The sequence below is a fragment of the Thunnus thynnus genome, chromosome 9 (genome assembly GCF_963924715.1).
Source record: "Thunnus thynnus chromosome 9, fThuThy2.1, whole genome shotgun sequence".
Taxonomy (NCBI): Eukaryota; Metazoa; Chordata; class Actinopteri; order Scombriformes; family Scombridae; genus Thunnus; species Thunnus thynnus.
In genome coordinates, this window is record NC_089525.1 from 4,743,524 (window position 1) to 4,815,612 (window position 72,089).

At 39.3% G+C, this 72,089-nt stretch overlaps 2 protein-coding genes and 1 long non-coding RNA gene across 3 annotated transcripts; all 3 read right to left on the minus strand.

The window, feature by feature from the left end:
• Window positions 1–5,318: 5,318 nt before the first annotated feature.
• Window positions 5,319–10,405, minus strand: LOC137188967 (uncharacterized). The gene is made up of 5 exons (XM_067598568.1): window positions 9,256–10,405; window positions 7,907–8,863; window positions 7,519–7,686; window positions 7,264–7,359; window positions 5,319–6,247 (listed from the first exon to the last, which is right to left on the minus strand). The coding sequence occupies exons 1-5, from the start codon at window positions 10,360–10,362 to the stop codon at window positions 5,939–5,941; spliced, it is 2,637 nt and encodes an 878-aa protein (XP_067454669.1). The 5' UTR covers window positions 10,363–10,405; the 3' UTR covers window positions 5,319–5,938.
• Window positions 10,406–15,325: 4,920 nt separating this feature from the next.
• On the minus strand, window positions 15,326–21,538 carry LOC137188968 (uncharacterized). Its single transcript, XR_010929567.1, has 2 exons — window positions 16,673–21,538; window positions 15,326–15,964 (listed from the first exon to the last, which is right to left on the minus strand). It is a non-coding gene; the product is annotated as an uncharacterized lncRNA (long non-coding RNA).
• Window positions 21,539–33,056: 11,518 nt separating this feature from the next.
• Window positions 33,057–38,142, minus strand: slitrk2 (SLIT and NTRK-like family, member 2). Its single transcript, XM_067598570.1, has one exon. It carries the CDS (start codon window positions 37,164–37,166, stop codon window positions 34,500–34,502), a length of 2,667 nt encoding a protein of 888 aa, XP_067454671.1. The 5' UTR covers window positions 37,167–38,142; the 3' UTR covers window positions 33,057–34,499.
• Between the last annotated feature and the right edge of the window lie 33,947 nt (window positions 38,143–72,089).

The following is a 72,089-nucleotide window of genomic DNA, read 5'->3' on the forward strand; positions in this document are numbered from 1 at the left end:
CAGCAACCACTATGGCCACAAGTGAACCTGACTGAGAGTGAGGGGAATGGGAGCACAAGCAGGAAACACCTGCCATACAGTAGGCCATGTTATGTTAACCACTGAAATGTTTATCTGTGCTATGATTTAGAATAGTAAGGAGTCAAAAAGTCAGCAAACTCACAGTTTTGTGGGTAACACAGCAATATCTAATGTTAACAGTTGCTAACATTCTTGCTAATTTCTTGCTAACAGTCTTAGCGACTGTAGCTGGATTGAGCAAGCTAGAGTGCATTTCATTTCTCATGAATTCAATTTTTCATTTGAAGAATTAATATGTTATTTCTTCTTTCAAAAGTTACACAGTCTCATTTTCGGGAAAAATAAAGAAGTGGTAACAGAAAAGTATTAAAGGTAAATGTACTTTCTTTGCAGAACAGCTCATATCATATGCATCTTTCACACATAGTTCCCAGTAATTTGTGGGATAACCTTTCAAGTGCGGCTAGTGATTTTCACACATGCAGCTACATTCAGGAACATTTCCATCTTGCGGCTTTTCACACATGCCATGGCAATGCTGGAATAAATGAGGCAAGGGACAGTACATGCATAACTTATGGATGCCAACCGCCATAAAACTCAACAGAAGAAGAAGAAGATTGGGCAAGGCCGAATGTACATGTATACGGCAGAAGACGTCTTGTATTATTTTCAGTTTCCAGCCATTCTTGAAAAAAGGAGCTTGTTTGCAAACAAAAGAACTTATATTGCTTATTAGTTATAAAATCATCTGCAAAAGCATTGGCAAGGCAACCGTGAACAAGTCGCGGATTCAAAGATGTCATCAGCAGAGTCAAAGACGTCATCAGAGGAGTCTTGTGATTGGCTCACTCGCTTCACATGAAAGCATGTTTCATCAGACGGACATAGCCCTTTATGTGCTTGTCCCTGAAATGTTACTGCGTTCATTCACAACACAGCCGTACTGACATTTTCCCTGAAATGTTATTAGGTCTTGAGGTGGGAAATTGGCGGTACAGATTTCCCTGAATATTGATCCCTGCTCCCATTCACACATGACCCCATGAAAGAAATGTGTGTAGATTTGTGTCTCATACTACAAATTAGTATATGATGTTGTTTCTTAAAAACACTATAATGAGCACATTTCATTTTTACTACCATATTACATAACCCTTTCAAAGAAATGCTCTAGGAACAGTTACACAACAGCTACTTTTAGGAAAAATAGAGAGAAAACCTAATATTATACAGATGTTGTCTGACACACAAAGTACAGGTGCTGTATTTAGTATTTTCTGTCAGTTAAATTATTGTCAAGAGTCTAACTTATTAAGAATTTTTGCAAATTAACAACTACATATGTGCCCATGTATATTTATTTTTTTCTTATAATTTGTACCAAATTGCACCACACTCCTTGTAAAATGTCCTAAAAATATACTTGCAAATTACTCAAAAATTTCCAGGAAATTAGAATAAAATGAAGGGACCTGTAAAATAAAATGTAACATATGAAGTAAATATAACTATAGCTGTCAAATGTAAATGTAGAAAGTACAATTTTCACCCCTGAAATATAGTGGAGTAGAAGTAAAAAGTAGCATAAAATCAAAATACATACTGTAAGTACTGCATGGGTAAATGCACTTACTTTAGTTACTTTCCATCACTGTAGAAATAGAGCTTCAGGCAAAAGACTGTGTCACTCATTCATTCATTCTCATTCCTCTCTCTCTCTCTCTCTCTCTCTCCCCTGTTTCTCCCCCTCACGCATCAGCTGATTAGGGGCGTTACTCTTAGTTATCAAATCAGATTCCACCACGATGTCTATCTACCAATCACATCTTAGCTGTCAAACTTTAAATCGTGCAATCGTTGCAACCCTCCTCCACCCCGTCTACCTCCATGCCTGTGATCCAGAAGCCCGCTCCTTTTTGCTCTCAACCCCATTCTCCTCCACCTCATCACTTCAGCACCAGATCCGAGATCACCAGAAGCTCGCTCCTCTTCCACCATCAAGATCTCAGCGTCCCCTTTATTCCTCACCACCACCAGTGTCTAGACTCCATTGGGGGGAATATCCTATTCTACTCTCACCTTCACTTCCCCTTTTATATATGATGACATCCCGATGGAGTCTAATCACCAAAGACTTCTCACTTTCATCTATCATGCATGTTTAATAAATAATATTCACCTCAAAAACTGATGTCTCTCCTGATTGAAATATCACCAGTGTCTTTTCATCTATATTCCAGAGAGAAATGGAGTCACACTTTTTTTCATCATCTGCCTCAGACCTGTTTTAGTTTTTCTTGCAGAACTGTTCCTAATATATTTTTGAGTGGTATTGATTTGAATAACTTGCTCTAACTTGTATAAAAGAGTTTGAACCCATGCCAGTGCACTGACCCTCGATCTCTGTCTCCCTAAATTATGTTTTGCAACAGAGAGGCCTTTAATGTGTATTTTAGGAGCAGTGCCTTATATAACAGCAATAATTCAGAAAAAAAAAATGATTTCAGTTTGAGAGCAGGATAATGAAATGATGTCAGCGTCAGACGCTCCTGCAGTGAGGCATGTGACAGTGATTAACCAGCAGTGTCAAAGGTGCTTGGTCATACCATACATTAAAGGCAAATACATAGGCGCACTGCAGCCAATCAGAATCCAGTTGTTCCCATGGTCATTGCCCCAGAAATGACCTCCATGGGTATATGAAGGATTTTTTCATTCATAGCTTCTCCTTATAGCATGACCTTAATGTCTGTTTCAATCGCATCACATTACAGTAGCTCTCAGTTACGGTCGCCAAAATGCATTCAGCTGTGCATCAATATATGACATGATGCCCGCAGTGAGGGGATGAAGTCCCCTGGCAGAGGAGTGAAAGCTGGCCTGCAGAGGTCCCCTGCAGGCCAGCTTTCACGCACACACACACACGCTCACGCACACATGTTTGTTTTACTGTAATTGTGAGGATTTTGTGTTGACTACATTCCCTGAGGCGAACCTTAACCCTCACCTTTACTGAATGCTGCATTACATATAAAGCCATAAGTCAGAAATCTCCTGCAACTGAGTTGTTTTTACAGCTTCCTGTGGTTAGTTTTGGGAAAATAGCCTGAAGGGAAACATGGATGCCTGCAGTGATTTATGCTGTTTTATCATCTCTCAAAGGTATGTTTGAAACTCACAGGAGCAGATAGATTGCTTTTCTGCTTTGAAATATAACCTAGAAATACTGTTTCATGTCAGTAATTACTATGAGGGCATTGTTGTATAGCAGCAGAGTGGGCTTCAGTTTCACAGTGAAACATACTTTTCACCTTCACTGCAATATAGATAATGACAGAGATTGCTTTTCTCCAACAACTGAACAATTAGTCAGCATAAAAGTGGGAGTACAACTTAACATTTCAATTTTAAAAGGATAGTTCAGATTTTATTTTGTTATTGGATGGACAGTTATGAAGTAGATTGGACTAGTAATATTATACAGCTCCAGCTGGGAGTCATGTGTTCACAGCCAACGAGCAGCTTGTCAGATCAGTGAATGTGGCCAAACCATTTTAAGCTGATACACAAAATTGTTTCTCCTTATTTCATTCATTTACTATCTTGTATAAAGTCCATTTTGGGAAAAATGTAATGGCCCCTGGATTATGTTTTATATCATCAGACAAAATGTTCAGATGGAGCTTTTTTTGCCAAATGATCACATTCATCTACAAAATGTTCAGTGTCAATATTTTCAGTGTTCATTACATCAAAGTGTGTTTCCAGGTGTTGGGGAGTACTACTGCGTATGTGAAAAAAAATATTTAAAAGTTTTGCGGCTCCAGATGGAGCTGTGTGATAGCTGATAAATTGCCTCAAGTGATGTCAAATTTGAAAATGAAAACAATCTGGAGACATGGAGTTAGAAAGAAATGAGGTTACAAGACCTCAGTAGTCCATTTCTCATCATCAATGCTAAATTGATGGAGTACTACAATCTATCTGAATATCAGATCTACCCTTGAAAGGTGGTTCTGAAAAGTTTTAAGCTTGAGACTTCACGGAGGACAGCGGCTGTTGTCAGCTTGGATTCATAGCAGTTAGTTATGTGAGACCTGCATTCTCACAACAGCAGAAGAGAAGCAAAGAGTGTCCACCTGTCCAGAATGTGATCTAACGTCCAACTCTTGATGGAAGATGACAGAATGTTGTTGGTGGAAACACTGACTTTGATGTAAAATGGGTAAACAGAGGAGAGAGATAGATCAGTTTCGGTTTTGCTTTGTACTGGGTGTTAGTATTGCCACTCAGAACAAGACTTAAAATTAAACCCTGGAGCATAATATACTTCTTTTCATTGATCCATAGATTCAGTATGTTCAAAACACTCATGGTTTCTCCAGAACACACCTACAGTACATATAATAATCCTCTTCGCTCTGAAGCTTAGCAGGAAATAGCGTATTAAACGATTTGTTGGTGAAACAATAACTGCTTATTGATTCAGGACGTAGAGATCAGTGGTAGATTAGTATGAGAAGTTCCTTTTGATACCTTTTTTCAGACTCTGGGTCACCATTGGAATCCATTGCAACTGCTGTGAAACCAGGCTTCAATTCCCATCATGTGACTGCATGTTGTATACTATCGTAATCACTAGACCCATGGTCCTCACTGGCCTTCAACCTCCTCTTCAAGTCGTTACAGTCTCCGAATTCCAATACAGAGGACGTGATCTTGGTATCCTCAGTGGTAGCTACGGCGCTACTTGCAACACAAATGTTGTTACCATCCACAACACAGTACACTGTAAAACCCGATAAGTTAATATAACTTAAAATAATTGTTGAAACAGATTACATCGAAAATTTTAAGTGATAATTATTCCATTTTCTAAGTTAAAGAAACATACTTGTTCAAGTAGTTTTTACTAAGTAATTTCTAGTGACACATACTCAATATTTTAAGTTACATAAACTTTCTTACTTACATCATTATTACTCAGTATTTTGTTTTCAGACTACTAATAAAAATCAAGTATAGCTAACCGTAAAATTTTTGTTACTTAACCAGAAAATGTTTAATTTCTTGGTAAAGCTATTTTCACTTTATGTGAACTTAACTTGTTTAAGTTCAACAAAGTTGTACAATCCTCCCTATACTTAAATATTTCACTTGAAATTTTAACTCAAAATTCCATGTGAAGCAACTTAATTTTTTTGAAACTGATTACATCAATTTTATTAAGTAGATTTGACTAAAAAATACAAACATATTTTGAGTAAACATTAAAAACACATTAACACAGATGATTCAAATGCAAGTTACTATTTTATTTAGTAACCAAAAACATTTTACACTGAAATTAGCACGATAACACCTTCAAAAACAGTGCAGGGGCCTTTGGGAAATTACTTTTTTCCCCAAACTATAGAAGTGGACAATATGTATATACTCCTATAATGGTACATGCCAATTTTTATCATGATATTAATATACAATCGTGGCAAGTTAAAAACATTTTTGTACGTTTCCTGACAAGGAAAGGCAATTGATACCAAAATTATCCAAATATTGCCATAAACCGTTCTGTTCACCAATTTTTCAGTTTGCTTATAATGGCCGCATATTAAAAAGAGTTACATGACAATGAATATTAAGGCAATATCTCTGCTGGTTGACAACTTTCACGTTATACATCAATATCTTGCCCTATACGCTTCCATTCAGTGCAAAAACAGGAACAGTAACATTGAACAATAGTGCAAGGGCCTAACAAAATGGCCTGACAAAAGAACCACATAGTGGACAACCGCATGGTATGGGATCTTACCAGTACAGAATGAGTTTTCTTGAACATTAACACATTCAAAATTGAACAATAAAAATCTTTGAAAAACACATCTCTAAGATGTTTTAAAACAGGAACAAACTACTCCACTGCCAAAAGTTCATTTTTGAGGCTCAAGACCCTGGGTCTCATGTTTCCATCCTCCAGACCCATCAAGACTTTCTGAGTGAAGTCAAAAGTATTTGCCATGTCTTTTGGGTAATTCAGATGCAGTGCATAAATCAGTGCGAAAAGCACTACAAATGCGTCAGCGAATGTGGGAAAATCAATGACTGTTTTACCCTCGAGCACGACCGCAACCTTCTCTGGGCAGAGGTACATGGCATCTGAAGTGGCACTGATCAAGAGCCCAACCGGTAAGTCACCAATGTCTGGTTCAGACTGCGCCACCTGCAGACAACAACAGAAGGGTTACCTTAGGCCCTAGACTCCCTCAGCTATTTCTAAAGGGTGATTGCTGAAAAATATATCAGTGGCTTATCAGAAGACAAATAGCAGTAAAAAAAAAAAATTACAATCTATGAATGTGATTTGATTCACCATATGTAACATAAAATAAAAAATAAGCAATTAATCTTTTAGGGGCGAGTGTACATTTTGTTGACACATGGCATAGCAACTATGGCATTTATTAAGATAAACCTGAAACTTGGTAATATTACCATTGCTTCAAGGGCAGGATTTCAGCATTACAAAAAAAAGGTAGCACTATGGAATTTCCATGGTACTGTTTATTTTCATGTAACTATAGATTTGACTAATTTACACTGGAGTTTGCAGTCCAAGTGACAACAGTGAGAAATGGCCGCTTAATATTTAAGCATACTGAAGCAAACTGAAGCTTGGAATAGATCATGAAATTGTATATTTTGGAGAGTATGAATGATTCAGGCAAACAGAAATTGGGCTAGAACCAGTTATTAAGTTATCAAAATTATCAATATCCATACAATATGGTAAATTTGAATGGCATGTACTCAGAATTGTTTTCTCCAAGATGTGGATTTTCATTCATTCACACAGTGGCAGAGGCATTATTTTTGATTAATAAAATGAATAGACATTTATTAATCATGTTCAGTCCAGTTATTTATTATACCTCATTCCAGTCTACAAATCTTTGAATGTGTACTGTGATCGTAACCTTAACCCCCAAGAAAAACATAACATTAATTAAAGCAGGATTTATTGCATATGGAAACATCGTAATTTCAAAGACACCCATGATTGAAAAGCATATTCAACACATGCCTGTTTTCTGATTTGTGTCCATTCTATTCATATGACTATAATTTTAATGGTAATATTCAAACTCTGAAATTTTTCAACTTGTATAATCAGTGATTTACTGGATTAGAGTAACAAAGAAATTTGACTCTTTGATCAAAATAAATATACTGACTTACATCCCATTGCTTGAGAAATCCAGAGTCGTCATCATGCAGATATGCAGGGAGAGCACGGAGAACAGCAGCACGTCTGACATGAACATCAACTTGTTCCTTGGGAGCAAGAACATATTCTTGCCTTACTATGGCTGGTAAACAGCATAGCCACACAACACTATATTAAAACAAATAGCCCTACCAAAATTCTACCAAAGATAAACCAAAATCTACTGTAACATAATTATAAAGCACCAAGAAGCTTAAACAACTTACCTGGAGGTCATACATCTGGAAGATCCGACTGAGGACTTCAGCTGCTTTCCCTGTCCGTGCAGCTTTCCTCCTGAACAAGCGCTGAAGACGTGGGGCATGTCGATCCAACTCAGCATAGAAGCAGTTCTTTAGGTTGATGTTTGAGATTCTGTGAAACTCAGCACAGATCTGCAAAAACATAAAAATGACTTAAGTCAGCGTATAGTGTGTGTTCTTTCTGAAAAGGAAAAATAAAAAACAGCAATAAAAAAATGACACTACCAACCCATGTAGGGTATGTTAATCTACATTTGAGTAAAACTATTCATGTCCTCACAGACAAAGTCATGTAAAAGAATTATATGTGATAGATCTGCTCAAATAGGTGTAGTACAAAAAATGTCTTTACTTGTGACTCCATTTTGAGTGCAGGCCAGCGTTCCAGGATCTCATCAACAGGGGGATCATCACTGACGATCTCATTGCGCCGAAGGGCAAAGGTAGTCTGCATTAACTTTCCAATCAGAGAAAGGTTCTTGTCACTCTTCTTCACTTCATCTACAATTTGCAGTCTCAGTCGTTCAAGGCTTGCAGCATTTTCACCTCTTGGGAAATTGGGAAGGAAATTCACTTCTGCCCTCTTCGGTCTTTTGATGTTGGTGTGAGGAGATGGTTTGTTTGGGTTGTTCCGGCTCCTTTTCCCAGAATTTATAGCTACCTCATGAAATCCTGCACGACTCAACTTAGTGCGGAAGTTCCCCATCTTAAACTTTAAACTATTTTTCCAACCATACCATCCCGTCTGAGATCCTGGCTCTTTCAGACAAGGATGCTTAATGACAAGTGCTTCTGCTACCATTGAAACCTCCTTATCATTGGGGTAAGCTTTGAAGCTATGCATCTTGGCAGCAAGAGTCTCAAGAATGTCATGCTTTTGTCCCCTGGACAACTTTAGAGTTTTCCCTGTTCTGTCATATGTAGCATTTCCATCACTAAGTAAGAATTCTACCTCATAGGAAAAAATGGGCACTGGAAAAACATCAGGCCATCTGTTGACCCTGTCTGGAGTCATGGCATGAGGCAATATTATCGTGTCATCTGATGCTACTGAACTGGCATCACTCTCAGACCTGATCACTTTCAGCACAGCCTTCTGTGGAAGTTCCTCAATGTCTAAAAGGGAACATAACTGTCCATCAAAATCTGGATCTTGGTATGATAGGCTGAAGTTGAAGTCAAGATTAAACTTTTCTCCTATCATCGTTTTTAACTCATCCACAGATTCTGGACGTGACGATAGAGTCATCTTCCTCACAATGTCTGTGGAGGTATGGACATGAAGTAGGAAGTTTTGAGCTGCCATTTCCTATTATTAAGAAGAAAAGGAGAGAATCGATTGAAGGGAACCATCCAGTTTGATAACATATAATCATGATGTTGTTCAAAAGAAATGCCAGAAATGTACTTCAAATTTTCATTTTAGAATGAAAAAAAATATTGTTTTTGATGAGTATCATTAACTTCAAACGCCTGCCGTTTGCAATAAACAAAACAATCTGTTCAGTTAGTCTTTATTGGCTTGTTGTGGTGGGCAGTGTCACTGGCACTGATTATTTCCAGCAGAGGGCAGATTATTTTCTCCACTGTCTATAGATCCTCATTTCCAAATACATTTTAATCCTGCAAGTCTCTGATCAAAATAAATCTTTTCTGCGTTAACATCAAATGCCCATCAATATCATACGCCATGAGACTTACAGTGTCATTTAACTCTGACAGCTGAAGCACAGAGGTGTTGCCTGTTGATGTCAGCTCAAATGATCGTAAATGCTCACTGTACCAGCACTTGTAGTTCCTGCAAAGAAAGGAAACAGAGTTATCCACAAGCAGAACACGTTCAATTCTGCTGAAATTTGGAAGTCCTCCAGTCTGGTCTGCAGACACAAACATTCCATTTGCAAAATCTGTGCCATTTATGGAGTCCTTTGAAGTACTATATATGTTTTGGCTTTCTGTCTTTGTCTCTATGAAGTCTTTGGCCACTTGCGGCAGTGTGGCGATTTGGACAGAGGTGACACTTGAGGCTCGTGTGTGGGGTCTGAAAAACAATGGTGCACTGAGGTGATACGCCATCATGTGCTGATGCCTGGTTGCAAGAGTTTTCAAGACATTCTTGAAATTCTGTGTGTCATGTATCACCCTTTTGAAAAAGCGATGTTTTCCCTCAAACCTCATGGTCCATAAGTGAACCAGAGGCCCAAAACATCTTGTTAGTTCTGGGTAGTGCTCAAGGTAATGATGTTTGGGTCGGAGCTTAAAATCTGGAAACACTGCTTGAAGACCCTGTCTGTGATCACTTATCTTAGTCTGCATGTACTGGATGGAATCTTCTGTGAAAGATGGGGAGAGTACTAGCTGCACGATTTCTTTCAGGTCCATCAAAATAGCCCAGGTTTCATCTCCTTCAGGAACTTTACTTCCCACCATAAGGGGCAATAACCTCAGCAAAGTGGAATTTTCATGTCCATTTCCACCAATGCTTAGTTTGGCCGCAAAATTCTTTGGGATTGGTTGTGGTTTATCAAGCCTATCAGAGTGCTGATATGGAAATGAACGTATTTTTGTGTTAAGATATTCAAGAGTGAAATACTTAAGACGAATCATTTCACGAATGCACAAGGCCAACTCAACTGGCACAATACCTTCAAAAAGGTCGTGAAGTATATCAGGTGGGAAACCAGAAATAGGATGAAAATGCTGTAGTGTCTTACTGAGAGTGCACTCAGCCTTTACACCAAAATGAGATGCATTTTCTCCTTGCACAACATTCTGCACATGTACGTCATGGGAGGCCCTTGTTCTCATGCTAAACTCTCCTTCAGAAACTTCAGTGGACTGTATTTGGTCTGTAGTACAGCAGATTGAAGAATCTGGTATCTGTATCTCAGCCAGTCTTTTGTTGCTTCAATTTCAACCTGAAGAGAGAAGAGATTGAAAAGTGAGATAGGCTGCAATCTTTTTACAAAACCAGAGCAAAGTAATACAGAAGCATTGAATAATTGTCAGTTACCTTACATTACAGAAATTACATGAAATATGGTGTTTCAGACTTTAATATACAAAACCCAAGGACACCCGAAAAACACTTTGTTCTTTTTGGTCTCAAAAAATTAAGCTATTTATTTTCTCTTTCTTTGCACAATAAGTTGTCTTCCATGTCAAAATCCTAAAAGGTGAGGGCAACATAGAATAAATACATTCAGCAGGTTACTAATGTAATGTTATGTCTTGCTGATGCCTTGATCGTCTAAAGGCTTTTCTGGGTGTAATATAGCAAAAAATGTAACAGGCTACTTAATATATTTAAACTTTGGCTAAGTAAAAATCCTCATACATTCATAGGAAAAAAAAATACAAATGGTTAGAACGGTCCTTTTATCACCAAATAAATATAACAAACAAAAGTCTATACTGGCTCTTAAGTTTAGCAGGCAAATAAGGATGTTGGGTGTTTTTCTTTTTACTTATTATGTTTTCGTCAACACTGCTAATCTTTGGAGGTCAGGTTACTGCACAAACCCTGGACACTGTGCCCTGACCTTGACCATGAGAGTGTTATTTCACACACAAATCACAAGACTAATTTTTTTTAATGATATCTCCTTACTAAAATACATGACGTGTAGTAAAACGTTCCAGCATTACATCGGGGCAAAAACTGAATGCAAACCATTGCCTTTACTGAAACTTGCCAAAACTTGCCCGATTAAAATGGGGTCGCATGCCGCCAATTTCTGGTTGAGAAAAGAACCAGAAAACTTAAAAAGCCTGCACAAATAAATTAATGCATCACAAACGGTCCGCCTCAACGGGAAACATTAGAATAACTATTATTGTTGTGTACTCTAATAATTAACGTTAACTTTCAGTGTTTTCAACGTTTTAATTGCCTTTTACTCTTTAATTAGGCAGATATGGTTAACAGTTTTTTCAAATGCATGAAGTAACTCTAAGACACGCCAAATATTAGTTACGTTAATTAAACCCGACAAAACACGTAACTAAACTAACGAATAAAATATTAAGGCAACCACGGAAAACCATATGACCGCTTTCATTGCAGCCAGCATGGTAACAGTTAAAGTTAGCAACAATTAGCTGGTCAGGTCGAGAAACTTGCTGCATGCCACAGCACGTTTCGCTTAAAATATCGTCACAAGCAGTCCCACAGCAAGTTTACCAATCTCTCTTTCTTTCGCTTTAGGCTCTAAATATATCTAAAGAACTCACATGCAAAAAACGTTTAAGCAAACTTCTTACCTGTGCACTGCAGGGATGTAGCAGCGGTAATGGCGGACATTTCCACTTTGGCGAAGAGGCACGTACGCACGTGCGTGACGTCACGCGGATTAAGTGATTACTATCAAATTATTTGAGTACAATATATCAAAATCATTAAAGTGGTTAAGTACTGTACACTTAAAATTGAAAATTCGTTGAAATAACTCAAACATTTTGCCTTGTAATAGCTGTTTTTAATTTTTGAGGTAATACAACTCATCATTTTTAATAAGCTTATACTGTTCGGTTTTACAGTGTACAAAGACACAATTTTCTTTTCTGTGCTACTGTCTTAGATACTCGGATCTACTTTGTTTTGCCCCAGTACGCATTAGAGCTCAGTCACATATCACGCTACCTATCAGCTAAGTGAAGGAGAGCGCGCAGCTGGACTACAACACCAGGCTCCTGTGCATACACACAAGTCAAGTATAGAGCAGGGGAAAAGAGAGGCTTTATAGAAAATCATTCAAGAACATTGCACACACACACACACACACACACACACATGCCTTGTTAACCTCCATATATCACCTCAGTCTGACAAAATCCCTCACTTATTACACCTCCTGTTTACACTTCCTGTCTTTAGCTGTGGGGGATTGTGGGTGTTGTATTGAAATATTGACTTGAAATATTCCCACAGGTCTGGCTTGCACAGACTCGTTGTCAAAAGTATTAAATGTCACACACTTCAGCAGCCCACACACACACTCACACACACGTAAACACAGATACGACGCACTAATACACACTGCGTCACGTTGTCAAAGAGACTCGAAGAATAAAACTGCATACAGGTGTGTTCATTCAGCTGAACAGCTAGTCTAATGCCTGGACGCACACACACTCACTGACACACACTCATTAATGCAGAAAAGAAAAACACACACACACATATAAACAGCATGACCCTCTGGAGCCTGTAGGGATCTTTCCTACATTTCAAAATCACTAAACTGTACCCAGCCTTTCTCTGCCTGTGTGTGTGTGTGTGTGTGTGTGTGTGTGTGTGTGTGTGTGTGTGGTCTGTGTGTGTGTGTGCTTGTGAATAAACATGAACTATGCCGTGAGCATTTCTCCAAGAGGCCTTAACTCTTCCCTCCTTGGAGAGAAAGGCCCTTAACCAGCCCTATCTGATAACTGGCTATTGATTTAGTCTCACACAAACACACACTTCAGCACTGACTGGCCCTTCCCACAGCTACACACACACACACACACACAAACACACACACACACACACACACACACGATCCGAGTGCTGGCATGTCAACAGACTGCAGCAGCTAGACTGGGCAGCAGACTGCACATTCCCCGGGAATGAAAGGCAGCTAATTAGGAAGGAAATTAAATGGAGAGATTCAATGATAGAATCCAAATAGAGTTCAGCTGAGCGGCACAGAAAGAAAAATAGAGCTACTGAAAGTGTGTGTGAGGCACCTCTCCTCCCTCCTTGTCTGTCTTTCTTCTCTTTTTCTCTCTCCTCTTGAGCATGTAGTTAATGTTAATAATGTTAATGTCCCTGGAATCTTTTTATACCCTCCAAAATACATGAGAAGTCCTGAAAAATGGTTATTACGGGGAAATGAGATGGAGAGATGTTTTGATGGACTCTAAACAGAGCTCAGTTGAGATGTGGGTGGCAGAAATGAGCTGAGAAATCCCTTCTCTCTTACCTAAATCCATCCTTCCTGTCACCTTTAGTTTCTCACCTTCCATTCTTTCTTCCCTTGCTGTTTTTCCTCTTTCCCCAAATTACAATATTAATCCCCCCACCCCTCCACCCCCTTTATTTCTTGTATCAATGTGCATTGTAGATGATTGGATTGTTTTCAGACAGAGCAAAAACATCCAATCTGGGTGTAAATGGGCTCAAAATGAACTCCAGATCTGCATGTAAACTATCTCCGGAGATGATTTTGTTCACATTCACAGCAAAGTGTGAATGCAGGTCCATGTTTGTGTTATAGAGCTGTGTAAATGGAAATACACAAAGAAAAATAATGGTGCTAACTGCAACCAAAAATGGTTCATTGAAGTGATGCTATAGAAGAACCACTTTTGGTTCAACAAAGAACATTTGGGTGTAGGGTTATTTAAATAACCATTTCTTTGTATGGTTCTTTATAGAACCCTGGAATAAGGGAAACCATAAATTGTTCCCTAAAGAACTTTTGCAAAAATAGGTTCTTTAAGGACCATTTTCAAGAAAGTTCTTCGTGGACCCAACTGGTTCAGTAAAGAACCCCTTTTAAGAGGTTCTTCAACATTTTCTACAATATGAATGATTATTTGAGGATTTCAAATTAAAATATTACATGTAGGGTGAAAATGAATGAATGGACATGGCCGTTAGCGTTAGTTTAGTTTACTGATATTTCTATAAAAATCAAGGCATTTCAATTACGGCATAACATTTGAAGTGCAATACTGTTAAAAGTACAGATCCCAGCAACAGGAAATATGATTTACATACATACATATGACCATACCTGCATACAAAAACTGAATTCAAGTTCAATTTTCTGTATCTCAGAACCACATATGTGAACAAGTTAAAAAGGTAAAAAATTCTGAGTAAAACCTGTATTAACAGCATTACCAGACATGTACGCAAATATGCAAAGGCTGATTACAGCTTGAAAAGGTGACTCATCTAAAATAAGAATAAACCTCATGCAATGTATTGAACAAGTGAAGAGAAGAAAAATGTCAGCTTCAGATAAGCTTCAGAAGAGCACTGTGATGATGGACTTCGTAGCCATGAACCTGCAAAATTATTCATTTTAGGGGGAACATAAAAATGCATAAAGCATCTGGCTGCTTCCCAAAAAATATTGAATATATTTCCCATATGCTGTACAGCTGTTTGACACACTGACAGTCAGAGTATCAAGCTTTAAGATAAAAGGCCTCTAAAATTAACAAAATTAACTCTTTATGTCCACAGGAAACGGCTGGCTGACGTTCTCGTTGTAGGTTATCACAGAGAGCAGGACGGGCCAGAATGGAAGTCCAAATGCAATTGTCTCCGTCCCTCCTCTAAGTTTCTCTCTCTCACCAATTACAAACATGAAAAATTTGTTTTGCTTTATGTGCTGAGACAAAGTGAAATCAAATCAAATCAAATGGATCATTAAAAATTAATTTTAAGTCAACTGTCAATGAATACAACCATTTATATACATTCACAAGTGAATATGATGCTTCAGAGACACAAGCCAGTCCCGCACAAATAGACCCGGCACGTAAAGATAGCAGAGCAGAGAAAAGAGCCGAACAGCCCAGTGAACATAAACACACCAGCTAGAATGGCAGCCATTCGTCTCCAGCAGCTGTGACAGAGCTGGATCCTGTGAACACTGGGGGTAAGAGACTACAGTCATTCTAGCAGCTGTGAGTGGCACAGAAGTACTTACAGCTAAATAGTACAGACAGCATGCTAACATGCTCAAAATTACAGTGTTTATTTTCTGTTAAGCAGTTATATTTGCCATTTTCCCCAACGCATGCTAACATTTGCTTACCAGCTCTTAATACAAGGTACAGATGAGGCTACTGGGAATGTCAGTTTTGCAGGTATTTGGTCATAAACCAAAGTATATGTCAAATTAAAAGTTTGACCAGATGATGGGACTACATGAAAAGTGAGAGGACCACCATGACTATTACAATTCATCCTGAGGGGAACATGAATGTCTGAACCAAATTTCTTAACAATCCATTTCATAGATGTTGAGACATTTCACTCAAAACCCTAAATGTGAACCTTATGGTGGTCCCAGTTGAAAAGTCAGGGATTCACCAAAGTCTGTAGTATTCATCCTCTGGAGAACATAAATAGTTGTTGAGATGTTTTAGTTTGGACTAAAGTAGTGGACCAACTGGCCGGCAGACATGTCCATCCCAACAGCTGTTCCGCTAGTATGGCTAAAAATGTTTTCCTCAACTCACTTGGATATTCAGTGTTTTAGACATGAGTAAGGCCGTAGTCTGAAAGAAATGTCCAACACTCTAATGTCCATAATCCTTTTGTAACCATCCATCTGGACGTTAACCTCACTGCAGTCTCACAGGGGCTTGCAGTCACTGCTGTTCAGAAGGGTTGTGGGCTCACTGGAACCTGAAACAACACAGTTGAGACTCTGTTAGGATTGTAATTTAAATATCTATTATTGATTATGGTATGGTGGAATCAAGTTAGGTTTATTAGTACAATAATCAGGTTTTCCAAATAAACTGTGAAATCTATGTAAAATAAATGGGTAGATAGGTAAAATTAATTAAGATAAGACATAAGTTCCCTTAAAAAAAAAACATGGAACATGGAAAACATGAAAACAACAAATGAAAATGCAAACCATCCTACGAGAAGCAAAATTAGAAGAGTGATACATTCATCACAACCATGATATTAATATCAGTGTGCTACCTCAAGTCATGATGTGCTATTGCATTTATGTATTACTGTTGTCCCCCAGCACATGACTGAATATTCAGTACCTTGTGGTAGAAGAAATCATCAACCTAAAACTCCATTCAAAACTTTCATTAAGATGAGTTAATGAATGAACAATATTGTTGGCAATGAAATATATGAAAACATTTTAAAAGTCAGATATTGTTAAAGAGCACTGCATGCAAACATAATTTGACAGAGCAACATACAGTCTATATGGGAATGTTGTTTGACAATAATAATTGAATTGATGAAGGCTCAAATGAAGGCTGTTTCAGATAACAAAGACACTTCATTTATTGCTCCTTTTTTTTTTTTTTTAGCAAACCTTCATGTTACATTCTGGAGAACTGAGTGGCGGAAAATGCTCACCTAAAATGGTAAAGGCTCACTTAAGAGGCTTGCTGGCTGCCCTTAAATCAAATTCCTGCAGACAAATGGAAACTTTGCCAGGTTGTTGTATCTTTATCTGTCAAGAAAAGATAAATTATACATTAATGTCTTGTAAATTATGACAGCAATTAATATGAGGGCTGCAGCTAATGGTTATTTTCTTCATAGATTTATCTGTCAGTTATTTTTTGATTAATCACTTAATTGTTTAGCTTTTAAATGTCAGAATGTAGCAAAATAAATAAATAAATAAATGAAAGAATTAATTTAGAAATGCTCATTGCAAGTTTCCAGAGCCAGATATGACATCTTCAAATGTCCAAACCTCAAAAATATTCAATTTAAATAAAAATTAAATTTTCTGTTAAGCAAGTAATTAATCAATCATTTAATTATTTTAGTTCTGTTATATATAATAAGGCAATGACTGTTTTTTGACTATTGTATGTATAATCCTCAATAAGCTATAGGAGGAAGTCAACAAATATGTTATTTTTACTCAATAACCACTTTTTAACAGAGGAATTAAGCTTTTTCTAAACTCTTGACATGCAGTGTTAACTAAAAAATATTTAAAATACTAAAGACTGTTAATTTACAGTATCATGGCTTTACACAATGTGCAACATCATTTGTCAGGTACCATAAAATTTCATGTTTATCTATACTAAATGCACCATCACCAGTGTTAAATGCTTTGCTGTATTCCATGTCACTAAAAATACAGACACTATGCTTATGTGAGCACTCGTTTGTGAGCTGACCAGGAGGGTTTTCTACTCTGAAACATGGATGTATTATAAGAACTGGATATGGCACGGCCACTCAGTCTTGCAGCTGATTTTTTCCCAGTGACCACTTGCGGTATTGCAGCAAAAAATCCCCCTGTCGCCCAAAAAGCATTTTCCCCATAGACCACTAAAACTGTTGATATATATATATAAATATATTTATGGGCATATTTAGTGGGCCGCACAACATATATATACAACAGCTTATCCAGAAGATAGAAACATTGTTGGCAAATGGGCCAGGCGAGCAATTCTTATTGGACTGAATAGGCATCATTTTCATCTGGTATCCAGCTCTTAAAAACATCCATGCTCTGAAGAAGTTATCTGGCAGCAAATGAAATGACAGCATTTTTCATGATTCATGTTGATCCTTGTAGAGACTTGTAGAATCAATGCCGAGGCTGTGGAACATCATTCTTCCAAAAGATATTCCCTCATTTGGTGTTTTGCTGATGGTGGTGTAGAGTGCTGTCTAACACATCAGTCCAAAATCTCCCATAGATGTTCAGTTGGGTTGAGATCTGGTGACTGTGAAGGTCATAGCATATGATTCACATCATTTTTATACTCATCAAACCATCCAGTGACCCCTCGTGCTCTATGAATTGGGGCATTGTCATCCTGGAGGAAACCACTCCCGCCCGGATAGAAATGTTTCATCATAGGATAAAGGTGATCACTCAGAAAAACTTTGTATTGATTTGCAGTGACTCTTCCCTCTAAGGGGACAAGTGGACCCAAACCATGCCAGCAAAATGCCCCCCACAGCATAACAGAGCCACCAGATCCCCTCACTGTAGGGGTCAAGCATTCAGACCTGGACCAATTTTTTCCTTTAATATGTCACCAATCTGTATATTTGTGTTATGATGTTATACATTAAAAAAAAGCTTTAATGGTTACCTCAAGTCCCTTGGTGATGTTCTTTTATTCACACATTGTTGAAATGCCTAAATTAATAATTGATTAGGTGAAACTGTGTGATTGACTTTCTCATGTGGATTTTGTTGCAACATTAAATCACCCATAAGTGTGGTTGTTGTTTATTATTATTATTATGGATCATCATTGTCTATTTGAGGTATTTAGGCTACTTTGCTGATTTAAATAACATGGATTATCTCATTATGTTATGAATGTGGTTTTATAATAATATCACACCGCCCTTCTAATAATCATTTCAGTGTCATTTTAGACTGAACTATACTGACGGCCATGCAAAGTGATGAGTGTTCTTAAAGATACTTTATAAAACAACAGGACCAAAACACAGCTGATGACTAAAAAAGCTAATTTAATGACTTTTGACATTCTATGTGAAGACAGTGCCTTAATACAATGACAGAGTACGGTTCTAGTGTTAATGGATGTTGACTCTTGCACTATGTCTCCATAGCTGAACCTAATGTAGAGCACTGATTGCCACAACATGCTAGTTAGCTGCTAACTGTTGAAACACTAGCACAGCCTCAAGTCCGACACTGACTAACATTATCAGAAAGAGAAAAAGCTACAAACGTTACAGTGAAAATATTTATGTCACGTCACTGCTTCAGGCACCAGTGCCACTAAAATCACATAGGCTAAGTGAAAAGAGAGCTGATTAGGGATACTGATGACTGTCACTTGCTGTCACAGAGAGACATTTTCCCGGAGTTATAGTTCAAGAGGGGCGCTCGTTTTCTGTGTGCAGACCTTCTGGGCAGTCATTAGGGGCGCCTTAACATTACTTTAGGCCTTTGGGCCTTTGGGCTACCACCCCCCCCCCCCACTCACCCTCAAGACAAAGCTAGGTTACATCAGCCAAGTAGGCCTGTGTGGGTGCACAGTGGCAACATGAGAGGATCAGTCTTCTCAATTAAATCGGCAATATTCAGCACAATGGTCAATGGATAGCAACAAATAGTAAATCTTGTGCCCTCCTGATCAGTAAAGAGAATATAAAACTCACCAAAATAAGACAATCTGTCAACAATAAGTCAAGACAAAGCTAGGTTATCAGCCAAGTAGGCCTGTGTGCACAGCGGCAACATGAAAAGATCTTTTCAATTAAAAACCTGCAAACATCACAAGTAAAGAATCGGTTTAAAAAGAGGATATTGTCTTACCTTCAGAAGTGCTTTCTTCTGGTCTTCTTCATTGCAAACTCCTTGATTGTGTCTTTTAAAATCCACAGCCTGAACTAATTTTAACAAAGGAAAGTTTAGACAAAGATCACTCTCCGCTTGCGTTGGTGACTGGAATGGTAAGGAAAAGGCGTAGAGTTATAATACATCCATGATTAGGGACATGGGTGTTTAACACCGTCTACAATTTTCTTCCCCTCAAAAGTTCGAGCAGTTCAACTGCCGATATTTTACCTCATTGCACACAAACTCCTGATATTGATTGATTGATATTTTTGGTTTTTTTCCGTTAGTAGCCAACCACCTCAGATTATGATATGTTTTTTATTTTATTTTTTTTAATTTTTATTTATTTTATTTTATGCCATCATGTACCATCAAATAACTCTAATAAGAATAAAGAACCTTTTCAAACTACAAAGAATGAAGAACTATTTACTAAATTAAAAGGTTCTTTATTTGGTCATGGTTCTTTGTAGAACTACTAAGAACCATTTAAGAACCATTATGTTTCTGAGTGTAGAGCAGATCAAACAAGCTGCAGGCGGCGGGACGATGCAGGATAGAAGTGCTGAGTTGTTAGTTGATTTAGATGGAAATAGTTTGATAGGAAGTGATGCATGAGTTGATTTAGCACTTTAGTGAGGGAGAAGGAAGAAGAAATTGGAGTTTAATTTGTATACAAGAGATGCATTTTAATGCTATGTGTAGATGTGATCTGCCTAAACTCAATTCTGATGTGAAATGCTTGTTTATGCCTGAAAATGGTAATGCAGAAATATGTGTGCATAGATTAATAAACCGAGAGCATAGACTAATAAACATGCATCCCATTTAGCAATCTGCACACAGATTGATAAACTGTAAAGTGAGACAAAGTTGTTTGGAACAGCTCAGTTAGATTGTGTTTATGAGAACGACAAGACTTCTGATATGGACCTCTGACCTACAGAACAGTGGGGGTGGTTGGGGTTATATAGTGTTGTTTCAAATAGAACGCAGCCATTTTCTCCTGATTAGACATTCTTCGCTTCGAATTTTTCGCATCTTGTCTGACATTATTAACCCGATCTTCATCAAACTTGCTACAGGGCCTAATTGGATGAGCCTGAATAAAGGTCACAAGTTTGTTTTTGTGACATTCCATACCATTTTTCTTCAACTGATAACAGTATGTGTAACACAATTATCACAGCTCAAAGGGCCACTTATTATCTTTTCAGAGATTTCAACAGCAGACTGTGAGATGCAGTTGAAAGTTCCAAACACTGCATTACATTATTTATTTTCTTATTAACAGAATTGTAATTCATCGCTTTTACTATCAATGTCACATGTATTTTCCAGAAGCTGTGCTACAAAATTTCTACCAAAGCATGTGCTCAGTTTAGCAATCTGTACACAGTTTAGTAATCCACTTTTGCAGTTTATTAACCTGATTGTAAAGATCGCTAGATTGCCACACCAATATTGTTTTCTACAGTAAGCAACCCTGTCTCCTAAAAATTGCATTTCTAGAGTACTTAATGGTTTGCTGTTTGGATTTTGGATCATTTTCCCAGTCTGTACAAAATGCAGGATTTTGACACCAGAGGCCGGGGGTTTACATCTAGCATGTGTTTAGCTTTAGGCTACAAAAACTAGTTGATTTAAGTTAGGGAAAGATTGTGGTTATGAAGTAACAGTGTGTCTCGTGCTTCAAGCCAATGTTGACTTTTCCAATATTTAACCAAGACCTTGATCTTTCCCTAACATTAACCCAGTGCTGTGAGTGCCTCAACATAACCATAAAGAGGTTCTTTTTGATTTAGTTAATTTTGCTTTAGTTTGAATACTTTAGTTTAAATGAGAGACTTAGGAGAAATATAATGGCAATGAACATTTGCAGATACTGTATATTCAGGATGAACATTTTGTGAATTTGCAAATGTTCATTGAAAACATTTCTTTATTATGTTAATAAAAAATGCAATCAGGGTTGCATCACGGTTCTTCCAAAACATATTTGCTGGTAGCAATTTGTAAAATATAAATGTACGTTTTTTAGGGGACAGGGCTACCATTTGACACCTCAAAGCTATAAAGAATAAATGACAAACAGGAGAGAAGAGAGGAAGGAAGGTCATAAAGACAGATGCGAGGAAGAATCACTGTGAGGTGGGAAAAAGAGTTTGCAATAAACAAAAGCAACTAAACAAATGAACAAATCAGCTCACTGCTTCCCAAAAGGCTTGTGTGTTACCATGAAAAACTGTGATTGAGTGTTGAAAGAGAGGAAGTTTCTTCACATTGTGCTGAGCCATTCAGTGAAACAGCAAACAATCAACAGTGGATCCCATAAAAGTATTCAGTCATCCATTCACTCATTTATTATCTGTACAGCCTCCAACCATAAAATAACTATTGACTGGCTCATATCGTATTAGCTGATGCGACTCTATATGCTGGAGGTGAATGTAGAGGGGATTGGTTTAGCGTTTTATTGTGCTTTCATGTTATGGCTTTTTATGGCTTTACTGTGATAATATGGTTATTGTGAGTTTTAAAATGTGCTTTTACTGTAAACCTTGTCCCTTAACTACATTTAAGAACCTTACAGGACTGGTCTGAATGGGAAGAAAATTAATTAAAGCCCCTTCTTTGCTTTCCTTTACTTTCCTTTCTACTTTGCTCCTTGCCACTCCTTCTTTATTCCTTCCATCCTCCATTCTTCTTCTTTTCATCTCAAACTCATAATTAATCTTGTATTTGCAAATAGTCCATGCCAGTCACAGTAATAATTCTATTAAAGCTGTACTTTATGAAAAATGGCTTTAGTAGCGATATGAAAATCACAGTGACAAATGTTTTATTTTATTTCACTCTGTAGCCTCAGGATTGAGCTGCAGTTAAATCAGTCGGATTTAAAGTGCCACTGTTCATTAATTCTATGACGCCATGCTTCCTTTCTTCCCCTGTTCACCCAGCTCTTCTTTCATCATCTCTTCTTTTTCCTTAACTGCTTCATTAATTTCTTTCTCATGTCTGTAGTTTCTTTCATTTTGGCCTGACTGTGGTCCCTGAGTTCCTCCCTTTTCATTTTTGTTGTACAGCGTTTGGTTGTAATATGATTAGTATTTTTAGTTTTACCTCTCTTTTCTTCCTATCTGCCATCAGCACTACTTTTCCTTTTCTCTTTTTTTCACTGCTTCTCCATTAAATGTTTCAGCTAGACATGCCATGTATGGTTCAGAATAAGTCAGCTGCTCAAAAACACATCATTTGGTCTGCCACTACTGACTACAGATTTGATACCAGATACCTTTTCTCAAATTTAAAGTCTATATAAATCATTGCAGGAATTAATGGAATCATTTGTATGTAAGTTAATATGAGGCCAGGGTGGCACTAAAAACTGAACTAATGTAACTGTACCAGTGGATCAGATTGGTCATCTCCAACTTGAAGGTTCATTATTGATCTCGGAAATAGTACTTAAACACAAATTAAATTATTATCACCAGATCCACTTAACATAAATTTTCCAGAGCTTTCAGTCTTGTGGCCTTCATCAGTGGATGGAGGTCACAAGGTCTGGAAAATTTTCATTTAGAGGCAAATCTGCATCATGAATGCATGCTGCATTGCACTGAAATCTTCACAGACAACAATCACCTGATTCACCTACTGAAGAAGATGTCAACATTTGATGATTATTATGCAAGACCTGAAGTTATAAGTAGAGAGTTTTTATATGATTTCTAAACAGAGTTATTGACCATCTTCTTAAGGGCCATTGCAGAAACGTCATCAGTGAAAGAAGTGATTAGCACATTGAGTTTAGAAAATGTGCTATAAAAATAAATTTGACTTGACTACTGATTCCAGCACTATTATATCTTTGAAAACCAGATTATCAACTGGGCAAAATGGGCAAATCTGGAGAGGGTGAATCTAGAGGTCTTGTCTTATACAGGGGTCCAGTATCAGTGTTCTTCAGTTGATATTTACTTTCTTTAATCCTGCATCTGTGCACTCTGGTTAGATGGATTTAAGCAACTTTGGTCTGTGTTAATCCACAAAAACAAACAAAATAAAAAGTAAAAAGGTCAAATATGGACTATATTAGTATTAAATCAGACTTTGGATTTTGTGTAAACACAGTTTAAGTCAGTTGCCATTCCACAGCAGGGACTTAGTGTAGATCAGCATTGATTTTGGTGTGATTTAAAGTGAGGCAGCTCCATTAGGGTAAATGCATTCTGAATTACTGAACAGGCCTCAGGGTGGGTTTTCTTAATTTTTATTCCCTTCTCTCTCTCCATCTCTCTTTTTCATTTTGTCTCTACCTCGTTTATCCACCCCCCCATTTCCCTCCTAATCTCTCTCTCTCTCTCCCAAGTCCCATGCTATCATCTCCTGTTAACCATAAAATTGAGCAAAATCCTCTTCTGACCAGCAGTGATCAAATCATGAAACCTGGAGCAATGTGGCAGCGCAATACACACACTTAAACACACACACACAAACTACACACGCAGGAATAGGATTTCTCTTGGCAAAATCCAACTCCAATCGGCCTATTGAACTAAGTCTATTGATTCTCTTCTCTGTTTTCTCTCTTCCTCCTCCGTCCCTTCCTCCACCATCCTGCTCGATGTCCGTTTCCCCTCTCTCTCTACATCTTTACCAGTCTTTCCTCTCTCCCACCATCTCTCTCCCTCTATAATTGATTTCTCTCTCTCTACATCCTCCTGTCACAGGAAGCGTCTCCTGGTCGAGCTCCTTCGACCTCGACACAAACCTAAGATTGGAGATAGAGAGAAGTCTAATCCTGCCAGCAGCTTAGCACATCTGGCTGAAAAAACCTTGAGACCTTGACTGATTCTACTACTGTGCAGCTATATAAGGAATGGCTTACAACCAATAATGTAGATGGAATCACATTCAACTAGCTGAAGATCTCTTTACAGAGACACTCCATCCAGATAGAGGCACATGCTGCACATGCTTTGGAACCTCTTTACCACAGCAGCTAACATTTCCAGCCACTTGTCATGTGAATAGTTTAGCCAGTGGTTAAGGTTACGTACTGGATGTAAAACAGCTTTGGTTATCGAGAATGAAAGTTCATTCATTACCTCGGAAACAGTGGTTTAACAAAAAAAAACAAAAAAAAAAACTACAACTAAATGGTCAACGACGAGCTGGTGAACTGAGTAAATTTGGTTGCTGAGATGTGGAAACACTAGTAGCCAGTTGAAAAACCTTTCAAGTAAGCCAAACATATTTGACAAAGAGAGTGAAGATGAACAGTCACATTATTAACTGAATTGTCTGCTGTAAACCTACATCACTATTTACAGACTGACTTCACACTTCAACTTAAACCTTTTGAAGGGGTGTGTGAAGATCCAAACTTCACCACACCAGGCAATTTAAACCTAACCCTGCAGCTGAAGTCAGCTACAACTTGCTAGACAACCTCTTACACCCTATACCAAAGCACTCGGTATCAAAGTGGTAACACTCTATTGGATTGAGTCCAACCTTGAAACAGATATAACTAGGTTCAACATCTCTGATATCCGATACTGTAGACTGATAGGGGAAAGTACAAGAACCTTGATCAGAGTAAAGCTGCATATTAGAGCTAGAATGACTTGAAATCAAATGCGTGTGTCTCCTGCCGAAACCTTTTAATCTCCAAAAAGCCAGTGCAGTTATTGAATCATTGGCAGGCTGGTAGATTTTTATCTTTTTTTTAACAACTTAAATCACACAATAGATGATCTGGCCCATACAGTTCTTGGCTGTCAGATAAAGTCAAATTAGAAATTCTGTTTTTCCTCAGGCTCCTGTCAGAATACAATCGGTTTACACACCTAGGGCCACCAGAGAGCTGAGAATGCACCGCAACAGGATCTGCCTGACCGCTTCAAACGCCTGACATTCAACCCTTTATAAAGATGAGCGAAACCTTTCTTATCAGTCTGGAAATCAGCCGCTGTAGCCAGTGTCATGTACGCGACATCACTGCCTGAAGATACCAGGAACAAAGAAGAGCTGATAGATCCCACTGCCAAATACAACAGTGTAATACTGTGCTGACATCCTGTAGGTGAGTGTCTTACTCTGTACTGCAGTAGGGATCAGTGCCAACAGTACAACACACTACAACCAAACTTACTACCAATGCAGTAATTTTAAATACTGTATTGTTAAATATAGGACTGTAATTGATAATTATTTATTAATGTACCTTTTCAAGTAATTGATTATTACTTAACTATCAGTAAAGAGCTTTTCATTGGACAAGTTCCCAGTCAGTTTGTATCTTGTGCAACACATAAGGACAGCAGCACATGACACAACATACTTTCCTACCATCAGTTTCATCCCACTGATTAACAGTCAGTGTCAACAAAAAGCAGAGAAGAAGAAGATTGCTAGCTAGCAAATGAATGTAAGCAATGCTGGTTTCACAATACTCCGGAAATCATATTTACAAATGTTTTATGAGACAGGAAATGCATTCTAGGTCTCAAGGATACACACAATGCATTTTTCAGACAACAGTGAAAGTGAACATAAGTCTGTTAACAGATGTAATGGACATGTGGTGTCTAGCTGAAGCTAATTAGCTAAAAAGCTTGGTTAGGCTTTTAAATGTACACCACATGGTACCTATCACTTATTTGTCCAAAACGACGAGGACATTTTTGGCATTTTTGCTTGATAATAGACAATAAATATCAATAATCAAAATAGTTGATGTCAAAAGACTAATTGTCTTCAATCATTTCAGCACAGGTAAATAATATAAATAAATAAAAAATAATAAAATTCCATACTGTGCAATATTATTTAAGCATTTAGCTACTTTAAAAGGGATTACATCAAGAACTTTACAAGTGCAGGAGCATCTTTATAACCACTACTCCACTCTGCCACCAATAAAAATGTGCTACAGACACAATTTGGACAGAAGTTTCATAAAATATATACATTATTATGTTATTTTTGGCCACTTGGGGGAAGCAGAACAAACCTTAAAACAATCTCATATATTATCACCTAATAAAGTTGTTATGGCTAACATGTTAGCAAACAACAGTCTATTTTCAGATCTAGACACAAAGCTACATTAGCATTCATTTGGACTCTTGTTTGTGTCCGTCTGATGAATGTCTGATATTCAGTCCCTATATCTTTTAGCTCTGATTGGGTCTACACCAACTCTGGAAAAAAAATATCTGATTTTTAGTCAATGAATGCTTCACCAGCTAGTTGCTATGTCTACTGTTTAGTGCTACAGAGGGTTTATCGAAGCTTTCAAGCTGCTTGCTGCTGAAAAAGAGGTTGCTGAGAGCTTGTTTGTGGGTCAGAAAACCAAAACAATAGCTAAAAGAGGCTAAACATCTGCGTTGAGCAGAAGGGAACTACAGAGTTGGAAGATAATTCTCTGTGGGTTCATCAGTATGAGCAACACCTACACATACAGAAGTCATTTGATCCATTAATATATAAAAGAAACTGATTAGTGCAGCTATAATCTGTCATGGTGACATTTAAAAAATCCGCTGGTTTAAGATCATCATTAACCATTGACAAACATGATACAGGATAACATTTAACATGGATGCCACTGCCTGTACAAAGGAAACTGTAAATCAATACTCTAATCAAGAATGATCATAGTATCATTCATATTTAAGCAGGCTCACTAATTACATGCAAAGGAGTAAATTATATTTTAATTATATGTAAGCACCTCACTGGAGTATGCCTTGCATCCAGATCAGCCATGTCTCTCTCTGCTTGGTTGACTGTGATGACTCTGCGGTCTACAGCGTAGCAGTGGGAACGCTTCACACACACTGAATTCCCCACTCTAAATAAAAGAAGCACACTTGCGTTTTGCTAATATCTCACATATCATTGAGTGTGTGTAGAAGATACTTTCAAACAGCAAATCTTCCACAGACATGCCGCATTGCTTGCTGGGAGTAGTTCTGTCTATATAAATAGCTGATCATATCACACAACTGTGACGCATGCATTTCATACACACACCAGACGGCAGAGTTTTAAAAGGGTCACCCAGGTCCTTCCTCTGAATAGACACCTGTTTTAAGGCTGATCAGGTTAATCTAGTTCCACTCAAGTGTTAATAGAGGGTCGTGTCATTTTTAATCAATTGCAGCTATTCACAGATCACAGGTTACATGTTAACATGCTCACTGACATGGAAACAGTGAAGGCATGGCCAGATAAATATATTAGGCAGCCCCGGGGCAAACATTTGTTATTGGGCCCCTGTTGTATCATGTTTTCTTCAAATTCTAATCAATGCACACAGAGCCCAATCAGAACTCCTATGCTGAGATAGCCCCGGGTTTTCTTTTTTGTCTGTTTGGTTATTTGATTAAACAAATACCCATTAAGGAATACAGTTCTACACGGGCCAAAAGCTGGGACCCTGACCCTGTCTGTACCCAATGTTTTTAAAACCTGACCCTACTGAACCTGACTGTCACTGCTAAATTTGAAACCAAAACCTGACCTGAGCCACAGAGCTACACTTCTGCTTTATTACATTCATTACTGACTGTTTTTTCACTGGGTATTATGTTTCTGCTGGGATCACATGATAAGCATGGATGCTGATGACTGACTTAGTCAGAAAGAGAAAGAAAGAAACTCCTTTATGAATTATGTAATTATGAATTCCTGATCCAATACTGAAGCTTTACACAGCAAAACAAAAAGAACCCTTCTCAAAATGCGCTACATTGTTGGGACCTGTCAGGTTGAGTACCATAATTCTATTTCAGGACGTGTACCATGTCAGCACAAGATAAACTACAATAAGTATGGTCTTAAATCTCCACAAAACAAGGCTACAAGATTAGGTAACACTGGAGGACCCACTTTAGTTGGTATTGTAATTCAGAGGTGCAAAATCTCTGAAATCAATCCAATTATCAAAAACCAACTGGCACTCTGTGAACCTAGTGCTTCAGGGGACCCTCGGGGTCTGTGGCTCTGGGGCAGTTGGACGCTCTGTATAGTTGGTCTAGCATTGTCTAAAAGTTATAAAAACCATAAAAAAAAAATTAAAAAAACTACACAAAGTCCCTGTTAAAAAGCAGAAAAGACAGTTACCGATACATAATAATAAATTGCATGAAACAAAAAGATCCTACAGACAAGGCTGGAATAACAACTGGACCACGAAGGCCACAGGTTGTCCGTGTGGGAATTAGTAATTTGATTAATTGCAAATTTATTTGGCAAAATGCACAACTGAAGCAAAACAAAAGCTGAGGGTGGGGTTCAACAGGAGGCACATTTGCCCGGGTTAATTTAGTCCTGTCTACACACTCTTGAGATAAAAACAGCATTGAATTAACATCAAGCAGAAGTATTCAACACAAGACAAATAGGACCGAATGCAACAAAAGGGCTCAGAAAAGAAGACTCTCACAAACCACAGAGACAGAGCTACTGCAAGTCTGTGAGAGACTGCAGTAAAATGACACATGAAGCAGTAATCTTCCTGCCATCTGTCATCTGTCTTTTTGCACAGACATAAATGAGCCAAACTGGATGCTCCGAATGTTAAGAAATGATAGCACATTTCTCTTTTTTACACATTTTAAGGTCATGACAAAACTGGAGAGCTAAGATAAATCATCTGCCCACCTTCCACTTCTGCTCAATATGAAGTTCAGAGCTAAATGAAACAACTGCTCTCATATATAAACACTGTGTTCAGCTGCTCGAATTAAACAAAAACCTCCGAATAAGAAATGACAGCTCAGGATGACGTGAACATAATTGAAAGTGAGTTAAGGGGAACAGCTAAATTGACTGATGGAATAAGGGTAAACACATCACACACACACACACACACAAACACACGCACCCTTGAGAGGAGGAAAATGGATTACAGCAATCTGCAGCAAAATGATTAAAATCGTATGTGTGAAAAGGCAGCGCCACACACATCATAATGCACACAATCGTGCACAAGTCAGAAAATGCCAACACACACAAACACACATAAAGAAAAGGCCTCGGAAACACCTATTATAAATCAACTCAAAGCAGCCCTTATGCTTCAAAGTCATCTCTGAATCGCTTATCCACATATTGAGCCACACTATAGGAATACCAATTTATAGTCCTCTATCATATAACTCGGAGAGAGAAGAGAAAGAGGGAGAGAGAGGAAGTGAGGGAAAGGGGTGAGAGAGGTAGACAGAGAATGGAAAAGGGAGAGAGGGAGAGAATTATCCACAAAATACCGATATTTCAATCTTTTTGTAGAGGAGAGTGAAGAGGACAGTTCTGCAAAGATATTGGCATGCAGACATACAGTATATGAATATATGAATGCACTTTCACTCACTCACTCATTCACTCATTCACTCACACAGACTCTCACACACACTCACACACACAAGAGTCCCAGGGCTGCAAGATAAGAGGGTAGAGTGTTCTGGGTAGAAAGCTTCCTCATTGGTGTGCAAGGCTGCACATGTTCCAACCCTCCCTTATATCCCCTGTGTGTGTGTGTGTGTGTGTGTGTGTTTGCGCGTGTGTGTGTGTTTGCGCGTGTGTGTGTGTGAGAGCACTCTCTCTTTCCTTCGCTGCCACTAAAAAGACACAGAGGACCTATTGTGCCCAAGGAAGGAAAATCACTCCATTTTCAGAAAAGGAGAGGAATGAACAGCTCTCTCTCTCCTTCCGTTCATCTCTCCCGACCTCTCTCATTCTCTCTCTCTCTCACACTCTCTTTCTTCTCCCCTCCCATTCACCCAGCAGCTGAAATGGCGAAGCTTGTTAAAAAGGAAGCCCACATGACAGCATTCACAGCTTTGCTTACCGCAGCATCTCCCCTGCTCACCGTGTGCCTTTGCACCAGAAACCACAGATGAAAGCAACTCGATACGATGTCTTTAAAAAAAAAGTTACGACACTAAGAGGCCACAAGTAAATGCATAAAGGTAAAAAAAAGAAGAAAATAAACTATCAAGGTTTGGAGTAAATGAGGTGTTTCATGCAGCAGCAACAACAACAAAAGAACATTAAAGGAGAATGCTTTTTCAGGTGTGCAGAGCTGCAGCATGTTCTCTCTGGAACACAATTTTGTTGCAAACGATATTATCCAAAACTCTGCTTACTGAGTGAAACTGACGTGCCTACCCTGTAATATTGAAACAATCTATCATGGAAGAATTGTGGACCGTTGGGGAATCGCTGATGTAAGTGGTCCAATTCTTACTAGATGGATGGATATGTGTGTACCTCTGTGGAGTCTGAGACAGCAGATGTGAGGAAGGGGAAAGGCGTGCATTATCGAAACTTAGGTCTTATTTTTTGTAGTTTTGGTCAGCATTTCTAACAGGATCAATAATGCTATATTCACTAAATTGATTGTTGAGATTTGGAAAAATGCTGACATCAGAAAAAAAGAAGTTAGATGATCAGACAGGCTCTAAACAAACCCCCCCGGTTAGCCAAACTTATTTCGAAAAGAGTCAGGGATGAATTGCATTAACAAATCTGTCCATTGTGAACATTCATCACAGTTTACAGACCAACTACAAACTATTAACTGATAAATATTGCTAATTGTATCCCATTTCCTTACTTCATACTAATTCCAAGCAAGTGCAAACGCTAAATAAACGCTTGATTTCTGAGTGTGCAGTTAATGGACACAGTTTTCCCATGATGTACAAAGGATGTACAACGGACATGGAGGAGTGAAATTAAAACAAATTTTATATGGTGGTAAAACACCCTACATGTTCACCCCAGGAAACCAAAAAAGTTCTGTTCAATTTTTGGAGGAAAACATGTTTTCCATCTGTTTCATTAGCAGTGACATTCCAAAGTTGCTGTTAGATTAACATGCACTGGTGCACACATTTTCTGTTGGTATGATATGGTTACATATGTTGATTCTTTTAATATATTAAAACAGTACACTGAGACAATTAGCACTTAGTACATACTGTAAGCAAATTAGTATGTAGTAAGGCATTTCAACATGCTAACAGTCTTCCTGTCCAATGAGACCTTATTACCATCATTTGCAGTGCGCTGACTTTCAGTTTAGCCTCAACATAAAGTAGCCTATAAAATCTGGCTAAATTGTTGTCTTCTTTAAAACTTGTCTGGTCATCTGACTGTTTGTGTTTCTGTCCCATCACACCTCATTTTAGTGATTTTCACAGATCTTAGCAATTCATTAGGTGAGTACAGTGTTATCATAACTGATATAGATGGCAACTGGAACTAGCCTTTAAAAAAACTTCATGCCACAGTGCAGCTTCACTAAAATTCCTAACATATGGGCTGACTTGATTTACTTTGTTGGTTTACCCACAAACCCAAACATGACTTGCATACTTTGACAAAAAAAAAAAAAAATCTTCACTCAAGGTGCATTTATTGTTTTTTTCTGGAGTTTTAATTCTGACTCCACTGTTTTTCAGAGGACGCTGTGGTTGGAAACTCCTGACAAAGCAAGTCAGTGAACCTTTAGTTAAATATATTTTTGTCAAACTACTGTTTCCAAAGTTTCACATTCCTTCAATGCAACCAAACAACAACCATGTAGTGAACAAAAACACACACAAAAAAGACTGAAACCAGCAAATACAACCAGCGAATATGCAACATTCAGGGACTCTCCCAGTGCCCTCAAGATTAGACAGACCTATTTTATGAGAAAATATTTCCAGCTAAATAAAAAATCAGATTTCTCATCAAGACCTCTAGAAAGCACAACTGTAACTGCTACCTCAATCTCAAAGAAGTGAAACCACTCATCTCCTTCACACGGGGCTCTCAGCAGGTCCCAGCCGTCAGGCTGGAACGCAGCCCTGTTTGCCAGCAACATTTCAGCACCTTGGACAGCTACACAATAGCCAGCAGAGATCCAGCGGGGGGAAAAACATGAGGACAAAAGACAGAGGAGGAGGTGGAGGAGGCGGTGGGCCTGGGACATACAAAAGGGAGAAGGGGGGGAAGAGAAGAATTTGGCCGCTGGGAGGCCATTCACAGAGGATACAAAGAGCCAATGTCAACTCGAGTTGAAGGACAGAAAACAGAATTAGCATTAGAGCGGGTAGCACAGTTCGTCCATGTCACACGGCTAGGCAAGAAGAGAAGGACAGGCCTATAAACGCACAGAGGATGGTAATACGCACACAAATTCACAAACTGTGTTTTTTTCTAACGGCAAGATGTGGAGAAATGCTGTATTTCATGGGAAATTGTTTCTATCAGAGGTAGTACTCTTCACGCTGCAGACTACTCTCCATTTTCAGCACAGGCACATTTTACTGCTTATCCACAAGAGGCAATTCACTACTGTTAATTGCTATACTAATGACAATTTTTCTCTTCTGTAAGATTGCAATGTGCAAGAAGCAGCATGTTACACATTCCTCAATCTACATACCTTTCTTGAGGCCAAATAGCCTCATTTAGACAATAAAATAATTTTCCATGTTATTTTGACACATCTTTGTCTCTGCTGAAATCAATATTGACCCTCTACATTAAATGTCAGTGTTGTCTGTGTACCATCAGGATGGATGGTGTGGAGATATTCAGAGGAAGCTATACGAATTTGAAGAAAATCTGGAAATGCTGTGTCAGGTTGAAGAATGAAGGAAGCAGCAGCTATCATTCAACTCAGAAGGAGCCAAAAAAAAAAAAAGAAACACCTCGTCAATCATTAGAGGGCCCATCACATTTCATTGGAGAGAGAGAGAGAGAGAGAGAGAGAGAGAGAGCAGGAGCTGCAGGCAAGCTCTATTTTATATTTCTCTGCCTCCCACCACACACACACACACACACACATACACATACACACACATACACACACACTCGCATTAGAGCAGTCAACAGCAGCACACCGCAGCATCCAAAAATAATCATGCACATTCTAAACAAAATTTACCTCAAGCTCAGGATCTTGACAAAGTGCTTCAGTGAAAATTTAATGGCGCAATTTCGCCGTGCTGTATTGCTCCCCTATAGCATACAATGTTCTCTATAAGTTGTACATCTCCAAAGACACTTCATATTCAAAGCAAAATAACATGATTCTCCCTGTCAAGAACTCATATATCATTTCATTTATCACACCCAGTCTCAAGTTCATTTTTTTCCATTTTCTTTTTTTGTTTTTTTTTTTAACGGACAAATAAGTCTTCTATTTTACATAAAGATTTGATTCTTTAAAATACAGCACTTTCAAAAAAAAAAAAAAAAGAGAGGAACATTTCCATTTTGCAGAGAGCATCGTTGATAAAATAATTGAGTGCAAAGGCACTTTCCGGAGTAAGTATAGTAAGATTTCGCCGCATGTTGGATTTTGAAAGGTTTTCTTTTATGGTTTTACACTCACCATTTATCTGTGTAGGCTAAGTATGTACAGGAATGTCATTCTGTAGCGTTTCCTCTTCTACAAAGAATCATTATTTCATAATTTTTCTGTTTCTCACAGGGAAAATAAAATACAGTTTTATGAAAAGCACAAAGCCGTATTTGTACACAGTCCTGTCCATTATATACCTGCCGTCATCAAAGTCTTTTAGAATTTCATTTTTCAAAAAAGAAGAAATAATTTATACCTTCCAGGAGAAAAAATAGAACTGCATAATAATATAACTCTTATACTCCTTTTATACATCTTGGAAAGAAAAAAAAAAGAGAAGAAAAAGGAGAGAGAAAAAAGATCATCAAAGGCTTCGGTTCGCTTCCAGTGTAGGATTGAACACAGATAGATAAGATAGATATATAGAGAGGGCTATTATTACAGTAACTGCGTCATTATTATGAATGCTGCAAAGAACCTGGTAGGGCATTGTCGTTATCTTACAGTTGGCTCATCGCAGTCTGTTTCTCCAGAACCTCCAGGTAATCTGGTTCTGTTTTTAGCTTCCCAGGGAGCAGAAGTGGGTGCTCATTGTTTTTGGAAAGGTGTTCCGCCCCGTAGTATTTCCTGGGGGTCCCGTACAGCACAGTTTTGTTCAACCTGTCCTGGTTGGTGATATGCCGCCGTGCTGTTGCAGCCTCGTAGGGGGGCACGATGCAAGGTCTCTTAGGTAAAGTGCAAAAGTTGTAACTGAAAGGAGGGGCACCTGCAGCCGTGGGAAGCTCTTTGTTGGGCCTTTCCCCTAAGTTTTGATACAACATCTCGGGAGGCTCTGGGGTCAAACCGCACGACGTTGGTGATTTATCCATAAAATCCACTGTGCTGATAGTGTAGGTCCCTGGGCTGCGGGTGAGGACGTCATCCTTCTTTGCATCCAGGGGCCCAAAACTGAGCTCCTTCAGGTTGCGGTAATACGCCACCTGTTCACCATCTTTCTGCATGTAAATGGGGTTTTGGCACATGGAGCCCACAGGTGGGGGGATGTAGTTATACACGTGGCTTTCAGAGGTTTTATCTTGGGTCGGCTCAGGGTTGTAGGAGGCGTATTGCACCTGGAAAGAATTGAGATCTAAGTTGTTGGCGCCCGTAGGGACGTGTTCAACCCCTTTACGCCGTTTTAGAACAAAAACAAAGAGGCCTGCACCAAAGCAAACGGAAAGGATAAAAACAACAAGAAGCCCGAGAATCAGGACTGAGAGCGGGACTTCAGGGTGTAACTCTGGAGTGTGGATTCGGGATTCAGTGGGGCTGACTGAGCTAAAAGAAGAAGAGGAAGAAGGGACAGTGGGTTCAGTGCCAGGGCTTATTAGTGTTGGGGCTTTTGTAGGGGGGGCATGTTGAGGTGGGGGCACCTCACTCGGCTCAGGGCAGATGGCCTCGTTGCGTAGTGAGCGCAACAGGCGACCTGCATGCTTAGAGGGTGAGTCACAAGTGATTTCATTAACTACCACACTGGTACTGGACAGCTCCATCCAGTTTTTGAGTGCCACAATGTCACAGGTGCAGTCCCAGGGGTTCTCCTGTAGGTCAATCTGGATAAACGCCGACAGCTGGTCTAGCACACCTCGAACAGGAAGGTAGGAGAAATGATTATTCCGTAAGTTGAGTCTTGTTAGCATGGTGCCCCCGAAAACATTGTCAGGCAGCGATCTTAACAGGTTGTTGTTGAGAAAAAGCAGCTGCAGGTTATGCAAAGAGTTAAATGTCTGTGGTAAAATGTCTTTGATGATGTTGTATTCCAAATACAGATACTGCAGCGACTGCAGGCCGGCAAAGAGTGATTGTGAAAGTGATTCAATGTAATTCCCATTCAGATAGAGCCGTCTGAGGTTTGTTAGATTCTCAAATGCACCTTCCTGAATCACTGCTATCCTGTTATTTCCTAAATGGAGCAGCTCCAGAGAGCTGTACTCAGTCAGATCAGTTCTGTAAATCACTTGTAAGTAGTTACCGGTCAGGTGGAGTTTCTTTGGGTAAGAGGGCTTGGGATTCAGCTCACTGATGTTATGCAACTTCCGCTCTTGGCAATTGATGTTCAGTCCGCTGTCGGGGTTTTGTGACGTGCACACGCACACACTGGGACACAACATGGGCACAGGAGAGCGCGTCTGGTAAACCATTATGGGCCCGAAGACATGTTTGTCCTTTGTGATGCGGGGGGTGGGCCTGTAGCGCATTTTGGGTGGGCGGGAAGCTTTAGGGGCACGGGTGGGGGTGATCATGCCGGGGTGGTAGGTCGGGGGCAGGGCCCCTTGAAAGTGAGAGTCAGAGGGGGGATGAACACGCTCACCAGCATTCCTGCGCGGGCACAGATCCTGCTTTATGAGCTGAGTGATGTCTTTACCGTGCAGCCTGAACGGCGTCTCACACACAATGTCCCCCACAAACACAGAAATAGTGTCCAACCAGGATTTGAGGGGAATCAGATCACAGGTGCAATTCCAGGGGTTCTCCTCCAGCTGGATCTCCATGATGCCGCCTATGTGCTCCAGAACCCCTGCAAACGGCAGCATCTTGAGCCGGTTGCCACGTAAATCCAAGTGTGTGAGGAGCACAAAGCGGAAAATATTGGGAGGCAAAGATAACAGCAGGTTATCATTGAGGATCAACACTTTGAGTTTATTCAGCTTACTGAAAGCGCCAGGTTCTATGGCGCTAATATAATTATAATCTGCCTGTAAATATTCCAAACTCTCCAGTCCTGCAAAGGTGTCCTCTTTAATCACCTCCAGGTTGTTGTTATTCAAGTGGAGCCGCTTCAAGAAGCGGAGCCCGTTAAAAGCGCCGGTTCGGATCTCCTGCAAGCCGTTATTCCCCAGATGCAGTGAGGTGACATTGCCATAATTGACAAACTCATTGGCGCTGATACGTGACAGGAAGTTTCCATTTAGAAAAAGCTGGGAGATCTTATTTGGGGGCGCCTGGAACTGACTGACGGTGGTAAATCCTTTATTCTCACAGTTGATGTTCAGTATGTTCTCCCGTTCCTCACAGGCGCAGCGGGTCTTGCAGATATCTTTGGAGGCTGAAGTTTTGCGGCTCTCCGTTTCGGACGGTGACAGGCTGGTGACCGTGAGGACGCTCAGAAAGAGGACGCCGCTCAGCATTTTTACAGCCAAAAATGGTCGCTGAAATATAGATCCAGCATTTAACTTTGCAGCATGAGCCTCGAATGGGGAAAAAAAGAAAAAAGGGGAGTGAGTTCTCACAGAAGGGAGAGAAAAAAAAGGAGGTAGAGGCGCTCACACACACAAACACATACTCACACACACATATACACAAGCGCGCAAAAAACAGGCGCAACACCGTTACTTGGTGTTAAAATGGGAACGTGACGCACGGGAGGCGCGCAAATCTCTCCATTGACCTTCACTTTAAATCCAAAAAATTCCAAAATCACTCCACCAAAAGAGAGAAAAAAAATCAATTCTCGAAAAGAAAAAAAGCGAAACCACCGCAAATCAACGGGATCCTGCGTGGTGAATGGACTTGGCACATTGTCAGAGGCAGAGAAGAATCATAGGGAGTAAAAGCCGCTTACTGCAACCTCTTTTTCCTTCTGGAGAGCGCCGATTTATTCAGTGGCTTCACGCAGATCACCAGCAGCTGCAGCCAAATATTCAGAGAGAGACACCGGCTGCGAAACGCTCTCTCTCTTCCCCTTCACACAGAAAAAGCGCTTCATTTTAGTCCAACCCCCCAAAAATCACTTTTTTAAAGATCCAGAAATAATGCGCAAAGACGCACCATGACGCACGGCTGGCTTTCCTTCTCGCCTCCTCCAGAAGAAAGAAAGGAGAGGGGTGAGAGTGGAGTCGAGAGGAGAAAAGAAGAGAGAAAGGAGCGCACGAGAGAGAGAGGGAGCGAAGGGAGATATATATTCCCGGAGCTGAGGCATAACTACAGCCTGTGCCGTCGGTCCTCCTCCTCCGCTCCGCACACTGAGAGCAGCACTGAGCGTCTGCTGCTGCTGCCTGACTGCCTTTGTGTGTGTGTGAGCGTATGTGTGTGTGTGTGTGTGTGTGTGTGTGTGTGTGTATGTGTGTGTGAGAGAGTGAGAGAGAGAGAGAGAGAGAGAGAGGAACCCAGGGGCCGTTACGTCACCGACACACTCAACACTCACTCACACATACACACACACACACACACACACACACACACACACACACACACACACACACACACACATAGACTCTTGAAAGTAAGAGACCTCTATCCTGCAAAATATTTAGTTTTAACAATTCCTCAAATAGAATTAAATTCAGTCTTAAACCAAATGATAAATTCGCCCTCAAAATAATCTGATTTTCACTTGTTTTCACTGAAAACCTGATGAGAATTTCTTAAATCGAATATATTTGTCCTGTTGTTGTTATTGTTTTCACATCATTATTCTGTCTGTCTGTCTGTCTGGTTTCACAATTGTAATTTTTCTAGAAAAAAATCTACTTTAAAACTCAAAGCAGTTACATTATGTCACTCAGACGGAGTTTCCCCGTGTAGAAACATGTGCAGTATCACTATTTAAGGTACAGCTGAGAATATTAGTTTCCGTATACAATAACATACACGTTACTTTAAACCTTATTGCCTATCAGGGAATTAAATTGCATAAAAGCCTCTTCAGCATCTCCTGCAACACCAAATAATGAAGCTATTAATCTATCTATCTATCTATATATATATATATATATATATATATGTATATACTTGCAAAGCAGGGATGTGACATTATCATGCACATATCATGCTGCAGAAACAGGGCTACATTCATCGTAGTGCTGCCACCCTGGTAGTCAGTTTGTGGATGTTTTTCCTTTTTTTTTTTTTTTTTTTTTTTTTTTTTACCTTTTTACCCATGAAGCCACTAGGAGGCAGGAAAGGATTCTTTTCAGGCTTTCAGCGTCTCTCTCGTTATTTCTATTTTCTTATCTTCTGTCATTCTCACAGTCACAGACATTAGTCAGTTTTTAAACATGTCTTTATTATCAGGAAGGATTATATTTATGGACTTAATGAACAATCCCATTAACCAACAGTGCAGTTTTCTCATATTCCTGAGCAAAATGAGACAGCGGTTGATTGATTATAAAAGTATATTATACAATAAACAGTAATATAATGAAGTAAAATGCACTATAATTAAATAAGATTAGATAAAGAAACACATGAATAAATAGATACAAAATATATATTTAAATATAGACTAGAATAATGTATGTTTGCATGTATTACTGTATATAAATGCAGTATATGCACATATGTAATATAAATACATTAAGTAATGCAATGAACATTTATTTTTTCTTTAAAAGTTGAGATGAATATATGACATACATGCATGTATCACTTATAATAGAAAGGAAAAAAAAACAACAGATATGCAAATGAAATGGTGCATTCTATTTTTTTATTTTTTTACTTTGTCCAACACTTGGGTAATTAAGCTGTATCTGTGGACCACAGTCATGACTTAATAGTGATATTAAGTATATTTTTGGTATGTTAAATCCAATTATATTACTGTAATATTCACAGCTGGAGGATCTTTCCACTGTTTCAACAGAAGACATTAGTAGTTTAAATAAGTACAGGAATATTCACGTGGGTTTTTTACTGATATTTTTTTTTATAACATACCCATTCCATCATCTCCTTCACTGTCCTATACCCTCCTCATACCAACAGTATGATCCAAGATACATTCATACTAAATAAACAAATAAAAACATACATTCAAGAGGACACTTTTTTGTAAATTTGATACATTAGATATTTCATTGCAGTCAAAACATTTAACATCACATTTCTAGTTAGCTTAGGTCCATCCTACACACACACACACACACACACACACACACGCATATTAACTGTATTAACTGAATTAACTGGACCATAAATGCATAACTCTTAAACTTTTCTTTTTCCTTTTCTTGGGTGAAATGGACTTCTATAGCTACTGTATGTCTTTTTCCTACTGATAAAATTGACAGCATTTTTTTTTTCACCCAACATTTTGAATGAAGGTTTTCCTGACTTCCTCTGAAGAAGAAGTCTCCAGGCCAGGACTGAACCATATATAATGTATTTGCCTAAGAGCAGTGACTTTATCTCCTAAAAAGAACACTCCAAAGGATACACTGGGGCTAAGAACTCATGGTTTCTTGCACTTGTCTGTAAAAGCTAAATAAACAAAATGTAGTTATGAATTGGCATAAACAAAACATATGACCTAAAGTAGCTGGACTGGGAAGACATCATGGGCACTCAGGCTTAACAATAGCATACATTTTGTTTTTGTGCTCGAAAGTTTTCTTTCCTGCATGCTAAAAGTTCCATTCTCTGAAAAGAACAGACAGCAGTCCTCAGACGACATAAGGACTGTGGCTATGGTGTATAAGGGCAAAAGAAATCCCCCTATGGAAGTTTGAGCAACACCATGACATGCCTAATTTGTGATGTGGAGAACCTTAGCTCGACCCTGTGAAAGTAGAAGTCAGTCCAAAGGAGCTAAAAGATGAGTGACACGGGACCTGTGGAGGGCTCAGGCAGGACGCAGGAGGCAGGAGGCAGAGTTCACAGCAGCTGCTGTGGCCTTACTGCAGCCTGACTGAGGCATGACAACAGGCTATGACAGCAGGCCAGGCATGAAGACACAAAGGTGGGGATGATTTTCTCCATGTCAGGGTCTGAAAGGACAGCTCCAACTTTGCTGATATTCCCTGAGTTTGAAAAAAGACCTTTTGACATTAAATTCTAGTAACAACATGATTCTTGGTAAAGAATTTCAACAGTTCTACATGGTGTGATATTCGGGAAGTTTACTCTAACTGAGGCCTCCCTGCAATCTAAATATATCATCCAAATAACAACAATGACGATAATGATGATAAAGAATGATGCATATAATGAAGAAAGTGACATCCATCATATTATTTGTTGATTTTTTTATTGAGAATGATGGCTGCCACGGGTTTCAGCGATGATTGATGGGTAGAGGGAGTGTTGCAGGGAAAAGCCTGCAGGCTTTCACATGAGATCAGGTGGGTATATAGTGTCAGAGCACTGCTCCACAGCACATTTGTCAAGTCAATCACAGGCCACTGAGGACGACTGCACCTGAAGCATGTGTGTGTGTTTGTGTGTGAGAGGAAGAGAAGTAAAGGATAAAGGAGGGTACACTGTACCAGTATACCAGTATAAGATGCTACAAATCTGTACTTCATGACTGTATCAATATGAACATATTAAGTGTGTATGGTGCGTTGCCTGCTAGGATGAAGTTGCTGTAGGGGCTTGGTTGATTTGTTTGGAGGTTTGAGCTTCACTAACAAAGACCACACCATTTGAACCGTATAAAAGTAGTTTTATTTGGATTGTCGAGAGGGTTCAGGATTGGATGAGGATAGTGTATGGTGGGCTGGATGGGGGTCGAGGAGAGGGATGAATGGGGTCGATTGTCGGGGGATGAATGGGAGCTGAAGGTTGGTGCAGGTCGTGTGCGTTGGGATGATGGGGTCGAGGAGAGGGATGAAGGGCGTAGATGGCATGGAGATGACCGGGGACCAAAAGGAATCAAAGAGGCTGGAGCGTCTAGGAACCCGGGTGTCGAGACTCAGGATAGGGGGTAGGGTTAGTTAGAAGAAGTTGGCTGCGTCGTGATGTCATCAACGTGCAGCGTACAGGTGGCGCTGGGTGGGGAACCCAGAAATGAGTGGCCGCCTGGAGTGGTGGTGGAGGTGGAGGCAGAGAGGAGCAGGAAGAACCTGGCTTTGTTGTCGGTGCGGCGAAACAGGATTTGTATCTGGAGTTCAGCCTGGCCTTCAGCCGGGGGTGTGCATCGGCCCGGCGGTGGACAATGAACCCGGAAGAGCGGGGGGATTTGAGCTGCCGGAGAGAGGATTCCTGGAAGTAGAGTCTGCATAGAGTTGGAAAGTTTGTCTTTATGATCGTTTCGTAGGAGTGGGACGACCGTCTCCTTGAGAGCTCACTGGAGGTGAGCTAACATCCGGTTGAAGATGTCAATCATTCAGAAAAGAGCCGCGTCTGAGTGGGCCATTGCGTGGATGCGTGTGGAGCGTCTGGATCCCAGCTGATCAGAAGCGTGGCGTCTGGAGGAGAAGGGTTCCATGTGGATGTGGTGGTGAAGGAGATATCTCTTTGGCACTGCTGGATCTAGTCGTGGGCTGTATGTTGCCGAGGAACGTGGATCATGGAGCACGGGCGGGAGGTAAGCGTTTGCGATGCAAGCGTATTGTAGGTGAGAACTGAGACGAATGGGAGAGAAAGGGGTTAAACACGTATGCACGGATGATTGAATTAGTGAGGCACAAGTGATTGAATTTAGTGAGAGAGAGGTGCGTGGTCTTGTTCCTGAACTTTTGTTATAATAATAACTCCATATATTGCTGGGGATGGTTAGATGGCTGCGAGCTAGTTAGCCTGACATGCTGTTGGCTGTTATTAGCTAGCATGTTGTTAGCTAATAGTGTTAGCATGGATGTATTCAATTGAATGAAAATTGCAAGCCAACAAAGTTTGTAGCTTGTTAGATAGAGGTGTATTTTAATTGACAAGGTGGAGTAGCTGTAGAAGATTGTTTGGTTATATGGTGGCGCAGGCAGCATGCTAGTTAGCTTAGCAGGGTAATTAGCTGAACACGTAGTTTGTTGTTTGGTTGAGTTGGTGGCTCAGGAAGCATGCTAATTAGCTTACCTGACCCAACTGGTTCTGCTTAATTGTAGACCATAATCTGACCTGAGAAATGAAGCTACATTTCAGTTATTTATTCTTCAAAGTTATATGCTTGCTTTGGCAAGGCTTTCTCATGCATAAAAATAATATGGCACACTGGTCCACCAGCTTATATAATTACATCATTCAGTAATCAAGCCATCATCTGTGTCACCTTGTATTTGCTTTACATATTGTGGCACCATCTTGTGGATAAATCACAAAAAAATCAATCCAACCAAAAAAAACAAACAGAAAATCTAATTCCAGTATAATTTCCCAAAAAATGTATCAAAGTTAAATAATACCAGTTTAACTTAGCTTGTAAGGAAACACCTCAAATCTAACTCTTCACTCAGTCCATGTGGAGATTTTGTATCCAAAATACTTTCAATTTAATTTCAAAAGCAATAGATCCAGGTTGCCATCTTGCTCTTTGCAGTTCACTTTCTCAATGCCTTGAAAGCATGGCCTAGAAGTTGTGTGGCTGTGTTCTGTGTTTTGTCTTCCCCACATACATCAAGCTATGTGGGCATTTCAGCATGTAAACAACCCCACTGGTAGCACAAGTAATAATAATAATCAGCACAAAACATAAAGCGTTATAACTTCCACTAGGAGATTAGCCATTGGTTTCATGGCAATACACACATTGCAGTCAACCACCCACCCTGTGACACTATAGTATCTCAAAATAATAAATGACCGTTATCTGCCTTACTGGTTAGTAGATAAAATTCACCCAGTATCTGCCAGATGAATGTGGCTGGTAAACTCAAGATATCTTTCCCAGCTCAGTTATAATCCAAAACGAGATGTTCCAGAAGTTTTTATGGTGGAATTTCACCTTTAGAGTGCTGTACAATGCAAATGCATTTACTTCCCACTCACCTGCCGGCTCAGCTATTGATAAATCCAGTAATTGTCTGTGTAAACTGAAGTTTCTGCTGGGCTCCCATATGGCAAGGAAACTAATATGTTATAATGAGACTGAGTGCCGGCGCAACAGAATCACATTTTCGTTTTGGTCCCTAGATGAATTTCATTTGGATCCCAGGCTAAAAGCTATTAAGAGTCCCTGTGTTGAGTGATACTTCAGCTTGATAGGGTGCTCAGAGATAAGAAAGCTTATTCCAGACTTTTATAACACTGTTCTTATGAACAGATGCATTGGACAGGCTTGATTTCAGATTGCACTTTAGACAATATTAACATGAATTCATAATTGTCACAAAATCTTTAATGTGATATGTATCTTGATGTACACACAAAATCACTGTGTGTCTTTTTCACTATTTTTTTTTTACCTTTTTACACAACAATACATCACGCTTGGTGTGGCACAACAGAGTGTGTGATTTGAAGGCAGATGAGCAGAAAGCTAATAATACGCTGATATATGCAGAGTGTGTTGACACAGACATAAAGATGAAATGTCAGAATCAGGAGAGAAAGAATCAGAGAGCACAGATGGAAATGGTGAAGACAGCGAGATTAAAGGGGATGATGGAAGTGTACAGGTGCTAAACAGAACACAAGCAGAAAAAAAGATATTACAGGCTGAGATAAATACTGACAAAACTGGCTGAATGATTGAAGACAAGTACAGAAGGTAAAAAGTAAAAGATTAAAGAGGAGGTAATGACTGTTATCAAGCCTATGACTTCTGCTACAACCTTTACTAATGTTTAGTGATGTAGGTAAGCTAATTAAAATGAAAGAATGATATTAATGAATCAAAATAAGCTATTTATTTTTTTTATTTATTTAAATTTTAAGAAAAGCTCCTTTGCTATTCACATTTGTCAGTTAGATAATTCACAGTTTGATATTTTTCTGTGCCCACACAGCCGAAATGTGAAGCCCAGGAAGTCAAATTCCCATTATCCTCCTCCAAAGGGGATATGATTATTAAAGGAGCATTAAACGATATGGGCTTTCCCCAAGAGTCGTCTTTTCCATCAAAATCAACCAACTTAGACCGTACTGAAGCCTATCAGCCTAATTATTCATGACATTATGAATTTACTTCATGAGGCTGGTTGAAAATGGTTAATTTGGTGACCTACCTTTCTAACAGAAATCTGGCAACTTCAGCATTGGCCCCAGGGTTGCCAGGACTGAGTGACAAACCCAGCACATGGGCCAATCAAAATTAGCTCAAAAACCAGCCCAATACCAGGACTCAAAATATGCCTCTGCCACTGCTTTTAAAGTCCAACAGCATTGCTATCATTGTCAAATGTATTGTAATCTGTACAGAGTAACACCATAAATGTTCAGTGTGACAGTGTGTGTGTTTAGTGTCAGTTCAGTGCATAGCACAATGTGTGTGTGTGTGTGTGTGTGTGTGTGTGTGTGCGTGTGTGTGAGTGTGTCTAAGTGTATGTGGGTGGCGTGTTGGCATGTGTGTATATGCTGATCTGTAGTCAGTTTGGTAGGATTTGGGTATAAATAAATTATTCCATTTAAAATATGGAATTTTATTTATAGATATTATTCATGTAATTTGTATGCAAAATAGGTCTACCCAACCAGCGGACAAAAAATTCAACCCCCGGCAACACTTCAAAAGTAGCCTCAGTAGCGGACTTGGCAACCCTGATCAGCCCTTTATCCATCTGCCAAGCTTTCAATCATGAAAAAGGCCACACCAAATTTCATAATACTTTTCCCCAATTTTTAACATGCATTTCTTTTCCACTTTTCAATCCAAACTCTTTTAGACTATCCAGTTATGTCAGCCGGAAAGTATAAAAATGATCTCGTATCGTCCGAAGTGTAACTTCCGTGCTCAGACTCAGGGAGGTGTGCTCTACTGCACAAGACATCTGTAGGCAGCAAACGGGCATAAAAAACTTGCTAAGAGGCAGAAGCTCTTGCCCCTCCTGCTTCTTTGCAAGTTTTTACACTTGTTCGCTGCCTACAGTTAAGCCTATCAAAATGATCTTGAATTCCTGACTTGATAACCAGATAACACTGCAGGGAACATGGAAAATTGTCTCATACCCGCAGAACTGAGTCTCCTAGGCTTCTGTAAGCTGATCTGAACATGGCAGATAACATGGCAAAAGTATGTGGATTCCCCTGTCTGCATATTTTTCTGCAGTTTTGGCCCTGGGCTGTTTTTTTCATGGATTGGGCCCTAGTTTCCAGTAAGGGAAATTATCAATGCTTCAGCATACAGTTACATTTTAGACAAGTGTGCTTCCAACTTTGTGTTTTGTTAGGGCCCTGTCCTGTTTCAACATAACAATAACCCCCTGCAGGAAGAAATGGTGTTCCCATTTTCCATGTTTGGTGTGAATGAACTTGACAGAGCCTCAACCCCCATTCATCACCTTTAGGATCAGTTGGAACGCAGACTTAGCCTTATAATCACACTCAATTGTCGTTTTATTTCAATTAGTTCATTTGGCCTGTTTTGTTTTGGCTGATTTCTGTTTTGCTCTAACCAATCAGTAGCGAGTGCCGTATCCATCTTGTCATTTTCAGTTGATACAAAAGCTGCGGTAATGGATGCTAGGGGCATTTTCTTTTTTTGGTAGAGATAGAAGAAATATGTTGAATTAAGAATTATTATTTCTCTATGCTGATTTACAACAACCTGTAAAGCTGTGTCAATGTCATCCGTGCTTGTTGCCTTTTTTGTCACTATTTTTCATGGATGTAACTAGGTAGCTAACAAGCTGTGAAGGAAGATGATCACACCATTCTTAACCCAGCCGTCAGGAGACCCATGGCAAACATAAATTCAGTAAATAGTTCCATCTATTAAAACTGCATAGGCGGAATTGGGAGCTTTTGACTGGGGTCTTCCAGGACCCCAATACATTGGTATTTTTAAAAAGCACTAATTAAAACAGAAACAGAAAACAAGCCATTAGGAACAAATTGATTGACAAAGTCATTAAATACTGGAATGATAGAATAAAGCACCTGTGAGATATGATTAAGAGGTATACCTCTGGGGTCTGCGGGTACCCAAGTAAGTAGGATTAAGGTTAAATTGTAGTTTATTCTTGGGTTGCTAGAGAGATTTCCATTAAGTACAAGTGAGTTCTCACCAATTGGAAAGGTAACAGAATGTTACCTTGCAATTGTGCTTGGTTGGTAGTCAGAGATAAAAGTGGCCGGCTAGCCTCTAATTTTGCACTACTAGATATGTGGTGTTAGAGATGAAGAAAAGAATATCTTACCAAATCAGAAATCACAATTTCTGCTGATAGAGGGAAAGAGACATAAGTTGCAATACTATATTGGATGGTTTATAAAATGATTTAGGCTACTTCATTTACTACCCAATCAGAGATTTTTTTGGCTCAAGAGCATCACTGCTTCCAGAACTCTATGAATGTGTGAAAACACAAGGCAGAGAGAAAGAGAAGAGTGAAAACACATTGTACATATGATATGTACTGACACAGGTCTTCATAACGCAGGTTATATAAAGAGATTCACTCCTGTGTCTGTTAGATCCAACTAATGGCATCCATGTATGTACACAGGAGGCTTTAATCCCTGAACTAAGCAGACTGAAAATCTAATCCTTGAGAGTCATTGTAGATGGGTGGCTGTGCTTGTCGGCTTTTCTCTGTCAATTTATCAGCCTGCAAGAACATGAAGGAGGGTGTCAATGCATCACAGTGTCATCATCAACCAAACCCCAACATCACAAGGTCAAATGTGTGATTTTGTCCTTCTGTCATGTCCTAACAGACTGAGGAGGTACAACAGGTGGGGATATGTGATTGTGTGTGGTGGGTGAGGCATGAGAAGTAATAAATTACCATTATTGTCTGGTTTCATATGTTACCATGGAAGTGAAGGATGGAAAGTACAAGAAGGGTTTGTAAAGCAGATACAATGTGAACACCTGCTCACACAGAACAATCTCCGGCATAAGACTTATCTGTGGAGGATTTATGTTGTGAACATCTGCACAAGGACATGTCCTTTGGAAATCTTCACTAATGAGTCATTTTTTATCTTTGAGTCTAGGCGTTTAATTCTAGCTGAGCAATATCCAAAGAATTTTAACCACATCACATCAACAGATAATACAGTTCTTTAATGATGCCTAGCTCTAAAGTACAAGCATGGTATCACAAAACAGCTCTACTTAACCATTTCAGTACTTCCTTGTTCATGGACACATCAGCAGACAACATAACATCCTCCAAACTAATCGCCATACACCTTTTGTGTCATTGTCTTCCAAAAAAAAAAAAAACAGTTAGAGGGTTTTTGCATTCTGTATTGGCAGGACAGTACCTAACAAATGTGACATATGACATGAGTCAAATGACTGTTTTCCGATCTGCCACCGCTATGGCTAAGGTCTGATTATAAGATAAGCTACTTGGTTAGGGTAAGGTAAGGATCAGGAGCATGGTCATGGTTGAAACCAACATTAACTCTTGGTAGGGAACAGGAAACATTGCTCCCCATGTCAAAGACAAACTCTTATCTGGCCAATCCATCCACCCTGACCTCCTCTCTGAGTGCTCAGTAATACCTGCATTTAAAACAGCAGCATTATGCGGTAAAATCAATTAGTTAATTGATAGTTAATGGAATCGCTGCAATCACTAGACCTGCTTCTGGGAGGGCGAAGTAAATCACATTGTATTCGACTGCAGTGAACTTTGACACTGCAATTTGCGCAGTTGGCCAAGGGCAAACCGTTTTGACAGTGACCTTTGAAGGAATGAAGAGCTTAAGAGCCCAAAACAGAGGGAAATGTCAAAGCTTATTAGCTGTGGTGTACAATCCACTTTTAAAAAACCATGCACTGCCAACAGAAAAGGGGAATAGTTTGCAGATGAGAGAGGAGTTGATAGAACAAGCTGGTATCAGGAATAAACTGTGTGACCGACAGTGCTAGTGAAGCTTTGTCACCAACCTTCTAGCACTGTGATGCTGAAACAATGTCATGCCACTTCCATGTTTGGTTCTGACATATAACAGTCATGATTCACATGGCCACTAGAGGTACTTGTCTGGAAAACACTGACATATTCATTTTAGGCATTTGAACAAATGATCAATGTTGTTGTTTTCTGGCAAGGACAGTCTTACCAAAAATGTTGCACTGTGGAGGGTTTGTTGTACTGATGCTTTTATTTAACCAGTTGAGGGTTTTGAACCAGCAACCTTTCAGTCAAGAATTTCTCAAAGCATTGGACATTCATTGCCCCCCAAAGAAACCACCACTAGACTACTAGGTGTTTTTTTGTTTTTTTATTATGAGGCAGCAGGAGCCAAGAGGGCAGACAAGATTTCTGGTTTTGACAACTGGTTAATGTTGGCAACTTCACTATACTGACTAATAAAGATGATAATCTTTGAAGAGTCTTGCATGCAGCTTTAGGCTGAAATAGTGGTCTGACTCTAAACTACAAATGACCTGACTAGAAGAGAGGATAAGTGGAAAGATAAGTGACAGTGTTAATAAAATTAAATGTAGGCTGCTGCATAGATGTCAACAAATTATTGTCTCAAACATATGCTAATTCCATTCAAGTAATCTTGTTATGTATTTCCACCCTTTGCCAAATTCGGATATCTTTATCTGATTAACCACTGGATATGGCTTGACAGTGCAAAATAAGATGGCAAAACACTTTTAGGGATTTACAGGTTCAGTAAATCTTACTTTTAACCCTTTGTGTCACAGTTTAAATCTTTACATTGCTGTCTAAGCAGGAAAGGGGGTGTCAGATTGTTTGTCATTTCATGAACTTATTTTGTTCTGCCCTGCACACATTTAAGATAAACCAAGGATAACATTGAATAAGACGTGGGGAAACTAGACATTCCCGTCTCAATCTTTTAGACACACACTTGCTTACTATACAAAATGGAAATTATATGGAAATAGAGATGACAAGCAGTGAAGGCTACTGCATTTGTTTCACCTGCATTGGCGACACAACTGAAATACAAGATAAGAGTTAAGAAGACATTACTCCAAAAGAAACGCTGGCCTTTAAATCTACATTGCCATACCTCCTATTAGGCGGTAATGACTAATAACAGTGTTTACTAAGAGGAACATGGACATGTAATAGGTTTTAATGCTTTTTTATTGCTGTCTTGCTGATGTAAATTGTTCAGTGGTGTGAATGACTAAATAATCCTAAGGATGTCACTCCCCATGTTGAGCCCCACAACTCTGTAATCAAGCTAACCATGGGAAGTGCTAAGTTGTTTAATATTTTGTCAGAGGTCATTGTACTTTTATTAAAATACAAGTTTTATTGAAATAAAAGAAGATAGCTATCCATTTAGTGTGTATGAGCTGCCTTTAATCATCAGGCTGGGAGGCAGCAAACTCCCTGCACACTAGAAAAGAAGTGACTTTCCTCATTCTTTGCAAGAAGCGGTGATGACCCAAGGGTGATGATAGTGGCTGATCTATTGGTGCACTCCTTAATGCCAGTAAGGGTTTACATGGCATTTTGTCTTTTGAGATTGTCAGTGTCAGATTGGGCGTTAATGTAGTTAGAAGTTCTTGTTGTGACATGGCTGAGAGATATGGCAGACTACACATCGGACCCTAACCCTAACCTAGCCTTCCATCACAACATGTGTGATGTGATCGATAAGACACCAGAGACTGACTGCACTCTTTCACCTGACGTGACTAAAGTGAACCTGGAACCATTCATCGTGATGTTGCACCCAATGGTATGATTCATTTGGTAAAATACTCCTGACCCGAGGGTGATAGTGATGGTTACAGATTCTCCTCTTTCACTTCGCCATGTTTTACATTTGCCTGCAGAAAAGCGTTTTGTGCCCCTCGTGGTCGACATCAGGGAACACGTCGTAGAAGTTGTCTAGGGAAGACAAGGTAAAAACATTCTGAGATGCTAGTCTTTCTGTCAGTATGTCGCAAGAGAGCAAGACAACTCAGCAACTACTGGCCAGATTGCTATGGAAAGTGTTATTAGTTCCACTAATCCTCAAAGCAACCAAATTGACATTTTTATAATGTATCAAATGTGTAATGTGAAAGCTGTCGCTCGTAGCGATGAACCTACAGAGAATTATCATCAACTCTCCAGGTTCTCTTATTTGTATTGTTTTGTTGTTTTGCTGTCCGCTTTCTCCTGAAATTTGTTCTTTTTTTCTCAATATTTCTTTATTCCAGTAAGTATTAATACAATCAAATAAGAAATCCATGGCAACAGTTTCCCAGTGCAAAAATGCAACAATCTTCAACAAAACAATAACTCAATTCAAAGGAGTAAAAATCTAATTGTATGTGGGACCAAATACACACACAACCACACACAAATAAATTCTGTCTACATTATAGTGGCATGGAGATATTATACACATCATATTTCTTAAAAAAGAGGGGTAGGACAGTGAGGAGAGAAAAAAAGGAATATCTGAGATGATCACTTGATTTGTCAGTACTCCATGACATGTTAATTTAGCACAAGTAAATAAGAATGCCAGTAGCTAAGTACAAATAAATAAAAATGGAAAATGGCCATACAATAATTCCTTCTTTTTAACTTCTTTTGTCTTTGTACCCAATTATCAATAATTCTGTGACTTATTTTCCATTCTCAGACCATTTACAATAAACAAAATAGTATCACAAACCATGTCCATGGTCACAGAGCCATACATTTATATATTTGCAAACCACAACAAACTCATTAATTTGGCGTGGCCAGTCCTCTGTACAATACATTAAATGAATCCTGTCCTTGACAGTACAGGTTGCCACATTTCAGTAATTCAATCGTATTTACAATGAGTTAATCTTTCTAAAGGAAAAAAGATTAAAAACTGTTTCCCACCAATACAATAGTTTTGTTGCTGATTGATCCATCCAGACCTGGAAGATGTAAAATACACTGACACGCAAGTTCACTTTAAGTTTCAATATTTGAGAAATATGAGTTTCAACCTTGAACCAGAACTTTTGAATAGTTGGGCGGGACCACATTAAGTCCTGTCCTGTTTACATTTAAGACAAAGTGGAGAACAACTTGAATTATATCTGCTGCTGCTGCCCAGTGTTGTCTGCAATCTGTGTAAGATGATAAGTTGCATTTCATGTAAATGGAAACCTGATGTGATTTTCTTCACTGTAATATATGCCAAATTCCATTTCTCTTCATCGATTTGAATTCCAAAATCCAGCTGCCATAATAATCTACTACTGTGTGTATTACAAGCCACAAGGCTATCATATATATTCCTTTTTTTCTTTTTTTTTTGCTTAGGGCAAACTTATATAAACAAGTGGCAACCTCCAGGGATCAAAAGTGAAGCCAATGCAGAAGTGCCAAAAACTGCAGTTCCTCAAACGGCCACTTGAGGCTGACTCCCCATAGACCCCCATGTTAAAATGCCCAACTTTAAAGCAGAAATAAACATGTTTACAGCCTGGTACAAAAAAACTGTTTTCGTCCCTATAGCTAATTTCCCCTTTCATGACAACTGTGGAGGCTACATCCATATTTTTTACAGTCTATGGATATAAAGCATATCCTACAAGTCATTAGAGCCACAGCCACTTCTATACATTGGGACAGAATTTAAGAAACTATGCAACTGTAGATAGTGTAAAAACTGGGCATGGGCCATACCGTATTCCTAATTATTCCTATTTGTTCTAAAGGTACTTTAGAAATTAGACACATATGAAGAGATGAGGGTGCTGTAAAATGCTCTGAAAGTAATCACAAAACAGATAAGTTACAGACTTCAGGGTTCAGAGCCAGGGAGGACAGAGAAAAGAGACTGAGAGAAAAACACAACCTCCGATTGTAAAAGAGTCATAAAATATCATAATTAGTACAGTATAGTTGTACATATAATTACATATAATATCATTTTATACATATGGGTGCTAATAATCACACACACACATACAATGCATAATCAGCTATTACGCAGTGTTTTCCTATTACAGCTGACTGCATTGTAATTCCTTTTTATTGTACTTTCAAAGTGCGCTTTTATTGTGGTAGTTTCCCAAAGTGTTGCAAACACTGGCTCGTTAAGTTAAGATTGTTAAATTCTCAATCTCACTTGAATGCAATTTCCTCCAAGTTTCAGAGGCTTTGGACCTCCTCTGAAATCTTTGGAGCCCTCCACACAGACCGGCACTCCAGGTTAAATACCAGCAGCCAAATAAATCTGTCCCATCCATCAAATATTGACTTCATGGCTCACATTAAACGGTGGGTCCTGAATTTTAAGAAGGCTGCCGTATTGATCAGCAACCTAGACTCTTTCAGGCCATGCGGAAAAGTCTATTTTGCTGTATTATTATTGTTTGTGAGAAACTGGCAGCAGCCTTCTGTTGACATTTGTACTATTGTACGTCTTGGTACAAACCATCAATAAATGCACATTGTTCCAAGGAGTTTCCTATTTTACCCCCAGAGCATTTAGAATCAATCTTCTGATTTGCATAAAATTGAGGAAGGAAAAGATTTTGGTCCCCTTTGACTTGCATTTGAATTGCAAAAAAAGCTGTGATGAGGCTATCTAAAGACATTGAAATAAATGATGGATTGGCAGCAGGTGGGGTACATTCTTTTCAGTGATAGGCATGTACTTGCAAAGTGATAAAGTGTGCAAATGTGTGCTTCTCAGAGGATAGGGCTAGTGTTATTTTATATTTTACTTATTGTCAAAAAATCTAATGACTCAATCAAAGCAGTCCAGATGTTTTCAAACAGTAAGGCGCAAAGAAGTTGAGGTGTGAGGTGCAATTTGCTTGCAAAACTCGTACTCCTTCTTGGAGTCATAACTCAGTCAAATCTGAACACACAGACATGAAACAGATTTTAGATCTAGTGTAACTTACACTTCTTGAGGATATCATCTCTGATGTGCGTGTAAATGCCTATAAATCCACTTTGAATTCATAGAAAAAAGACACTTCAGAACTTGGCTGAGAATCATCATATATATGTTTTTTTCAGTCTCAAAGTAATCCAGTGATCGTTATCTGTATATCCATGGGTACATTGTGCACAGGAACTGGTAATAGCTAGTTTTAATGGTGCCAATTTGCCAAAATGTCAATATATGCTAAATATCAGGACTCAAGAGAAATGTGCCAGACTTAAGAGAGAGAACTCCTGCATTAGTCAATCCTCACTACTTTCTGACTTCTCTACCCTGTCTGTTTCCCCACCAGGTCTATTCATTGCTGCTGAAGATATAAATATTTGACTGTCAGACTGACAGTGAACAGCTGCCTTCCAACTAAAACCAAAGTTGAAACCCCACTCCACTCAACATTCTTGTTGGGGTCTCCTAGTGGCCTTGGGGTTCTTGCTCCTTTCTGATAGCACTCTACTATCAGTATCGAATATAAAATATTAGTGAATATTTCAGGCAACAGAACAGTGTATGTGGGATGGGATAAAAATAAATGTGGTAATGAACATGTCAGCCAGTGCAACGGTGTGGCTCATGCGTGTGTTTTAAATTGTTTTTGGAACACATTTGAGGTCTATGGCACAGAGGAAACAGATACTACAGGGAAAGTAGAAGTTCATAGCTCAACAGTTCATTGTTGAGTTTTTTTATTTTCATTGGATTGGTTGACAGTAAGAAAGCATAGCACATGTCACCAAACCATCATCTTTCCTGGCTTTGCCAAATATGTTTTGCAGGAAGATTAACTGCTGCCTTGAATGTGTGTACTAAATACTACATTGTTCTATGTAAAGCACTTTGTCTTGTTGTTAAAATGCACTAAACAAATAAACTTGCCTTGCCTTACATTTTTTTTTCCCAGGGACTGTTACATCCTGATACATCAGCGAAATTATGGTGACGAGGAGGTCAACATATACAAAACACAGCACTTTCACCAAGGTGACTGAGGTTTGTGTCCTGTGTACCACATGCTAATAGGTTTAGGCTACTAAAACTCTTGGTTAAGACACAATGAAATTGCACATTAATCTGTGTGTAAACCCATGAAATATCAGTTAATGACCGGAAGGTTGTATGATTGAACAGAGAGGCAGGATTACTTAAAAGAGGGTTTTGTTGGTTAGAGCCATTAATACCTACGGATAAAAATGGTGGATCGGGTTAAGAATTGAATAACTTAACAGGTCTTTTCTTCAACTCAGCATTGACTTTTTAGCTACACCAACAGTGGGTTTGTCAGCTGACCACCTTGTCCTAGATTGAATATCTCAACAACTATTGAAAGAATTACCATGAAACTTTGTACAGACATTCACAGTCCCCAGAAAATGAACTTTGGGGATCCCCTGACTTTTCCTGTTGCACCACCATGTTCACAGTTTTGGTTCAGAGTGAAATGTGTCTCCAACTATTGGATGGATTGAATTTGGTACATAAATCATGGTGCCCAGAGGAAAAATCCTAAAGACTGTGGTGATCCCTGGACCTTTCATCTAGGGTGTCCAGCAGCTCAAAGTTTTCACTACCTTATCAAGTGAAATATCACAAAATCTACTATATTAATTGCCACCATATTTTGTACTGACATTCATGGTTGCCAGACCATGTATTGGGGGATTGAATTTGGTAGACATTCCCGTCCCCCTCAGGATGATTGTAATAACTATGGTTATCCCCTCACTTTTCAGGTCAAAAATTTGATTTGTTCAATACTGTGGTTCATAACTAAATACCTGCAAAACTAATAGCATTTCTATCAGTCTCAGCTGTGTTAGTGTTTAGTGCTAATTATCAAATGTTAGCATGCCAACACACTAAACTAAGATGGTGAACATGGTAAACATTATGCTGTACCTGATAAACATCAGTCTGTTAACACTGTCGTGAGCATGTTAGCATGCTGAAGTTAGCATTCAGCTCAAAGTACCACTATGCTCAAGTAGAGCTTCAGAGATGCTAGCATGGCTGAAGACTCTTTGTCTTGTTTAATATTTAATACATTTTAATATAATAAGGTTGTTACAGCACTGTACATTGTGTAAACAATATTGTATCTGTGTAGCCAAAGCTTGATAAAGTTAATGTCTCCATGCCAGACAACACATAAAATATTTGGGTGACATATTCCTGCATTTTCAGCCATTATATTTCAAATTACTAGCCAGATGGTGCCTAAACATAAAAAAGACCAATCCCATCAGAGGCAAAACAGTCAGTTCCCAGACACATTTCCTGAATTCTGTTGAAACACACTCTGCTGTTGCCCAAGAGCTGTGGACCTCCAATATTGCTACCAAAAAGTGTGTACAACAAGAGGAAGCCTCCCATAAGCCTAACGCATTTAAATACTGAAGTTCAGTGACACCGCTCTCTCAGGGTTAACACAACCTACAGCCTCTGCTGAGCCTCTTATCACATTCAGTGTCAAGCTCCTCCTGAGCAGCTTCACAGTCATAACTCACATCCCATGGCAATCTGTGTAAAATGTGCTTTACAGTGTGTGTGTCTGTTCCAGAGACAGATTCAATTGTGCCCCTGATGTGCCCCCTGTCAACGCAGCCCTTGTTGTCCACCTGGTCCCATGGTCAGCGAGCAAGAAGCCGCTACCACCGCTACTGCGTGGCAGGGAGACACTGCAATATTATGACACAGAAGGATATTGGAACCCCTTTCATTGGTTACTCAGCACCTTACATGACTGGAAGAGGACAATTTGCAGCTTAGCCGTCATTGGCCTCTCGCCTAGAGAGGGGATGAGGCGAGGCGTAACAGTGCGATGGAAAGAAGGAGGGAAAGTGGAGGAGCAGAGCACCGATAGCTCGTGCCACCTCGACTTCTCAAGCTGCTCTGATGGAGGCACCCCAGCACTGCCACCCATTCATGTTACAGTTGGCATGATGCTGTTAAAAAATACACATCACCTGAATGAATCACACAGCGTGTCACGACTGGCCAGTATTGCACAACACACACACACAGATGCTGCCCCCGTCTCTCGTAAAGGAGGCAGAGGGCAGGGGCACTCATGCCTGTTTAGGCAGTCATGTCCAGAGACATCACGGCACTGTGCTGCTGCGTGCATGTTACAGTCAAGGGAATGCTGTAAGAAAATACACCTTGCCCGATGTAACGGCACTGAATAACACACTTGCATCCCGTTGTGACCGCCATTACTGGTCTATTCAGGTACAGCGAGTACAATGTATCTCTCTGGTGAAGAGTGAGGCGTCAGGGTGCGTTATCTGTCTGTTTGGGAGAAGTACATCGGACGGGCGCTTATCCCAGAGTGAAGGGCATGCATGTGAGGCGTTTCCTTCCTCACTGATCTCCACAAGAGAGACAAGGAGGACTGAACACAATAACACAAAGTCTGCTGCTGCGTTCTCAGAGCAGCTGGCAGTGGTGGATTCACAGACCACCCCGCTGGCTCAGCTCTATGCACACCAGCCCCTTCTCTGCAGTGATGTCCAGAAGTGTCACAGCCCTGTGCCGGTGCGTGAATGTTATTTTTGGCGTGATGCTGTCAGAAAGCATACCTCACCACAATGGGGGGGCAACACGCTTGCCCCCCCATTGTTGTGGCTGCTGTTACCGTTTGGCCATGGAACAGCACACACAATTCATGAGTTTCAAGGAAGTGAGTCTATCTAGGAAATAGACCCCCTCTCAGCAGAGATCCAGCACCATCAGCAGATGCGTGTACAAAGTACTTCAGCCATTGTGTGACTGAGGCGTAAAGGTTTTCTTTTACCTTGATGACCTTGTTGTCATGGCCAGGTCGAAAGAACGGGCTATGTTCCACACAGCCCAGTTGATTTTGCAACTGGGCTGGGGAGGGACTTGCTTGGGGAGAGTGATAGGTGGAGTGTGGCCTCAGATGGAGAGCTGACACATCAACCTCCTTGAACTCAAGGCCATGTTTTTGGTCCTCTAACACTTCAAGCCCCTAGTACAGGGGAGACATGTATTAGTGAGGACCAATAACTGCATTAGGATGGCCTACATCAAGAGGCAGGGTGGGCTTCAGTCAACTGCCCTGTTTAGAATGGTGGAGGACCTGTGGAGATGGGCATCAGAGCATCTGTTATCTCTGAGGGCGCTCCACTTTCCGGGACTGGAGAACAGGGGAGCTGACCTCATATAGAGGGATGGCCTCCTGCCAGACGAATAGAGGCTTCACCATGAAGTGGTGAAAAAATATTGGACCCGGTTCAGGAAGGTGGAAGTGGATCTGTTCGCCAACTGGTGCAACACCCACAGTCCCCTGTTGTTCTCCCTGATGCCGCAAGACGAACAACCCCTGCGGGTGAACGCATTCCATGGCCAGAAAAGCTGCTTTCTCCTTTTCTTCCTCTGTTGGACAGAGTGAGAGTGGGGCAGTTGGCAGTCATCCTAATAGCTCCAGGTTGCCACTCAGCAACATGGTACGCACAGATGACTCAAATGAAAAGTGGGTGTGTGTCCGCTGTGTTTCTCCTGACCCCCTACCTATATACCTATACCTGCTTTCTACCCGTGCTCTTTAATGACCTGGGGAATGAGATGTGCAGAGGGTCTGTTGCATGACTGTAGACCCCTGCAAGGTTAGGCCATGGCCTCAACCAGTTCAGTGGTGTACTATCTGGGTTGCCTTTGATTCTTTGCACACACACACACACGCATCCTAACTCACGTGTTTTCTTCAGTAGCAAGTATAAAGTGAGCTCCTGTGATGCTGGCTACTAGAGGTGATAAATTGTGAGACACACACGCATACACACACACATGCTAGCCCCGGTATATCTTCAGTGGTGGTAGTTGTGGAATTCAAGGGTGGTGGTAGCTCGGTTGATGGATAGTAGCTTTGGCTATGATGGTATGCGTGTGTGTGTCAGCTATATCTCCAGCTGTAACTTGTAGGGTCTCTGAGATTGTTCCGTAGCTAGAGTGATGAACTGTGACAAGCATGTGTGTGTATATGTGTGTATGTGTGTGTGTGTCAGCCCTATAACTTGTGGAGTCTTGGGGATACTTCCATAGCAAGTTGATGTATAGTCTGGGGAGTGGCCAATAGGAAAAGTGCTGAGGTTCACAGTGTGTGTGTGTGTGTGTGTGTGTGTGTGTGTGTGTGTGTGTGTGTGTGTGTGTTTGAGAGAGCAATATCCCACGGTAAGGAGCAGGCATCATGAGTGATGGACAGAAACCCTCAGTTACATCAATCTGCTTTACTTACTCACACACACACATGCTATATCTTGCATCTCTTATTTCCTCTCACTGTTGCTGCAGTCTTCTCTTTGTTTCAGCCCTCATACACACAAAGACACACACGCACACACATATATACACACATACTGTGGGATAAGCAGCTGCACAGCTACACCACTGTGGCATCTATTCTCTTGGCTATTGAGGTGAATGTGGTACAATGATGGAGCAACACTCCCTTGGTCTCTCTTTCTCTCTATCTCGGGCTCAGTGACTAAACAGGCCATGAGTACAGGAGCACAGGGAACACAAAGTCCCTTAAGTTCAATGTGGGTAAAATTAAAAGCAAGCTTTAAGGGGATACAGCTAGTTTTTTTTTCAAATATCTGTATAGCACTGGCCATTTAATTGTGGTATGTCGTGTAATTACGGTAAACAAATAAGGCAGTGATAGTGTATGTGCTTATTAGCTTTCTTTCTAGTGAGGTAAGTATATTATTATATCTGTATGTTATGCACAGAGCTAGAGTCAGGATGAGTTTAGCTAGCTTAGAATTAAGACTGGTGGCAGGAGGAAATAGCCTGGCTCTGTTTACAGTAAAGAAGCACACTTACACCTCTAAAGTTGTCTTATTTGGCCTACATGATGTTTGTTGTTTATCCCATTCATGACTGAAATGCAAAAATGACAATTACTCATTTTAAGAGAAGTAATGCGTTGAAGCTTTTTGTTGTCTCTTTCCTGACATAAAAGAGTTTATCCATGGCTTTGTGAGTATAGGTTTTTATTTTGTCTTATCGCACACACACTTGATTGAAATCAGTTGGAATGAAAATGCAATAAGTTTATAAAATGTTCCTGTCTTCTCCCCTTCTCCATTTGTTTTCCAGGGCAAGAAGTTATCCTTCTTCTGGCCCTGGAAAAAAAACTAGCACTTGATTAAACAGCTAATAGCATTCAGACCAGGTTAGCTAACACAGTTTTGTGAAGTAAGAATATCACTATTACAAATGGTGTCCTAAACTTGAGTATTTAACCCAAACATGTAAACATTCAAAGTCTTCAATGGATCTTTATCACAGAAGACATTCTGACATGTCACAGTAAGTTCAGGTGCAATTAACAAAAATTAATGATGGCTGAATTCCATGTAGCTGCATATTAATAACTCCTGTGCTTTTCCCAGCCTCTGGCAAGTCTAAATTTCTGCTTTGAAAAATGCCTATCAAGCTTTTAAACAACAAGATATTGTTGTACAGTGCAAGAAAGATTTTGCATTTTTTTAGAACTTGCCAAACACAAAATGTACAGACATGAGTCTTGGTGGAAAGGAGCTGAAAAATGAAACAAACAACAAAAAAAAAAAACCCAAAAAACAAACAGACCTTGCTGTCTTCTCTAAGGGCAACCTAGAGCACCATATCCTGAGGGATGAACTACGAAAACCCCAAAATATCAAAAACTCAACCTCTGGCTATTACTTGAAGGGAGTTGTGTTGTAATGCTGAAGGCTTTATGCGATTCATTAAATTTTCAAACCTAACTTGTGGCTGGACATTTGTACAGACTGTTCAAACAGTGTTGACAGAAGCTGAGCCTTTTTGCACTTCAATCCATACACATATTCTCCTGGGAGGGTGGGGGGGCTATATACATGCAGACTGTATATTAGCTGTTCTCAAAGGGGTATACAGGAGTAAAATGAGAAATAAATCTTGACAGGTTGTTAACCAAAAGAACAAAGCCTCCTTTTTGAGACTTGGTAGATTGACCCTGGTTGCCCAAATTAAATTCCGGTGTTGCTATGGACACCGGCATGTCATGTCAGCACAGAAAGTCACAAATCAACTTCAGACCATGAGTACATATTATGCTGAGGAACAGTGAGTGACCACCAGAGATGGGTAGAGTGGCCAAAAACTGTACTCAAGTCATTCATTTTAATAACAAGTTAAAGTAAAAGCAGTCATCAAAATTACTACTTAAGGATGAAATGACAGTTGCATTACCTTTTAAGAAACTCATTAGTTTATCTTTACTAAGCTACATTACATTTTCATATATATAGTATATGTATGTTCATTATGCAGTGTATGTATAAAAACATAAAACAGGAGTAAAATAACAGAGAGTCCCAGCAGACATGGGATCAGCAGATATTTTCACATCTTTTAAATATGAGAAGGAAACAAATAGAACTTGCACTGAATACAATATGGATTTTTTTAAAGTAGGGGTGATGGATAGAGTTGGGGTAAAATTTCTGTTCACCTCCACAAAGACCTGGGCTTTGACTCCTGTTACACATTGTCAAACTTGTCACAACACTAGCCACTGGGGGAATAGCATGAACATTAGGTCCTGTCAGTGAATACTAATATAAAGCAATATTTACTGTATATTTTAGGTCTGAATCCTTAGTGTCAGGCCTGAACCCTGCAAGTATGTGTCAAACTTGACGGGGCATGTCAGCTTGAACCAAGTTGCAGACTTCTAATGAATAGAGATGTTTGTTTAATACAGTTATCTAAGAAACATTTAACACTATCCCTATTCATATTTCTTTAGGCTATTGTTACTCTACCTCTATGTTTTCTTTTATTTGTTTGACGTTTGCAATGTAGATTAGAATGTGAGTTTAGCTTTGAAAAGAAGCATTTGATCATTAACCTTCCTGGATGTGAACAATCTGACTGATCTGATGGGAGTATACTAAGTAGCCAAATGACATAGTTACTGACTATGTCATTTGACATAACTGAACAGTCGACTGGCATTATCTGGTATTATATTTTCTGCACAGTTTCTCAATAACGCTAAATAAAAGAACATTAAAACCATAGAACTGTGAAAATAAGGTGAGAGGTCTCCAATTCTCTTTCTTATGAGTTGTGACTAATTGCTACACTTTATAGTCTACACCATGTGTGCGCAGTGAGTATGTATCAGCCTAATTAATTTGACATTTGGTCTCCTTTCACACACATTTTATGAGAGGATGCTGTATTTGCAACAAGCAGTGCTCTACCGTAGCAATCCTCTACAGCACGTCTCCAAAGACATCTCTAGTGTAAACAGCCAGGTGTTCAGAAACATCTGTGAGGACAGCACAAGCAAGTTCCTCGGGAGATCACACTCAGGAAAGCTCCACAAGTGCTGAAAGCAGATGGGATACTGCTAAAATAAAATCTACTGCTTCTACAGCTACAGTTAATCCTTCAACATCAGTTGCTTCCGCTGTGAGATCAAGATGTTTTGCAGTGAGGCCAATAAGCCCACATAAAAATATAATAAAAATGTAAAAGAAAGAAAGACAAAAGTCAACAAAGATGATCGCTTTAAATTTACAGCAATTTTCTGTTGTTGAAGATAAGAGCTCCTACACCAATACTCCAGGTAGTCAATATGAGAAAACTGGTGAGAGGTCCAGGAAATGGTTAGACATCCATCAGTACACGCAGCTATATGAGCATAACCTGCCCTTTTCATATTTTTGGCTGTTTTAATGTTATAGTAAGACAGACAGCAGTGAAGCAAATTAGATGCAGGTTTGAGAACTTGAAAGAACCCTTGCTGCACATAACCTTTTGACCTGGTGTGGTGACCAGGAGGATGCACTTTTTAGTCCACTTGAATCAGACTGGTTTGTTGTCCCTCTTGGTGCAATTCATTCGCGCAGATCTGAACAAACCAATAGTACTCGGGTGCAGACCAAAGCAACTGTCCCAGACCATTTAGAGGAAGTGGTCTCGGTCCAGTCCCAGTGCTTCGTTTGTGGTGGGAATGTGATCCGATCTCGATCCGACCTAACTACTAGGCATACTCTGCAAGTTTGAGCTAAACGGTTTCCATAACTAGGTGTGCTTTACATGTTGGGACGCGGATTTAACAGTTGCTAGCAGCTTGCCAGAGAATTAATTGATGTATTGAGGCTTGGATTTTTCTCTGTGCAAGAGCAAACAAACTAAAGATTTGAAAATGTCTTTAGTTAAACCCTGTAATAATGTGTTGTATGCACAGATCTTTGTAAAAACAGGGCAAATAATCATTGATGGAAGACGCTGAATCACCATTTCCAAAGTGAGACAGGTACTGCTCCTGAATGTCAATCTCTCTTTGTGAGAACAGTCTTTTCAGTTACTGAAAGAAAATATGGCAAAGAAAACCACCCATGACAAATTACAAAATCTGTTGATGAAAACAACAAAAATATTTTTGTCATTAGTTTTTGGCCACGCTAGTGACCCAAATGAATGGCAATGGTTGCTCTACCACTTTGCTCAACACTGAAATACCTCAACTACTGTTGGATGGATTGTCATGGAATTGTATATATAGAGAATAAAAACTAGTTTGTTGATCCCCTGACTTTTCCTGTAGTGCCACCATAAGTTTGACATTTTTGTTTTTTAATTAAATATCTCACAGCCTCACAGAGCTGCTTAGATTCTTTTCTTCATTCATTTGATTTTTAGTTCAGTTTTTTCCACATGCTGGATATAGGTCTATAAGATGAGATTGACTGTGGTCATTTACTTTTTCGGTGTCTGTCCGGTAAATGGATTGTATTTATTTAGCACTTTTATTAGCACTTTGTTGCCTACTGTATACAGGCTATTATTGCACAACTGTACTGAACATGAAATATGTTTGATTTGATTTTAACTCATGTTCAGTTCTCTGCTTTATACAGACCTATGTCCCCATTACATAGTTATGAATATGCAACTCAAAACATCTTCAATGTTAAAAGTGTAAATTCTTGACTTATGTTGACAGGCTTTATGCCTCAAAAATGAAGATCGTTCATTATTAAATAGAGAATCCAAGAAGACCACATTAGCCTGACGCACACTTTGGTAAAAACTAATAGAACTATCTTATTAATTTATACACACATCCCCTGATATAATGCACCTTGGCTTGCATTCTACCTTGTGCAAACTGTGTCCTTCTGTAAGAAAGCACGGGTACACAGGAACACACCATGCCACAAACATTTCATCCAGCAGCCATCACTTAATTCACAGTGAGGTAGTAACATTTGCTTAGCAGTGGACAAACTGATAGATTCAGAACCTTTTATACGGAAGGACAGCTTTTGTTACTGAAACATTTGGTGATGTAAAGAAATATCACCAATGTGAGCAAGCACAGTTGAGTGGCTAAGGTGATTTTGTGAGCTCCATTATTTCTTGTATTTTTATATGTGCCATTTATATAAATCTACTTGTCCTTTAAAAGACATCTGCTGAGTGAATAAGGAGAAAAAGGCAAATGGCAGGTTGCCCTTGTAACAGCCGATATAAAATGTTACCACTGAGGGATTCAGGAAGAGGAGAAGTCATATAAAATCATTTAATTATTTTAAAATGTGTCCCAAAAAGACAAAAATGACTAACTAAAGAATTTAGCCTGTAGTTTTTTATTTTAACTGTAGGTACAGTTTATATTATAATACAATAATATGTATCCATCCATGCAAATTTGTATTTTTAAGATTTACCCTCTTGCACCTGCTGATGCATTCACTTTTCCATGCCCTGTTTTCTGCTACAACAGAGTGAAAGTGAGTAAAAGAGGTCAAATTAGATCAGAATCGACAAAAAAGTAAGAGAGTAACTGGGTTTGCATGTGCTGCAGTTGCTGTTCACCTTGTTCTGTTGAGCTATGAAGGCAATAACCCTTTATGTAAACCCACTGCCACTTTCATTTTCAAACTCAGCACAAAAAGTAAAGCATTGCATCTTTTTTTAAATGAATTCATGAGTAAGCTGACAAAGCATTACAAGTCAAAGTAACCTTGAGCTGATCATAATAAACATGCCTTTGGAAATTAAAAACCATGAGTGATTGTTTTGGGATGCAAATTTACACAATAGACCTAAATTGAAAGGGAGTTAAAATTACAAGTGATGAGAAAGCTGTGGGGACCCAAATACACGTTTACAAATATGGCAAAAATCCTAAAGTACATGTGTGGTACATTACCATAAAGAATAAAGAATACACAATTCTATTATAGTAGCAAATGCAGACCCAGTTACTCAGAGAACGAAGCACTGATTTTACAGGGAATAAGATAGACTTCCTGTCACCCTGTCACGTACATAAATAATTTATTTGCCACTGTAATTAATTCTCTGTTTATTGGATTTGCAGCAATTGTATACAAATGAGAAAATTACTTAAACATTTTGTTCATCTCACCATGAAATTGCATATTAGTCTGACAGAAGAGACTTTTTTATGGCTTGATATCAATAAGATGGTGATAAACCTCATCACAGAACTGATAGCAGCATGACTGTAGGCTGGTGAATTCAACTCTGATCCAGCTGTATATATATATATATATATGTGTGTGTGTGTGTGTGTGTGTGTGTGTGTGTGTGTTATAGTGTTATATATGTGTATATATATATATATATGCATATATGGAACTCTACTGGTGGGATGAACACCATTCTTCCCAAAAGGTCATAGCATATGATTCACATCATTTTCATCATTTCACCATTCAGTGACCCCTTGTGCCCTGTGAATTGGGCATTGTCATCCTGGAAGAAACCACTCCCATCAGGATAGAAATGTTTCATCATAGGATAAAGATGATCGTTCAGAAAAACTTTGTATTGATTTGCAGTGACCCTTCCCTCTAAGGGGACAAGTGAACCCAAACCATGCCAGCAAAATGCCCCCCACAGCATAACAGAGGCACCAGATCCCCTCACTGTAGGGGTCAAGCATTCAGACCTGAACCAGTTTTTCCTTTAATTTCTGTGTATTTAGGGCTATAATTAAAGACAGTGCAGAATAGCCAGGGTAATTTCAAGCTAATGCAGGTTACATCAACCTCAGAATCATTTTTAAGCAGGCAAAATGAGTGAAATCACCTGTGTGGGTTTACATAGCAAAATACTAATTGTTAGATTGGTTAAAATGTTAACTGTAATAGTTGAAAATCTCTCTGTCCACTTGAAAGTCTGAAGCAGGAATAACATTTTTTTCAATAATAAAATTATTATTATTATTGTCCTGTAACCATCTGATGTGTCCTTTTTAGAATACATTTCAGCACCTACATTTGTAAAATGTTAAAAGCAATAGATTGAAATTGATTAATCATTTAGGAACCATTTCCATCCCTGAGAAGTTTGTATGTGATGTATTACAAAACAGGTTGGGATAAAAACCAACACGGTTGAAATGCACTGCTACTGACATAATGGTCCTTGATTCAACGGAATCCATCTTTTGTCCTTAGAGGAAAACCTTGTTGTTAACCCAGGCAAACAGATATCTGTTGTTTATGGTTTGTTGCTCATTATTTAAAGCAGCCACCCAAAGAGGAGCTTGTTGACTCAGATGGTTTCATTCCAAATCTATTTATATATGCAGAGCATACTTGTGATATATATGTTTTTCTTCTTTCCATTTTTATAGATACACATGGCACTTTGGGAATTCACTTTTCACTTCAAGCCATGTAGCAAATCTTTGTCAAAATATTTTGACAGCAGAATTGACTTAGTGATAACCGAACAGCTGGAGGTTTTAAAAAGCTCAACATTGATAGACACAAGTGTGCAGCTTGTGACCGTATTGACTTGATAGAATCATAACTCTTTGAGAAGCATAACAGCGACTAGACGTAGATTAGATTCCCAGTTCACTCTAGACTCCAGGCCCTCGGCTAACTGTGGGAAATCATTACAGTAAATTAAGTGTGCAGCAGAAAGTGCCTCTGACAGATTAGATATCCGGGTTTCTCAGAAGGTTGTTAGCAACCAATAATGTCCTCTTCAATTTATTTTGGATATTGAATGACTGCTGATCTTCTCGGTTGGTGTTCTTTCCACTTTCCTGTGTAGTCTTCCAATTTCTCCTCTTTTCACTTTATCTACTTCCATTTTCTTTCTTCCTCCCTTTTTCCAATCTCCCTCTATCCCATGCTCATTCTGCTTTACTATACCCAATAAAAATCTAGCTGTAAAGACCAATGAGGGTTGTGGGTAACAACTCTCGGTACAGTCAATCTTTTTCTCCCACCTTATCATGCCCATAGTGGATAAAATTGATCACAGTAACTTATCTACAAAGAAGCATTGCAAAATGTGTCCATACATTCACTGTGGGTTGTGTGAAGGGTTTATGTGAAATAAATCATTAAATGATATGACATATTCCATTCTTATCTGAAATACCTGCAGCTACATTTAATTATTACTATTATAGAAATTGTTTCTACCCATTGGCCTATGTGGACTTCCAATCAGTGCTAGTGGCACTAATGGTGATTGGTTGATAAATCAGTGTTTTCCTGCCCAAAGACCTGCCAACCAGACCCAGTACAAGAAGTATTGGGAATGGGCTTCCTTGGATTTTTCAGGAGTGGGTATAGTATTATAAATTCTTAATCTCAGTTGGGCTACCAGAAATCTACTCAAAATAATGTTCCCTTTAGCCTAAAGACTTACAGAGAAAAACAGAAGTCTAAAAGTCTACAGCCATGCTTGTGGCTGCCAGTACAGCAGTGCTAAATGCTAACGATTACTATGTCATATGCTATACATAAACCAAAGTATCAGACAAATGGAAATGGACTGATGATGCTGATAGATGAAAAGTCAGATGATTAACAAAACAATGGATCATGTGGGGAACATGAATGTCTATACCAGATTTCATGGCAATCCATCCAATAGACATTTTACTTTCAATAAAAAAATGAAGGGGATCACAGAAGTCATTAGCATTTTCTGAGTACAATGAATTTCTTTCCCAAATTTTGTGCCAATCCATTTTAGTGGATGTTGAGAAATTTCACTGGATACTTACAAGCTTTAATCCGTTGGTGAAGCTAAAAGAAAAGTCAAGGGATCATCAAGTCATCAGGTTTTATCCTCTGGGCTCCATGAATGTCTGTACCAACTTTCATGGCAACCCATCCAATATTCATTGAAATATTGCTGCTTGGACCAAAGTTGTGGGACAACTGTCAGATCTTGTCTACACAAGATTCTTTTCAGCATCACTTTTCATAATAGGATTTCATAAAGAGAGCTACGCCCCTGCACTGACCAAACAGCCTCTACAGCCTCAACATCTCATCCAGACAGTCCATGAGGGCAAAATTAATTGCAGTGAATCCAAAAATATTCTGATTCTGAATCTAAACCAATTAAGTTCAAAAGATTTGGCCTTCAGTTTGTTATGGGCCAATGCAATGCCAACAGTTACAGTTTATATACGAGATAGTTTATGTAACTCACTATCAAGTTCATTAATACAGTAGAATTTATGTTTGTCCATTGAACTTGACCTCCTGAGTAAAACCTCTTTTCGCTTACTACAGAATTTCCCTGTCAAGTATTTTCAAATGCCAACTGGAAAAAAAGGGCGCTTGTGTTTCTGAAGCATGTTGCATCACTGGTCATTAAAAATGTCTGAGAATAACTTATTGTATTGTATTATTGTATTTTCTTATCAATGTCTGCCTTTGTTAAGGATCTCTAGTATGTATTGCTGATGCAGTTCTCAAAACCAAGCCAGGTTGGGGAATTAACATTTTTACCTGCCTGTAATGCCACGAACAGTCACTGGTGGCACTCACTCTTCACTGTCACCAACTTTATTGCTGTTTCTCCTCAGGGGTGGAGTCATACAGTAGCTCATACCACTACATTTTAAATTTTGAGCCTTACAATGTTATAAAATATGAAGTTATTCAAAATGTCGTCTGTGCAGATATTCTGGGAGGTCATTTTGGCTTACTGAAATGCTTTTCGCAGCTACAATAGCTGACTGCATTTTAGTACATAACATTCCCAGCTCCCTGGAGGCCAACAGAAGAAAACAGAATTTGTCTCAGCCAAACTCTCTGTAGTTCTGGTTGTAGTTTACTAGACTGCCACAGCTGGCTACATAAATAAAGACAACATTGGCAAGTATATGTCAGAGATTTAGAGATGTGATGGACAAAAACACATTGATACACAGACACTAGAAAATGCAGCACTAAGTGTTATAAATGTTTGATTCATTATGAAACAGTTGAAGAACTGATAATATACTGAACAAACAACAGATGGGTTCACTGAACACTGCCTCAGACTGTAAGAATCAATCATGCTGAGTCATACTTTCACCCACATTACAGAAATAAGCTACCCTGATTAATACAAACATCATTAAAAACTTAACTGAGTCACTATAACACAAAAATAAACACGCTGCAACATGAATCCATCACTGACTCATGATGTTTCTGCTCTATTTTAACACTAGAGAGGCCAACAGATCTTTGAAAATGGTGAGGGTGCTGTGAAACAGAGGGTGGAAATAAAATTATTGATTTATTTTAAATCAAAAAACAAGTTTCTACAAGTGTAGCAAAATGAATATTTTGAAAACTGTGATATTAAACATCAAACAATCAGGGAAGTTTTGCTCAGCATTTCTAATGACTGGCAGCAATTTATCCTAAGCCTTGCTTCTACCAGATATCCTGAAAAGAGAACAGAATCCAGCTTTTTCTGCTGACTGCATCAAGGCTCTTTTATACAGAGATCCCGCATTATAGCCATAGAGAAGATCTGTCACAAAGCCGCCTTTGCTTTTTTACACTGAACCAAACAACGCCGGCATAAAGCTGCCCCCAAATTTTTACATAGCATGCAGGCGTTCCAGATTCAAAGGTGTGACTAGTAACACAACAGCCTCGGCTCCCTGTCAGCTCCCTGTTCCGCCGCTCTGTGACTACCTCCGTAGCTGGCTTATTGGCGGAGCAACTCTGCCCCCCAATTCCATGTCTGTAACTTTTATACAGAACAGTGAGGCAGAATAAAGGTGCAGCATTTGCCTTGAACACATCACTCTTTAAGTTTGATTTGTCACTTCTTTATTCCTTTTGTAAACCTTTGCCACTCTCTTTATTTATACGTCTTTTCCCCTCCTCAGTACTGAGGTGTGGTTAAGTAAAATACAGGTGTACTGTTCTCCACATGGAATTAATGAGCGGGGATGACTGGTGTATTTAGGCTTGTTTCCATATACTGTAAACATGGTACAAAGGTGTAGAGTATGTATATTAGGTTCAAAGGGTTAATATCCTACAAACAAAATGTATCTTGTAGTTACATGGTCTGGGAGACAGAGATAAAGGTAAGACTGTGCACTTAGGTGAGGACATTGTGCTGTAACATACTGTATACCATGTCAGAGATGTGACAAAGGGAGGTGTTGGCTGTAATTTCACACCAGCAGACCAACAGACAGTGGCAGGCTGACAAAACAGTGACTGACAGTCAAATACAACCTATAGCTGTCTACAGGTGATGGAAAATGTATGTATGCTAACATGTAGGTATTTGTGTTACCACGTATGTGTGTTTGTTATGGCCTGAGTGCAGAACTACTGTATAAAGACAGTATACTAACATCATAAAGTATTCACTATGTACTAATGTTACTGGCTGTAGTGGTCCGTTAATGAGTAAAATCCGATACAAACAGTGTACAAGTCCTTTTCACTACCAACATTAACTGAATCAGAGTCAACTGTCCTCCCAAGAAAAACAACACAACAGGTCGTATTGTCAGTTGCCCAAAATCAACATAGTGACGTTTGAGTGACAGATGCCATCTAGTGGCCATAGTAATTATGACGTGGGGTAATGTGCAGTTCAGATGACATATTCAATGCAGGGAGAGTGGATGGAGACATTAACCTAACAGTGGACTTTGACACAAGAGACCACTGTTCATTTCCCATTCCCAACTGCGAGTTGTTTTTTAAAAACCATAACTACGATCGTCCCCTAACCTTAATCCTGTGGTTATTACTGTAGCCATGACAACGAAGGTGGCCTACCTTTAAGGAAGTAGTAGCTTTAAACTACACCACATGTTTCTCTAACTAATAAAGTGATCATTTTAACCCAAACCATGATCTCTCCATAAATCTAACCTAGTGGTTTTTGTGCCTAAACCTAACCAGACCTTAACCACAGTGCTGTCACATCATAAAACATCATTATTTTTCAACAGTGATTTGTAACGGTTTTGGAAAGCACACACAAATGATGCTGTCTTGTCGTCCTGGAGTCACATGGTCCAACCACCTATTTGGTTGTTGGGTTTGCAGCTATCTCTATTCTTTCTGCCAAGTGGAAGACATCGTAGTTTTCAGAAATTCTCAATATCTTAAGCTCTGAATTACAAGTTGGAGGCTGACAGGACAGATTTTTCTCAATCATCTGTGTGTAAATACAGTCTCAAGCCAGTCAAGTCAATTTATATTTGTATACCCTAATATCACAAATCACAAATTTGCTTAGGGGGCTTAATGATGTGAAACTGAGTGAAATGTAACTATAAACACAAAAACAAACAAAGAAAACTATTTATCTCCTGTACAGTACAGAGTGTTTCTTTTTGTTTTACTTTTAAAATGTTTATGGTCAAATGTAGTTTGCAAGAGTAGAGAAGACTCATAGTCATCATAGCCATCAAACATAGTCAGCAAACTGATTTGTGTCAGTTACACAGTGGTAAAGTTAGCTATCATTCACCAATGCTAGCTATCACACAACAATATCCATATAAAGTTAACATTAGCAAATGTCAGCTGCCATAAACCTCTGAATTGGGTAGGATAGAGCAAGGGTGTGTTTTTGCTACTTATGAATTCAACTTTTCATTTATAAGTGGCATATCATGTTGCTGCTTATTTAAAGGTCCTGACAGCCCACTTTCTTAATGAGTTTCTTACTATGAGTAATGCCGTCCTACATGAACACACAATGTTCTGCCATGTTATAACAGTAGTCTTTCAACTACATGAAAGATTTGTGTGTTTGTGTTTTTCTCTCTTCTCACTGGTTTGAATTGGGCAGGCTCAGCTGGAAGAAGGTGATGTCACATACATCCATGAAGCGATCAGGATCTGATTATAGTTAGGTTGCTTGCTTGCTGCCAGGCCATTTTTGGCAACAGTCCTATAAATGTGTAGGACAGCCAAGTATCCCGGAATGCATTTAGCACCAACTGGCAATGATCAGTGATGGCAGAGATTTTGAGCCATGCTAAAAGCTGTTGTTAATTTTTTCTGTAGGACTTTTAATATGTCACTTTATTAAAGGACCACTTTGCAGATTTTCAACCTTATCTCTATCTA

What these genes read in the sequence shown, in the direction of transcription:
- slitrk2 (XM_067598570.1), bottom strand. Translation starts at nt 37,166, where the DNA reads ATGCTGAGCGGCGTCCTCTTTCTGAGCGTCCTCACGGTCACCAGCCTG.
- LOC137188967 (XM_067598568.1), bottom strand. Translation starts at nt 10,362, where the DNA reads ATGAGAACAAGGGCCTCCCATGACGTACATGTGCAGAATGTTGTGCAA. An exon ending in CACTCAAAATGGAGTCACAA is followed by an intron (nt 7,687 to 7,906) that starts GTAAAGACATTT and finishes ATGTTTTTGCAG; the next exon opens with ATCTGTGCTGAGTTTCACAG. An exon ending in GATTTCTCAAGCAATGGGAT is followed by an intron (nt 6,248 to 7,263) that starts GTAAGTCAGTAT and finishes TGTTGTCTGCAG; the next exon opens with GTGGCGCAGTCTGAACCAGA.